Source organism: Rhopalosiphum maidis, chromosome 3 (genome assembly GCF_003676215.2).
Source record: "Rhopalosiphum maidis isolate BTI-1 chromosome 3, ASM367621v3, whole genome shotgun sequence".
NCBI classification, from domain to species: Eukaryota; Metazoa; Arthropoda; class Insecta; order Hemiptera; family Aphididae; genus Rhopalosiphum; species Rhopalosiphum maidis.
This window is the reverse complement of record NC_040879.1, coordinates 65,827,944-65,884,028: the sequence shown is the minus strand read 5'-3', so window position 1 is coordinate 65,884,028 and position 56,085 is coordinate 65,827,944. Positions and strand designations below refer to the sequence as shown.

The window sequence follows — 56,085 nt, the reverse complement described above, 5'->3', positions numbered from 1 at the left end:
AATGGCGATGTCCGAAAACGTACATCATAAATAATATTGAGTACCTACCTACATATATATTATATACGTGGTGTGTAGTTTGTATACTCAGAAATAAAATGTGCCTATTATTATGCGGCTAAACATACACAAATGTTTATCATACACATAAACATAATACACACACAAATCAAAGTACACACTTGGGTCAAACGGTGACCTTTTAAGTTTTGGGTGTAACCCTTGTACAGTTGTACTCCGCCGACTAAATATATGGCAGTCGGCAGCCAGCTATTATATTCGGCTATATTATACATATCGACATATCGCTCGTAAATATGATAAAATACGGTTATATTAGATTTTATGCATATATATATAATACAACGCAAAAATAAAATATACACTCAAGTACCTATACACAATACGCGTATTATGGTGGTGTATCGTATTATATAGTAGTTAGTTGTACGCTATATATGCGTTGCAAACAAAAAAAAATGTTTGTTGTTTGTTTGGAAAATCAAAGTACATACCTACCTATATAATATAATATACGGAGTATGATGTGTACTGGCTGTACTGCAAGATGGTGCACCGATATTTGCAATATTTATTACATTAGATATTCAATAACCGAAAAACAATTTAACGAGTTCGGAGTTTAATGTATTAAATATTTTAAAATAAGTACATAATAATAATAATAAAAAAAAAACATAATTTTCTATTCCATTTGAACTACAATACTGGGTATAGGTACAGTAGACAATTAATATTTCCAATTTTGGCAAAAAAAAAAAAGGTTTTCAATTTTGTGGGGACTCAGATTTACACTTCAATTATTTAACCAACATACGTTACTATATTTATTAAGAAACATAGATACGTATCTCACACTGTATAAATGGTTACGTTGCCAATACGTGAACAAAATTAAATTACATTATTATCATTTATCATTATATTATATGCATTCACAGTCATATAATTATTAACAATTTAATTTAGCATTATCTTATTTTTGTTATACCTTATTAGCATTATCTTATTTTAGTCCCCAAATTAGATATTATTGCTATTGTTTTTTTTATTATTATTATATAATACTATTAATGTTATTACCTAATGTTATATACATTTTTTGTAGTGAAGATAACTCCACACGAAATTTGTTTCAACGAATCCCAGTAATCTTAAAAATAATTTTAACAAAAAAAAAAAAAAACAATATTTTATTTCAAATACCTATTAATTTTCAAGTTGGCATCTAGTTCTTAAATATCTTATTTTTTAATAATTAGATTTGTTATACCATTTAAGGAGTGTTTCGTGGTGTCAACGATGGATACTTACAAACTTTTTGTTTTCATATGATGATCGCTCTTTTTTACTATAAGTTGTTGGTCATATGGATGTATGGCATATAGACATATGGTAGCTAGATCATTTTTTTTGTAAATGTTTATGCGTTTAAATTGAATTGTATACTTGAGAAGTAGTGTATGTGAATGTGTAGATTTTCAGTTATTGAACTTTAGATAGGCATACTTACTTAAAAATTGCGAAAATTAGAAGAATACGATTGATAAATCACTCTGTATACGAACATACGCCCGATGAACTCTCCGAAATACCTATCATACAAAAGTGTAAATGTCACACATTAACTGCAGAAATTACCCTGTGCCTGTATATAATATACATATTATATATAGCGTGAATAACATTTATTATTTGACCCGCGTTCACAGTCCGATTTAATAGGAATTATAATATTATATCATTATATGTCTGAATACATCATATATATCTATATATATATATATATATATGTATTATGTGTATATATGTGTAGTATGCGTGTGTACCTTTAATGTGTTGTGTAGCTGTGAGGTGTTTATTTGAACACATGTGCCAACATACAATGTATCTACTACCGAGGACGCGTATAAATATAACATATGTATATTGTGTATATATATATATACATTATTGGTACATTACGCTATTACGCTACATTATATTTCAAGTGTTTGTTTCCTCCTGTTTTCACACACACACACACACACACGGTGTATTTTGTATTTGCTTTGTAATATACCTCAAAACGCGTACGGGTAAGTACGACTAGTACGAGGTAGTATATACTGGTAGTACATATACACCTATATACTGCTGTTATGTCGCTGTATTACATATACATATACATATTATACTATGCGCGTATCGTGCAGTGTGAAATATGTATATTGGAATATTGCACTATTTCAGTACTTAATACGCTTATATACTACTTAAATATTAGGTATAAATGGTATAATAGTATATTACGTTGCAGAATATTTATTTTTTATACCAATAATAATTAATATTATATATATATGTGACGCCGAATTGGAGCTTAAACTCGGAACCATAATAATAATGTTAGGTATATGATGGTACGCGTGGCTGTAAGCGTATAAGGCGTAACGATGGTGATACGCACATTGATACCCATCATGTATGATGGGCCTGTAGAGTGTGTATATATAATATATGGGTTACGATGTGCTCACAACCATCTCACGTATATAATGTCATTGCAGTCTGAAGGCAAACATTAACCAAAAACAGAATTTAATGAGTGATTGACCAACGAGGTGGACGGTTAGCGTATATATGTATAGTGTACACGTCGAGACGTCCGGTCAGCAAACAGAGGGCGCTTCGCGGAAAGCCATTAAAACGCCTCCACTCGCGATTATAATATACATCCGATTCCGTCACCCTTTGACCTATAAAATCGACCTGAGCTCGGAATAGAACCTTTATTAGATCTAAAAATGATACGAAGAAAACGTTTACGACAAAATTGTACAACCATCGTCACGTCGCTCGTGATGCAGCTATTCTTTGCAAATGAATAATAATTATGATGTATACTCGTCACATGACATATTATTAAGCTTACATCATATTATATACCAAGGAAAATGAATCGATATTCGCTTTACAATGTTGTACACTTATATACATGTTAAACATAGGTACAACATGTAGTACACAACTGACACTTTAAACCGATTTATCTTGTACGTACGGCCATACAGGTATTATAGTATAAAATACTCAAATTATATATATATATATATATAAGTATCTACAAATAATATATATATATCCATGTCATAAACATAAAATATTATTCATTTGTACATATATATATATATAACTACCTACAGGTACACTTTATATTATATATGCTTGTAACTTTATTCATAAATAAAATTTGAAGTTCGCAAATTCTTGTATATAATATACATAATACATGGATTGGTAGTCTAAACAAACGTTATTGACACGCAAAGTATTTATATAAGACTGGGGATTTTATTATTTTATTTATCTCCTCATCCCCCACCCCATAAAACTACGGTTATGTATTATAAAATATGTATAATATATAGGGTTTGTTTACCCAAAGATAAAAATTAAATAATGTAAAAAACAAAAAAAAACAGACTTAAATTGTTGGTTTTTTGAAAATTTTAGGATTCGATTTAGTTTAGGTAGTAGTGTCTAATAAATTAATTTTTAAGTTGAAGGAATTTTCCACAGATTTTATACTTATATGAATAAGACATTTTCCCGAAAATTTTATGAAAATGTTCTATATAGTTCTTAAAAAATTTGATAAACTCTACCCCTATTATAAATACTCTGTTGTAATTTTAAGGCATATCAACATAATAAAGCATAATCAATTTTGATTATTTGTTTCATATAATTTAGGAAATGTTATTAAATGTTTGTCGTGTAGGTTTGTGTTGGGTGTTGGCTTGAGTTGATTATATGAAGTTTCAACTATCATTATAACCTATTATTACTGTATAGAAAATTAAAAGAATAAAAAAAATGTTTTGAATAAAAAAATGACTTAAAGGTCATATTGTATAAATATATTTTATAATACGAGTAAGGGTACGTCAATGTAATGCATTAGATACACTAAACATATATATATGTGTGTGTAATAATTTTATTTTTCGGGATAACAATAAAAAAAGTCATTGTATATTTTAATACTTGATAGGTATTTATATAAATATATGATAGAGCGTAGCGTATTTAATTAATTTTGTGAAATATAAGCATTGAATTGTGATAGTGTGATCTATTATATTAAGATGATTAATGCAAAAATGTTTAAGACTTACAATTATGATCAAGCTATTCATACTATGTAGGCTATAGTTACTTGTATTTCTGAACTTAATTCAGACAACTTTGAATATTTTTATACACAAACTCTTTCTTTTGTGTTTTAAAAACCTTAACTGAATATACACATTTAATACTTTACTAATATTATATGTATATAATTTATTTAACTCCTCTTGACACTTGTATTAGAGTTGTATAGTAATTAGTAAACAGTTATAGAAGGTATTTTGAAAGCGATAATAATCATTAATCACTTTCTTGATGAATACACTGAGTAATTATACATAACAGCTAGATATATTTACTCTGCTTATATTTTAGTTTTATCCAAACTGCATGGATAAATAATTATATTTTTGTTTTTAAAGAGATCTGTATTCATTAAAATAATATTATAATAAGTAATACGTAGGTACGTATAAAAAAATATTCACGAACAGCTTGGTCAAAGGTGGTGTCAATTGACATATATTTCAATATTGTTTTTTTTCTTACTTTACTTATTTTTATTGGATGGCTGCGGTATGAAGAAAATGTATGGGTTATTCGGTTTACTGGCTTGTATTTAATTATCCAAAGATTGAACCAATTTTTAATTACATATATTTTAAAATATTGAGTTTTGATCTAATTTGCTGAAGTTTTATTTAATACAATTCATACAATATAAATTACATCATACGCAGAGTGACACAATTAACGTAAGACATTCATTATTTAAAAATAACACTAACGTTATTAATAATAAATATTTTAAATAATTTTAAGTTGAGACGAACAACATTATTGGAAAAAATTATATTTTTTGCCATTTTTTATTACTATATTTTTATAAGATTTTATTCTTTTAAACGAAAGCAAACAAAGTGTACATTTTTAATTTCATGTATCTTGCAGAATATTATTTGGAACATTTATCGATCTATTAAAATCAAATTTTGAACAAGTAGCGATTATTAGTTATGATATAAGTATTAAAAGTATAGACGAGCGGAGTAGTGGACCAATATTTTCCGATATACTCATTTAGTAAATAGTCCTCTCTGCTCGTTTAAACTTTAAATATTTATAACTCATTTATTTAATATTGATACAATTAAAATTATAAGTGTGATATAAATTACTCGTCAAAAATTCAATTTTTATATATCAAACAACTCCAAAAATGTTTTTGCTTTGAAATAAGAAATTAAATATGCACGTTATCATTAAAAAATTTAAAAAGTTTCAGTGATAAAAAGTATTTAAATATATGTTTTTAACAATTTGGAATGATGTAACAAAAATATATTTAAAAACATAAATAGGTTTTAAATTATTGATTGTCTTACGTTAAATAAATCTGGTGTACATCACAGTATTTTTACACCTGAAATGGACCCAGGGGCGGATCTGAAGCTTGTTTAAGGGGGATCGAGTATAGGAATATTTTGAGATATAATGAAATTTATAAATTAACTAATTAAAAAAAGTCTTTTTCGGGGAAGGGAATTATGTAAGACCCAAATCTCCATGTATGTCTTTTTAAATTTTTAAATTTTGTATGGAGTGATCGACGAATATATTGGTTTACAATAACCAAATGTTGTTTTTAATTTTTTTTTTCATGTCTCTATGATCACCTTTTGGAGCAGTAAAAATGTTTCAAAATTTTTTCTTAAATTGTCTGAAAAAAAAATGTGCAATTGTATTTTTTGAATTTTTGGATTACATAAAATCAATTAATTTTAATTATGAAAAATTCAAATATGTACTTGTAAAATAATTGTGCTTACATATCTTAAATATTTATAAATTTATAAAAGACAATTTTGATTTAAATAATATATAGATACATATTAAGTTCCTACACTTAATGTTTTTAAATAATACAATTTGTTATCGGACGTATTTAAATTTACCATTGAACATGTCTAATGTCTATTTTATAGTATATAGTTCTGTCTTCTATACGTTATACATATTCTATAATCTAAATTGATGAATCTCGTGTATTTTTGTGACTAATCTATCATGTCTTTATTCAGAGTCCAAACGTCATAAGGAACCAACGTGTGAAAAATAGATTTTGTTATTTTGTATTAAATTCTTTTTTTCTGAAGTATAAAATAAACCTAACCTATGGTACCTAATACCAAACTAGAAACCTAACTGTTACAAATATACAATAGTACATAATCTGATAAAAATATTAAATAAATATTAAAAATATATATAATATATAAATATAAATTATATTTTTTTGTTGGCTATGAAGTAAAATTTAGCACATTTATAACATCAATAATATATTATAAGTCGATTTTTTGGAAACTTTCCAGTCCTATACATTCAATTCTGGCCAACTATAATATATTTTTACAAACTCATTTAACCTGATCAATTACCTATAGGAATGGCATCTAGATTGTATATATTTTTTAGGTCATAGTTATTTATATTTTTGGTAAAGTTAATAAAAAGATTATTGTTGGTAAGTATTTCATTTATATTACTAGCTATTTTTGATAAAATTTCAGTCTAACATTTTAATTGTATATATTACTAATTATTAAGTACAAATTAATAAAGGAAGTTTATCTTAATAGTTAGATAATTAGAGTAGAATGAGTAGATAATTAAAAAAAAAGCGATTTGAATTTTTTTATTTTTAGAATTTGCGGTCGTTATTATAAAGAATTTAATAAATTCCCTAGGAAATAACTTATCATCCCTATAAATAGCTATAACATATTTAAGATGATGCAGTTAAAAAAAAAAAAAATTTTCTGTAGTTTTAATAAAAATTAACTTTGTTTTTAAGATCATATTTTTATTAATTTACAATGTTTGAGTGTTTGTATAAAAAATCAAAAATGTTTATATGTTTATCTAGTTGACACTTCGAAAAGTTATTACTGTTCAGTACTTAGGTATATCCGGCACGCCCTATGTATATATATTATCTTTCTTAATGTTCAATGTTAATATTGAATTTTTCGTTTGGGTGATGTAATATATTAGATTATACAATTATTTATGATATAAATACCATAGTAAGTTTAGCTTATCATAGTCGCTAACTATATTTCAGAAATATTCACAAATCACGCAAGTTTATACTATTATTATTACTTAATATTTACAAGATTTGTGGTACGCTATATAGTATATACATTATACATATTATAATACTAATACTATGTTTATAATATGCTGTACCTATATACTATATACTATACTATATATCAATATTATATACATTATTAATTTATTAACCATGTAAAAATAGATTTTCATCTCTCACACTCTATTCTCTACAGACTACAAGAAAAGTTAAGAATGGTCTGTCATCTTATAGTCAGACTAGTCAACTTTTACCCTTTGAACGTAGCAGCGCAATATTAGCAGTCAGTAACTAAAACAATCTATTATTTAAGGTGTAACAAATACAATTAATACAAATGTTTAGTATAAGTAGACAAGTAGTTAAGTAGACACTATTAGAAAACTTTCAAACGTTTTCGACGCTAGACTATTTTTAACTTTTGATCTGCATCTTCAATTTAGCAACTAGTAGACAAGAGCAAACATATTTGTTAGAACTTTTTTTTGGATTATTTTAAGTATTATTTAATTATATTTCATTTGCATATTGTACATAGCTATAATAAATAACTTTAAAATGAAAACATCGACAAAAACCTATGTGATGTCTTAGATAATATTCTTACTTTAAGTAGAATGTAGATTGATTTTAATATTTAAGCTAATAAAGTATTAAGTAACAACATAAAATGGATTCCTAACCTAACCTTTGGATTTTACTATGTTGTATATTACTTTATAGTATATGTTAGGAAGACGGCAATACAGCGAGTATTCTTAACTTAAAATAAATTAATAAATTTCAAGTTTATAAGATTATTTATTATAATCACATACTGCAAAAATAACAATTTATTTTTCCAAAAACTTATATAACGTACATATTACGTTTGTTACGTTGTACAATTATATTTTGTTGTGTTTTCCCTATTATTTTGGAAAAGTATTAGTGAATTTCTATTTTTCATAATTATTTATAGCATTTATACCTATGAAATAGTATTAAATAAATTATAATTATGTATATACATAGAATGTTATTACGATTAAGAAATTATTTTAAATAATTAAAAATATGATGTATTATAATATTTTTTTAGATTCTGAGGGAAAATCGAGATGAATATATTTGATTTTACAATGATACATACTTTTCTTATGACTGTCATCGTCCTTTAGTGCAGTAAAAATGTTTTCATTTTATATTTTAGGGGTGATTAATGGTAACCAATTGGATTTAGAAAAAAAAAAAATTCAGAACTTTTCTCTATAACTAGTGAAAGAAAAAAATTAAGGAAAAACGAGATTTTTTACGCTAAACCAATTTTAGACTAAATTGATTTCTATATTTTAATTTTAAATTAAAGAAATCAAAAATCATAAATATAAATTTTCTATACATTGAGTTATCAAAATAGTTTTATTTTTTTTTTTGAGCTATTTATAGAGATGTGAACTTTTTGAAATGTTATCATAATTACTAAATATTAATAATAATAATAATATAAATGCAATATTTTTGGAACAAAATAAATCAATCTACCGTAGTACTAATAAAATAAATTAAATTACTTTAATAACAATATCATGTATAATTTGTGATATAGACTGACAGACAGTCGTACGATTTTCGTATACAATATTACAATAATTTATCATTGAACTCAAATTTAACACATCATACATAATTACAGTCGACACTTACTGTAACGCAGTATATACAGCACGATCAGTTACTCACTTTCTCATATTTTTGATATTATTTAATATTATTTTAAGTATAATTTGTTATGAAATATTTTTCTTAGGATATTTTGATTTTGGAATAATTTTCTAGTTATCATTCCTGCAGGGATAATTTGGTTTTGAGATTTACGGCCGAAATATTTTGGTTTAGAACCAGAAAAATGTGTTGATTATGAAATTTGATTTATAAGAGATAATTTAAAATAGCTGGTTTTTATTGTGAACTTTACATTACAATTTGCAAGTAAATATATAGCTGTCAACAATTCAACAATATAACAAATTTATTAGATATTATATTATTGTTAGACAGCTTTCATTTTTTAACGTTTCTTACAGACTTTTGTTGACACTATAAAGTCTTAAATTTAGTTGTTACCGTATTTTAAGCAACTAATAAATGAGCACGAAATATATGGTTACGAAAAAATAATACATAAAGCATTAAAGCTTTATTCGGTTAGAACAGTTATACAACATTAAGTTGTAGAAATAAAATGTCAAGATTATTAAGTATTTTTTAAACAACCATTTCCATAAAAATACGTCATAAAATGAATGTGGTTTCTCAGCTCTACTGCAATTAAAAATATACACAAGAATTAATGCTGCGTTAAGAATCACACAGTTTAACAGTTATATGTATACAAAAAAAATATTCTATTAATTTTAAAAATATAATTGATAAATTTGATGCTGAAAGGTGAGAATTCAATAAAAGATCGCTGTTCGACCTACACTCTATACTCAGTAATAATAGGTAATCAATTAGCTGTTACAGACAATTATTTTTTATTATGACTTATTATTTATGGAAATAAATTAATACCAGAATACCTATTAAACTAATAACTACTCATAGTAGTTTATTTATTTATTGGATATTTAATTGAAAACAGTTACAAATTAAAACAATTATGTTATTTTTGTAATGCCAAAATTAGTTTAATGTACCTACTTTTATGAATCCTGACGGTGATTTTATAATTAATGACGTTTAGACAACATAATATGGAATTTTAATTTGATAAAAACTTTTATTATTGATTTGTAGATTTGTGAATTATGATAGATTTTTGCATCTACTTAAGTTTATATGTATACCTAAATCCGCTTATAAAGCTACTATAGTGCCTATAGATACTAATCACAAACTAACTGCAGTTAATATAATCTTTATAATTGTATTGGTTCGAGTTTGGGTTTCGGTTCTATTCTGTTTCTAATTTCTGTTTTGATTTAAGAAAATATAAATTATTGGTTTCAAACCCTATTGGTTTATACATTTTCTATAAAACTTTAAACTTTTATTTTTAAAAATTAAGTAGTGTATAAAAAATGGACAATGTTTGAAGAACCTTTTAATATAATAACAGCTATTTGCAATTAAGTGTTTTTCAGAATTTAGATTATGTATCATAATAATATTATCACTAAAAATATAAAAAATACTATTATAATAATTTGACTATTCATGGACCTTTTGCTGTATCCAACCTAACCTACTCATAGAGTTTTAGACATTATGATAATTCAAAAAATATTACTAATAGGTATATTACGTGTATTTGATTATAGAAAACTAAATCATTATACTAATACATATATTCAAAAAATGCCTTTTTTATTAGGTAGTTAATAATAATTCAATACATATAAAAACAAATATATCGATAAGATAGATACAGTGGTGTAATGAAGTAATAGGGTGTCACATGACTTTTATTTTATTTTAATTAGTGCATGTACCTACTGCATAGGTAATATTTTGTAGATTTATGTACATTTTAATTTATTGTAGCATGAATAAATTAAACATAGAAAAAGAAATATAATTTATAGTAATGTTCAATGTTCAAAATCTAATATACTTTATTACTTTAATATTTATATAACCTTTAGTATTGCACCATGGACATATATTTTTTAATATAATACATTAGATTAGTTAATTAAATTGGAAATTTGGATTAGATATATTATTTCTTTTAGTAAATATTATTATAGTATTACATCGACTATAGTCTAAAGTAATGCAATAATCTATTAATAAAACTACCTTCGTTTTGTAAATAGCGTGTGGGCGATTTTTGAAACTGTCAATTTGATCTAGACATGTTGTAGTAATTAAACAAAATATATAAGAAGTATATTTACAATTTCGTACAACCTGTCTATGCTGTACTGTTGTGGTTCTTGTTTAATTATTAATCTTTAATGACTTCACATTAGTTAATGCTTTTACGTCCTTTTACGTGTTAGTTATATCATTTTTTTTTTTAACTTTATGTTAATAACTTCTCGCTTGTAAAAATTAAAATTATAATATTAAAACCTTTAAAATTTGTATTACAGAATCAAAAAGAAAATCAAGAATATTGAATTATTTTTCAAAAAAAAAAAAATCGTTCTAAGAAACCAAAAATACAACAGTAATAATAATAAAGTCTACAGGTAAAATTACAATAATTGTTTTTTAATATTATTAAATATTATTAATAAATAATTAATTTAATATTATATAACTCAATATACCTATCATCAAAATATTTTTATTTTTTATTTTTTATCCATAATAAGGTGTAAAATGGTAACAGTATTTAAAAAAAAAATTCATACAAATTTAAATTATCATTAAGCTATACAATTTGAATCCACGTTGATATTAAGCGTCTTAATAAAGTACATCTACTAATAATAATGGCATGTGAAACGTATAAAGGATTAGTAGATCGGGTTGACCTCTGATGAGGTACCTACCTTAAAACAATTTAGAGAGAAAAATGCAAATAATTCAATTTTACCATTCACTATACCTAATACAGTAATACCTGTGTGTGTCACTGCTCAGCTAAAAAGTATAGGACAAGTATATTGAGTACTGGAATATAATCGTGCGGCGGACAATGCATTTTTAGTATGTAATTGACAAAACTCAAAAACGTACGTGAACTTGATCTAACAGTCTTAAATCACAATGTAACATTTTAACAAATATTTTGCCAACTTCATAATGCTTTAAATACAACATACGAGTCCTATATAATCCGTATGAACTTATGTCAAGGTTAAAGCTTAATTTTAAACCAAGGTCAGTGACAAAATATAATACATAATACATTTTATATAATTGTATAAAAGAATTTACTCATGATATATTTAAATTTTTCGATGTAAAAAACCTGACACTCCGAGAGACTGAAAAAAAGATTTGATGTATAAAAAACATCATAAAGAGAAAAAAAATCATCAATAGTGCATACATGCATAATATATTGCGTACCTTAGTACACAGTCATTTGCAATCAGGTGATTCAGCAGTGGCACGAAACACGATGAACATTGTTGTCTGTTAATAATTAATGAAATTAGTAGCGGAGACGGATGACTACCCTCTTGTAGAAGTGATGAAACCGAAAATATATAAAATAGGTACATCATGATGATATACTCGTAAAATTAATTAAATAAATTATTGATTATTATAACATACTTGTAGACAGTTGTAGTACTTAGAAGAGTTAAAATTAGAAAAAATGAAGAGGTCAAATGCCATTTATATATTATATAAATTATGCATACACTAAACTATATGAATACAGGTACCTAATAAGTATTAGTTTTTATATTTTCATTGAGTAATCATATTTTGCCATTCTGAATTACAGACCATATCCGTTCAGACCTCGTCCACATTTAATAGCCAGAGAATGGTCTGACGTAGACATATAAGCTACTGATTACAGGATTGAGAATTAGAAATATATTACAAACTGTTGCAATAGAAATTACCACACTAAATTTGCAATTACATATCCAATCAATAAAAAAAATTATTTAAGACTACACGTTCATAGTGGTGGTCGGTGTGCTGCTGTATTACTTAAATATAGCTTATACCTTATAGTCTATACAATAATCCACTTATTATTTATTACAGTTATTCAACTATGTAAATATACAACTATGAAAGTAATATCATTTGAATAGTTCATAAAGCATAGGTTATTTTTTTCCTTAAAATGTCTACTAAACACCAATAATACTATAATCTGTAATGATTACACTAAATATAATGATTTATAAATATAAATTTCAATGGATATATTAAATTAATCACTGTGTGTTTAATTTAGTTACGATAATAAACATGAATCGTGATGGACAGTAGACATTTTAGATTATTTTTAGTGTACCTATACTGAAATCTAAAAAAAACATAAACCGAAAAACTAAATAAAAAACAAAACACACTTTTAATCACTTTAAATATAAATACGAAATTATTTATTTATTTATATATGTATATATTTTAATATTAAAAATAATAGTATATAACATTTTTTTGTACCATACTAAGCTAAGTAAAACAAATATCATATACCATAAATATAAGCGTTCTTCACGTTATGTTTGCGATGTTTTTAATAAAAAATAATTTTACTAACATGACAGGTGCATTAATTCTTATAAAATAATTGTATTTTGAAATATATAATTTATATTTATATATAATAATGATATAATAATAATAAAATCACTTTTAACAATCTGATAATTTTGATTGTTTTGGATTTTTTTGTAAATAGAAATATTTTTTATAGTCTTAAGGCACTAGGACATTAAATAAGTATTAGTAAATAGGTAGGTAACATAAGTAATTTTTATAATATAATAAATGATATATTATGCTTTACAGTACATAAATATAGCTAGAGCAATTAACAGAAAACATTGTACAATGTATTATAAAATAAACGTATGTATAAATATAATGTTGAATACCTAGCTACTAAAGTATATATAAATTTGTAGTAATATTTATTTTATTCGTTTTGTGTTTTTACATAAATAAACAAATATGCATAGACGCATAGTGCATACATTCTTGGACATAAGCCATGATTTAAAATTAAAATAGAACATAGATTAAATCTAAAATTGTTGACAAAACATATTTCTAATTTAAATATAACAAATGTCAAATAAATTAATGTGAAATACTTCAATTTGATACCTGCTATTTCAAATGTTATTTATAAAAACAATCTAGTACACCTAGTTTAATTTTAATTAGGTATTGATTTATTTCTGTAAGTTTTAAATTGTCTGATATTATATTATTATTTATTTTGTTAGCTAATCGAGCTCGAAACTAGCTTTAAATAGATTAGCTAATAGCTAAATATAATATGCAAATTAGTGGACGATTGTAATAACAACACTTAAATTGTAAAACATAACAAACAATTTAAAACTACTACTTAACTTTAAATGGCTATTATAACTGGTACTTGGGAGTATAATACTTTGAAAGTTAAAAACTAATGCTTATTGCCTATAATACTATACACCATTGAATATAAATTGCGTTTACTGAGGACTTGTAATATTTTATAATTAATGGTTAGTGAAATTATATTATATTATTTAGATACAATGAATAATGATGAGTATGATGACAATATGACATAATGATAAAATGACAAAGAATATGGGTGCACCAGTCGAAGTATCTACCTAAAGCTGCACGTGGTGATTTTGTTTCATAAAGTACTCATTCCGTGCGGATGTTTAACAACAATTTTACATCATTAGTTATAATATGTAAAGTTCTATATTTTTTTAATGTTAAACAAACTTTTATTGTTATTATAAGGCCTCAGCAACTGTATGCTTGCTTATGGTTATTACTTTATTATAGACTATAGTTATATTGATTTATGCCTGGTGGACGCTGGTTATTATTTACATTATTATTTATTACATTACTGCACTCAATTAGTCACTATAAGTAGTACCAAAATAACACTTTGTTATACAACTGTTGTTGTATATTTTGGTGAAAAAAAATTCTAAAAGTAAAAATGAATTGTTAAAGTACTTTGATTTATCGATATAATCTATCTATTTTGTACAATCCACACTGAAATACTGAATTAAAGTTGACGAACAAATTATTTAATTATTTAATATGTATGTTATACTCATTAAATTATTTTAAGTATACTATATAGATAAAAGTATACAACATACTATATGTCTATACCTCCTTAACTTAATAATGATTATTTATCCATTAAAAATACGTACCTACAGTAAATAACCGCGGATAATCCCACGGGGAAATAAATCAGCTCTGCAGTGTTGTAATGTTGTATAGTAGGTAAGAGTAGGTTTCTGTAAACTGTAAAGCATATTACCGATATTAAATATGAATCAAATAATAAAAAAGGGTTCTGAACAGGGAGGACCAGTTTTAGTAGATACACACTACACGGTGTATCGATGTATCATCATATACTATAGACTATAGTACTATACTTATAATAGATATAACAATCTTATATTCAATTGACATTTGAATGTGTCAGATCGTTGTGATACACTCATTACACTCTGTGCATATCGCCATCAGTAATTTATTTTTCTATTACTGATACAATAGGTTGAACTAATTTTCCCAAAAAAAACAAATAACATGTATAATAATAATATTATTTAATATAATATAATTAACTGCTATCAATTTATTACTTATAAGTAAGTTATAAGTGAATACCGACGTCTGCATACCAGTAAATAGTTTGAATATACATTCGTAAACCGTGGTATATAAATAGCTTCTAATAATAATTAATCTAAATAGTTTGAAAACTTCTAAGTTTAAAATAAATAATAATGTATCAAGCCCTAATAAATAATATTATTGGAACTAAAATTATATAAATAGCTAAAAATATTATATTTCATTTAAATAGGTATCTAATTTCAACGAAGTATTAATATGAAAAGTAAAAACTAAATCGAAATATTTAATGTTTTATATGGACTAGGTACTGGAACCTTGTATTCATTTTCAATCCAGTTGAAAATTGTAAATAATTTTGATTATTTAGTTTGAATTTAAACGCTTATAAAAAAACATCTTTCTGTGTTTTAAATACTTTATTATGTGCAGTACAAACAATTTGTATTCTTCATAAAATGTTCAAGCTTTTTTATCCAAAAATAAACATTACATCAAACATAAATAAAAAATAGTTTAGACAAGTGAGTACTCTGGTACTCTGGTACTTTAGTTCTGCAGCTGTATACAGTAAGTATCTAGTAGATAAATATGTGTCTATGTAATGGACGCGTTAAATTTGAATTCAATGATAGCGTTGTATACAAAAAACAATTCCGATTTGAGATGGTTAGTTATTAAATTATGGTTAAATTTAAAATATTATTTATTTTTAAAATATAATTTCATAGTAGAAATAGGCTATTTATACTATGAAACTATTCACACAGTTTTATATTAAAATGGCATTAACTCAAAAGTTAATAACAATAATATAATATGGTATAGATATAATATTATAATATATTAATATAATAATAATAATAAAATGTTAAAAATTAAATCAAATTATTACTGTACTTAATATTAATAGTAAAATTAATAACTTTAATAGCAAAATAAAAAGAATAAATCATAAAATATTATACTTACCTAGTGATATTGATTGACAGTCGATAGACAGTCTCCGTTTAGAATTGTTTTTCGTTTATAATAATATATCATTATTATTGAATTCAAATTGAACACATCCATTACAGTGGCAAACTTTACACCCACTGTACAGAGCGGTATCCATCTACCCACATTTTTTTCTTAGTAATACCATAAGTTCAAATAGTTACATTTTTGCCAAAATCATTAAAAAAAACTGTTATAGGTAGTTGCATTATATAATATATATTATTATACATTTTACTTATAAATTAATTGTGTCAATACATGTGGACAATTTGTTTTATAAGTAGGTATTTACAGTTCAATTTTCAACAAAATTTTGTATTTATCCAAAAATTCTTTTTTTTTTTTGTTATTATAATTTAATTTGTTTATTATACGTTCTTATTATTTTCTATATACGTGCCTCTCTTCCAAAATCTTTTTATTTTTCTTTTTTGTAATATATTGCATAGAAATTTTTTTATAAGTTTTTCGTTAACATACATACCTATTTATATAATTCAAGGTAAATCTATGATAACGATATGTTATTTGCAATTTGTATTCGTAAATATTAAATAGTAATAATTTATGATAAACACGAACTTAAGATAAGAAATGACAAGAGGATCCCATTTTTGTGCTTGAACACGATTTATAGTTTGATTATTATGTATAATTGTATATCATTTAAATTTGTTTAGCCATTCCATCATAATCTCTTTTATTTTTAACTAGACCCATTAATGTAAGTTCAAGTCTGGCTTGCAACCTAGTTTGTGTTATATTATATGTTTAATAAAAGTTAAAAGTTATGATCTTGTATTCCTGTCGTTAATAAATACTAAATAATATGGCCAGTATGGGTACCATATTTATTAACATAGTTATTACTTGTATTCATAAAAAAGTAGATGCATAGAAAACACTTTATAAACAAATGGTCATAAAGTAATAGGTGATAAGTATCTGTACTGTATAGGTATTCTAGCATTACAAAAATTTTAGAGAAAAATTAAGTACGACCCCCCAAAAAATTTTAAATGTTCTGACTACGGCATTAGTAACCACTATAATTAAAATATAATCAATAAAAAAATTAATACATACTTAAAAATTGTATAAAGAATCTATTGACAAGTGTGAAGTGATTGATATTTTTTTCTTGATATTCGAAATTGAGTTAGGCAATTGAAAAATAAGTCTGTAAAAATATATAATAACATTTATGATACCGCTGAAAACTGTTCAACATCTAAACATTATAAAAAATAATCAGTAGATGTATAATTGTGTGACTCACTTTAAACAAAAATTAAAATTACAAAGATACTTAGGTAAGTATTACTAAAATAACATAATATATTGTACGAGTGTATCACGTATAACCACAGAATAAATGAAATTTCATCTATTCTGTAGTATGACTATGTAGTGATATGATGGCAATATGGCGTATACAAAGCAACAAAGCTAATTCAAGAACGTAAACATCTAAGACAGTAGAAAAGCAACAAAAAATTCTCACGTATAAAATTGATAAAGTTTAAAGTAAGCTATTTACTACGTGTATGTAATGGGTAAAGGTTTATTAAATAAAAACCTATTATTTTATGTTATTTAATGTAGGCCTGTAAAAAAAAATTAAATGTAAAATTGTTTGAAAAAATATGATATACACATAATATAATAAAAAAAAAACCATTTTTATGTACTCGTTTATTATTAGTTTGATATTATTTAATTAGAAATAAATAAATTAGAATTTCTTTTTTTTCAGATTACATAAATGAAGTTTTTAGTTAATAAAAAATCTTGAATAAAATCATTACATATTATTACTATATATTGGTTAATTTCCCAGAAACACAACTACACAAGTGTAAGGATTTGTTTTAGGTAATATATTATGCACACATACCAGTGGCGTACATAAGATTTTTTAAGGGGGTGTCATATCATAATTATATGCATGAATTGACCTTTTTTTTTAGTTCTTGTTTCATTATTTGAACAGATGATACTTATTTTTAAGGGGGGGGGGGTGTCATAGCTCTCTGACACCTTCCCTGCGTACGCCACTGACACATACATTATATCATTATGTCAAGGTGGCAATATGTATATTGTTATAGGTTTAAATGTTCTAGTATGTAAAATGTATGCTTATGTATTTTAATTTTAAAGAAGAGCAAATTATCTGAGATCTCATAAGTTATAATACATCAAGCTCGTTGAATAACATTTTTATCATAATAAGAAAAAAAATAAAAATTTGAATTCTCTAGTGAAAATGGTAATATACGTACCTAATATTTAATAATGAAATGGTTTTTTTAATTGCAACAAAATACAAAAATTGGAAAACTCGTTATTTCATTTTTTAATTTTCTTGTCGTCAACATTTTAAATTCAATCGCGTGTTTTATTCCATTTTTATATTTAGGTACACTTAAGTAGTTAAGTTTTCGTATATATTTCAAATAAAATGGGTATTAAAATTGAACTATTATGCCTTTTGCTCATACATAATTGAATTGCTCTAAATGTTGGTACTGTAGAAGGACGTACTGCACTAAATAACAATAATTATATAAGAAAAAAGTTTAAATGTTTCATTTCCTCAAAATATAAAAATATAACGGACAAATCGATGCAGAATTATTAAGGCGATATAGTGCTCAGTGGATACTAATAATTCATACAGTTATACGAACTGTGAAAATATTATCAATGTCCACAATATAAATATAGACTATATTTTATTCGTAACTAATAATTCATTTTAATTATTAACAGAGCCCAATTTAGAAAATATGGGCCGGGACAATATAATTTTAGAGGCCTTTAATATTTTGTTAAATGTAATTTAAAAAATACAGTTAACAGTGAACTTTAAAATAACATAGTATTAGTGAACAAAATTTGATTTACACAACATGAATTAATTTGTAATATATTTAAATATAATTATTAACTATCTATTCTATTAGATAGTTATAATAATATCATCAGTAAAATGAAAAATATTAATTAATGTTTACTGATATACATCTTGTTAATGTCTAACAAAAGCAATAATATCATACAATTTCACATTGCCACTTTAATTTTTAATCATTAGGGGGCCTGGAGACCTCAATAAAATCGGGGCCCGGTTGTCCGGAACAGTAGCAGTGTAGCCCCGTAGCCTTTCCATAAGTTGGCCTCTGATTATTAATTATTATAATCAAACTAATAAATTATTTTAATATTTCATGTAACATGATGTCATGCATTACAACTTATAAGTAATGCATTACTTCATTAGATAATTATTTAAGTCTTATTATTTTATTTGTTTCCATAAAACGGTAAACGGTAAAAATACCAAGGAAAAAAGAACACGGGAAAAAAGAACAAACAGAAAAGAACACGGAAAAAGAATAAAAAATAAAAAAGAACAGGGAAGAATTTTATTGTTAAAATACATATACCTATAAATTGATTATGAAAATTAAAAAAATGATTACTTACATAATACACATATTTATACGACCCGCATGTACACACATGGAAATTATATAAAAATAATTAAAAAATTAATAGAAAGGTATCAAATTATTATTATTAATTATTTATCAATTATTAATGATAGTATCAAATTATAATCTTACAAGCATAGTAAATATATCATATAAAAACATTTAGCATGTTGCTGGTAACATTTTTGTTCAATTGATCGTAAAAAACTAAAGTAATTATATTATAAATATAATGTACATTATTGTAATAAAAATGTTTTTATTCTATAGTATACTTATAATCTATATGATACTAAGTTAATATATTGTTTTTGATATATAAAGATATACTATAGTCTATAGGTATATAAATATACTACCTATATAAAGATGAATAATGAAAGATATATTTTTATATTTATCACATAATTTTATGCGAAAAGAAAATATAATTTTTCAAAATATATATGTTTTTTATATTTCAATATTTTTAAAAATTATATTACTTACATCTTTTACATTTTTCTTGAGCAAATTAGATACCTCCGTTTTTAAGTAGTTCAATTTAGTATGTTGACAATTTCTATGTATGAGCTTGTTATTTTTACCTTGGTCTTATTTTCCGGGATTCCGATTCAGATTCAGACCTTTTGAAAATAATTCAAGTCAGGTCAGGATGGCACTATCAAACTTAATAAGACTAGCGTCATTTTGCTCGAAGTGCGAAATCCATCTGTCACATTTGACACTTGTCGGAAATCTGCTAATAAAATATTTAATATTCACACAGTTAATTGGATATCTTTTTATGTATACACTATACATTAATATTTAATTATTGTGCACAGCGCGATTCACAGTATATCCATACATATACATAATATACTATGTAACTAACCTACGATAACGATCATACATTAACAAATTATTTTTGTTTAAATTCTACTAGGTATAATATTAAACATATTGTGATTTGTGGTCTGTTGAAAATTTGTTTTGCCAGCCAAGTTTTCTGCACACTTTAATAAAAAGTTGAAATCGCGCATCTGCAGGAATCATGTCGTATTATTGTCGTGCTCGAAATGTTGTCCGAGTTTGATAATAAGTATACTTTAACATCAATTATTTTAAGGCATCTTATTGCATCAAGCGTTTTTCGAATACCGTGATAAATACTAATGCTATAGCCGATAGAGCATTACAGATAGTAATAGATACATATTATATACCTAGTAATATAATATGTATAGACATGGAAGTCATAGGCGTATTTACAGGAGGGACCGTGGAGGGGCACTGCCCCTCCGGCGGAGTGTGCCTCCAACAAAATCATGCCCGGATAAACAAAAACTCGTGCAGTGTGTACCCTGCAATACCTTGTATCTACCTATAGATTTTGATTATTTGTTTTATATTTTGTAATTGTTTAATCTTGTAACGTAAAAAAAAAAAAAACGTTTCTTTGTGTCTAAAATAAATAGGTCTCGCGATTTAAAAATTTGTTGTGCCCTCTCTGTCACCAAATTCTGAACACGTCTATGCATGTAGTGCCTTGATCGGTTTGATCGTTGTAACACATAGCCGTTCTGGTGTTAAACTGCCAACAGAAGTAAATATTCGGCATGTGCCCACGTGAATTTCTCAATTATCAATGAGTTGAGAAGAACGGTGTAAAATTAAGTCAGCGGAAACAATAAGGTTTTATAAGTCATAGCCTCACGAAATTCGCGATTTTTTTACGCACGCACTAGCACTACGCTCTAGTTTAACGCGCTTTCGACGAGCGAAATCAGTGAATCGACTCTATTTGTTTTAGATGATGTTATTTTACCGCCATTTAGACGACCCGTATTATCTTTGGTACACGACACGGTCATATACACAGATATAATACTATTCCATATTGCCGTGACCGTGGTGCATAACAGTTGTCGTAAACACCATAACCTAACTTTTTGTTCACTATCACGGGCACGTTTCTTTTATCACCACATTTTTTAATTCCATATCAATTTTTTATAATTGTCTTCGCTCACAATGTTATCTTAATTAATCCGAGTTTCTGTCGAATAACGTTTCACGGCTGCCGCATTCGATTAATTCGATTTAGAAGTCGTCTAGATTTTTTCAAATTGTATTCCATTGACCGCGATTCGTATAAGACAGCTATGGCTGACAGAAAAAGTGCCGATATCAACAATGTATTCCCGGAATTGGACGTAGACCAATTGGAAGTAAACGTAATCGAAAGTCTGTGCTTTAGCTGTGGAAAGAATGTGAGTATACTATTCGATTTATTCGGCTTTTTTAAATTTTAAATATATATCCCCTTACGCGTATTGTTCATGGTCTTATCAAATTATTCGATTACTGTAGCTAGCGTAATTTTGTTGAGCGAGGACTGTGCCAGTTTAGAAATTAGCGTCCCGGTGTTTTGGATCGGGAAATTGTCCCGGAATTATACTTCTATAATTTATAATAATATTTTATTTATTTTTCACTTAACATTTCAAGAAGAAAAGTTTTAATATTTGATAAATTAATTAAATGTTTACTTGATTGATTGACCAAATCTTTTATGAAATTATTTGCTTAGTTTGATGACAACAATTATTGGCTAATAACTAGAAATATGTTCATAATTATCCGTTCTCTCATGCTATTTTGGTTACCACTAATAGATAATTTTATCTTTACTTTTTCCAATTTGTAATGGCTACAGAAAAGTGCAGGATTTTCTCATAAAAATCATAAAAAAACTCGTATAAAACGTACTTGTAATGGCTAAGTAAGAAAAAATATATATATAGCTACATTATATAATAAATCAACTCAAATGAATACTTTTAGTTATTTATTTATCTAAAATGTTTCAATGATTAAGTATATTGTTTTTATTTTTATTAAATGGTATAACATTAACACGTTTAATATTCACTTAGTATTTAGAGTATGATATAGTATATACAGTGTATACTCTATAGACCAGTGTTTCTCAATCGTGTGTTGCCGGGTAAGTCCAAACGTGTCGCGGGAAGTACTAATATTAAATGTATGAATCTTGTTGATACTATATTTAACAAAAATTAATATGTATTATTCTTATTTTTTTTTATTGTGTGTCACAAAGTATGAACATTTTTAATAGTGTGTCGTCATAATACAAAGGTTGAGAAACACTGCTATAGACTATAGTCTAGTGAAAACTCAGTAGGGGCCAAATCAGCCATTTGAAATTGTTACCTTGTTTTCATAATTTACTGAAAATTGATATTAATTGTAATTAAGATAAAACAATTTAAAGTTAATTGGTAGTTATCATTATTTCAACTTATCTGTTGCTATCCAGTTTGCTATCTATAGTTTCATTATTTTTGTTAACATTTTTGTTCACTTTTAAAAGAAAAGAAATGTCTCATTATTTTAGAGACTAATATCTCGAAATATCTATAACTGTATTAATATTCATCCAGCATTAATTGTTATTTTTAAAAAAACATGAAATTTAAAAAAAAAATCCATGTGTCCCCATTTTTTTCTTATTTTCACCATTGTTTTTGTATGTACTACAAAATTTATTGAACGCTAATTTATGTTATCCCAAAGTATACCAAACTTAATTTAATAAATAAAAACAACCAATTATTTTCATTTTGGTAGTCAAGAAAGATTATAGAATTGGTACTCGGAGTAGTCGAAACAAAAAAAAACACTATTGAGTATACTATAGTTAACGTTATAATAAAAATATTAGATAAAATAAAATGACAAAACAAATATTTATGAATGCTGCACCTAGGGTAAACATTGTTTTATTTACAATTTAGTCAATTTTATTATATTAAATATTTATTTGTCCATTTTTAATTTTTAATAGCATCTCATACTATTTTAGAGATTTCCTGTAGTTAGGTTTAAATTTAAACTTGGTTATAGAAATAATAACAAATTAAATTAAATAATATTTAATATCTTGTGATAGATATATGGTATATATACAAATTTTCAGTGTAAAAATTTGACTTACTAAGATCTCATTTTTTTTTTAACTATTCATAAATAATATACTATTTAATATATTATATTATAAGTTTTTAGAAATTAACATATAATTAATAAAATAACCTTATAAAAATGTAATTTAGAATTATACAAGGGCATTATAGATTTTAATTTACTAATTACTCCAATTAACACTATTTAATTTATAATTTCCTAAAAATCATTTTAGGGTACCACACGGCTCTTGTTGACACGCATTCCATTTTACAAAGAACTGGTAATATCATCATTTGATTGTCCACACTGTAATTATAAAAATAACCAATTGGACCCAGCAATCGAAATTAAGCCACAAGGTGTTCGGATGTCTTTAAATATTGAAAACAAAGAAGATTTGGATAGATATGTGATTACAACAGACTACACAAGTGTACAAGTGTTAGATTTAGACTTTGAAATACCACCAATGTCACAACGATCACAAGTAACTACTGTTGAAGGCATAATTACTAAGACAATTACAAATTTAAGTGAACAAAAAAAAGTTCTTGATCTAACACATCCTGAATTAGCATCAAAAATGGAAGTTGTAATCAATGGATTGATTGGCATCAAAAATCTTACCAAGCCCATTCCAATGATGGTAATTATTTTTATTATTAATTTTATTTTAAATTAACCATGAATGCATGTTTGTAGGTTTTTGAAGATGCAACTGGGAATATATTTATTTCAAATCCTGTTGCACCTTTGGCTGATCCCAGAATGCAAACAGAAATGTTCACTCGAGATAGTGCTCAAGATGAAATGATAGGATTATCAGCAGCAGAAGACAATGCACAGTCAATTATCAAACCGTTAGGCACTTTTAATGATTCATCTGTTAATAATATGAATGATGAAATTGTTCAATTTAGTGGCCCATGTCCAAATTGTCAATCAATTTGTGAAACCAATATGAAAGTGACAGGTATTTATTTTACTGTACAGCAATCAATATGACAACAATTATTTTGGTTATTTTGTTATATTGATATTTTTAGATATTCCATACTTCAAACAAGTAGTGATCATGGCTACTACATGTGAAGATTGTGGCTATCGTACTAATGAGGTGAAACCAGGAGGTGGCGTTGAAAAGCAAGGTTTACAAATAACTGTTAAAGTATCTGATCCAGAAGATTTAAACAGGGATATATTGAAAGTAATTAATTATTAATTTTGTTACTGAAAACTCTATAAAGTTTATACACTAATGTTTATCCTCATAAATTTATTTTTTTTCAACTATAACATAAACAATCATATATAAATCTTAATAATATATATATATTAATATCTTAGTTTTATCTTCTGTATACATATTTAAAAAAAAAACTATTTTTCAGTCAGAAACATGTTGTCTTCGTATTCCACAATTGGATTTTGAAGCTGGTGCACTTTCACTGAGTGGTCGATTCACTACTATTGAAGGTCTCATAACATCATTACATGAACAGTTGAAAGATACTGCTACAGCATTTTATTCTGGTGATAGTCAGTCTGAAGGTGTTATCGCAAAAACAGAGATATTTTTAGAAAAACTGAATAACATTAAAACTTGTAAAATGCCAGTAGATATTGTACTACATGATCCGGCAGGAAATAGTTATGTCCAGGTAGATAGTAAATACTACTTTTAAATAAATAATATATAATACGCTCGTTTAGTGCCTACGTTATACGCGTTATTAAGTTTTATAAATTTGATCAATTAGATTGTTTTGGATCAAAACAAACTAAGATGCTTATTTAAAATGTATACAAAATAAGTTATTAAATTAATTTTGTTTGTTAAAACACTTTAAAACAGTTTAGAGAATTTTTTTTTTTATTTTGCATTTTTCTTTTGTGAATAGATCTAATAGATTTAGCTGTTTTAAAATACTATAACTTATGAACTTATTTTATTTTATATACATTTAAAATGGGTATTTTGTTTTGTTTGGATCCAAAATAAAATGTTGACAGTTAGTAGATTTTTAAATTATTATTGAATTACAAAATTATAATATGAGCGTAGTAAATAAAATTAAAAATCTTACCAAGTTTTTTGATAATTTAATACTTAACTGAATGATGTTAATATCTTTTTTTCAGAGCTTAACGCCTCCAGATTTGGATCCAAAACTTACTATCACTCGGTTTGATAGAACTGAAGAGCAGAATGAAGAGCTAGGGTTAAACGATATGAAAGTAGATGATTATGAAAAAAAATAAGTATACAAAGTAATATTTGGTTTAATAATTATATCAAGCTTTATTTTAATAAAATGTTATACAGTAAAAATATGACTAGTTTTTTTATATTGTAATTACAACCACAATTATAATTTACTTTTTCAATTACCTTCAGAAAAAGTTCAATTTTTCTTTAGCTGTAAGTTTTATGTGTATTGGTTATAGATTCATATTTTAAATTCCTCATAGTACAATTTATTTGAATTTAATTACAAATTTGATTTTTTTTTTATATATTTATCAATACTTATATATAATAAATATTATTTTAATTAAACTTTTATCCTTATTTCCAAGTAAGTGATTATTACAGTCTTATATAATTTGTTTGATTTTATTAATTATTAAATTGCTAACTATATAAAAAAATATATATATAAATATTATTATTTATTTATTCTCATCTAAGTATGCAATTTTTACGCATAAGTAATACAAATAATTTATAAAATATTATTTAATTACAAAATATACAATGATATATATAATATATATATATATATTATATATTATTTAAATTATTTGTATAATATATTAAATTCAATATAAAATTAAGATAAATTGTTAATTGATACATAACTATGAATTGGGTTTGGCCAGAGTAATATAGTATGCCTCAGTAATATTACCTTAGGAGGGGATTTATGTAAGCAAAATTTTAGGATCTGATATTTTCATAATGATCGATTAGTTGAATTTTAAAAAAGATAGAATAGTAAATAAATTACTATCAGTTATAATATTAATAATTTTGTTTTTATGTAATAATTTAATTTAGCAATTACAATTTTTTACCATGCTTATTGTTCCAAAATTCAAATTTATTTAAATTATCCTCACTACTGTGTTATAGGCTTCATACTTTTATAGATCCAATATATAAATGAAAGATTTATAGAAATATAACTACTGTAGTTTTGATTAACCGATATTTAGTATTGCAAGATTATTAAAGAAACAAGATATTTAAAACAAGAACTAGATAAAAAATAAAAATGTAATTATTATCATTACACTCAATTCAATTAAAATATTCCGATAGAAATGATAATTATCACTGATAACTATAATTTTTGTTGAAATTCTAACAATTTTATCAGAAGAATCAAATGCATTGAATTATTAAAACAATAATTCAAAAATAAAACTGTAGTTAGATGGTAGTAATATGTTAGCTTACTGACTCAGTACCGGATTATCAAGACTATAATATATATACCAGGGGTGGCAAGTGATTTGAACACTGTGCCAAAAATTACCTTTTCTTTTTCGAGTGTGCCAAAAAATATCATATAAATTATATTCAATAAAGTAAGAAAAAAATTATTGTAATTTTATTGTATAATTAATGTATTAATATAAAATATGAAATATTTTAATTTTTCACGTGCCATGGATTTGCCATCCTTGATATATACAAGAGAACATCTATTTAACTTTTATTATATAATGAAAATTTTATTTAAAACTGTTTCTATGTAACCAGCAAATTAAAATAATTATATTGTTACATATTTTTATGAAGTATACACTCGTCAATTGTACCTTGTTAAATGTTACTACCTTAGATTATTATTAATGATATATTATATAAGAGATGATCTACAAATAATAAAATCAATTGTTGCCAAATTATCAGGACAGGAAGTATTATTATAGGTATACATTCATATCATTAAATGATTTTTAAGAGCGTGTTACAAACTCCAATGTGATACAGGCCAGAGGGGATGGAGTTAGAATATTTTCTAAGTGTCACGTTTATTGAAATTTAAGAAGTTTTGTTTCAAACTCTGTTATGCTGTTTCTGACGATACACTGTCATTCTGGCTGTCTAGGGACCAAGTTCTCCTAGGCTACAGTTCTAATAGCAATTGACCATATATTTATCTGTTGGATACCCCGTATATTAAAGCGAGTTAAACACTATTTTAGCTAAATATCATAATAAAATATAATTGAATAAATTAAAATATATTGTAGGTCTATTTGTATTTTAACATGTGTCTTATGGTTATTAATTTAAGTTGGGTCTGTAACATATTGTCGTATTTGTTGATAGTTGTATACATATATATATATATATATATACACTTAAATATCACATATATGTATAAGTAATTACAGCTCAAAAGGTGCACTAAGCGAATAAAAATATTGTTCCTGAACAACAGAAGAAAAAGAAGATAAACCTCATTTTCTAGTCTAAATATTAAGTATAAACAGTTATAGCTGCATTTAACACTATTGTCATAGATTTCAGTATACTGAAAAAAAACCAGATGACACCTTTAATTATTTAAGCTAGTGAAAGCATTTTTGTTATAAGAATGGAACAATTGTTCAACAAGATATCAGAAAATTCTTCAACAACAAAAGATTAAAAAAAATAATAATTAACTCACTTAATTTAAAATTTGAATGTATTTTTTTTTATTATTCAATTATTTAATTAATATTATATATTTGTATATTACAATTTAAGTATATTTTTTATTCTAAAATTCAGTTTTTCAAGTAAAAAAATGTTATTTCTTTTTAAGAAATTTTTTTCGAAGAAACTTCAAGTTAGTAAAGTAGAGATTTTACTGTAATTTGTTTTTTATATCAGAGAAAACAAATTATTTTCCTATCCTAGTTTTTTTGCTTTAATTTATTTTAAACAACATTTTACATATTATTGACTTAATTATAATAAGTCATTTAAATTGTGTTTTATGGAATGATAATATAATCCCATATTCAAACAATGTATATGTATTTTTTACCATACAACGACAATGCATATTATAAATGATTAATTTCTATGATAGATTTAATAAAAATAAAAATTTCTATTCCCCTACCACATAAAAAAAAAACAACAAAACTTTCTAAAAATGTCTTATAAATTCTTAATCTTAAGTACTATTATACTAAATAAGATCATTAGAAGATCTACCAGAATAATATATTTTATCATAGTTTATTGAATTATCAAAATAGTGTAATTATAACAGTAAAATACCAAAACAATTTACACTTTAAACTTAGAACATTATCAGGAATTTTCATCTTTGTTGTAAATTAATAAAACAGTCCATAATACATAGTTTTTTTTAAGAAAAATTATTTTATAGAAAACGTCTGCTAAAAGACGGATGGAAATTATTACACAATATTTAAATTATATCTAATTTTTGTTGTCACTTAATGTATATTTGCATGTTTATTGTGTTTAAAAGATACATATAATTTATGTTTTTGTTATAAATATTTCAAGGTAAAATGTATTTTAAGTCTTGAAATTGAATATTATAATATTGGCACAATCTCAAAATATTAATTAATTTGTAAATTACATTAACATACAACATAAAGGCTATTAATATTTTACTATGCAACGTTACAGCTTATTTGTGTTGGACATAGATCTAAGTGATCTAAACACTGGTTTTAAACAAAAAATTTACTGAATAACATTAACATATCTAATGATTAATTTAAATTCATACTTTAAAACCTTGTTTGCATTATTTACATATGAATGTCATTCAGTAATAAACAACAGTACCTAATTAAACCAATTTGTTCTTGTACATGTACTATTTTAGTAATTTCACGATATCCAAGTCAAAGATAAAAAATAATTAAAACATGAAAAATAGTTGTACAGTAAACAATATTACATTTGATATTAACATTTTTGTTTTGAAAAATAAGATTTCAGTGCCAAAAATTGGTTTTTATCAAAATAAATATACATAAAAACCATATCATGTCATAGAAGTTCAATTTTAGTACAAGGTCACTTGACCAAAGAGTGCAAATACTTACTTTATACCATTTATTTTTCATATATATATAATGTATTTAGTACCTATTCAGTATTTACTGTTTACTGAAAAGTACAAAGATTGAGTTTTCATATCATTTAAATGTTATTATAAACAGTTTTTGTAGTAGTTTTTTTTAGAGGTAAATATAATAAAATATTATCTATGCATATTCCTATTTATATTTTTTTTGTTATAACCTAACCTTTCTTGTTAAAATCCTGTGAGTATGTTGTCTTTGTCTGACAAACATAACAAATAGCAAATTTGTATTCAGCAAAACCAATTTTGTGTCGTTAATATTAGAATGAGTTAAATATTACAACATTAAAATGCAGATACTTCAAAATTAAAATATTAACTTAACAGTGAAAGTCTACAATATACAATTTAGACGAAATATCATAATATATTTAATTAAAAATTTTATAATATTGTATATTCGCTCCAATATTACAATCAAACTCACATACAAGAACACAAATGGCATAACAGAACACAATTTTTGTAATGTAGTACAATGTATGTTTGTAAGACAAAGAAAAAACGTGTGTATGGCAACCTTTTAATTTATTATACACATATAATATATTATTGGAAATAAGAAGTACAGTTATAATTTTATTCATAAACAAATTTAGACCTTGTTAATAAATCATAGAGCTAAATAATAATATATGTGTATATTTTATAGTTTCAGTACTTTTTAAAAGAGTGAAGTGTGTATAATAAGTGACAATCTAGTCTATTAATGTACATGTTAATATTTTACAAAGATACTTCATTTATTAGATAACTAAATGTATTTTACAAAAAGAAATAAAATTGTACGAAAAAAACCAAAAATTAATAGTAAACAAGAGATTCAATTATTTGAAATCATAATATGTAAAATAAACCAAATTTAAACTGATGAGCATAAACAATACTAAGAGATTGTATAACAAAACTTGTACAGATTGTAAAATGTTCAACTGTAACTAGTAGAATAACAAAAAATAAATATATAGATATTAACTTAATGTTAATTCTAATTTTGTTTGTGATAAAATGTTAAAAATAAATATAATTTTAAAAGAAAACAAAATAAAATTATTTAATAATAATAATAAAAACACATGTTCCAAAATATTTTGAAAGACAATCACAAAAGGTAATAGTACAACATTGGTGTTCTTAATATTATCTGTAGCATATACAGGATTAATTAGAAGTGTAAAAAAATTATTTGATTTTAATTAATTCTGTGCTTAATATATCTCTTTTAATATTTTTTTCAACTAAATTAGTATTAAAATAATTTGTGCAAATAAATATGCTTTAATAATTTTTTTTTATTGGAATTTTTGATTAATGTTAATGATAAAAATCACACTTCTCCCTGTATAAGCCACTGAATATTTTTAATTAAAACATAAATAAAAATAATAATAACATTTATTATTTTAATTATCTCAAGAGTACACAATAATAATTAATGAATACACAACAAAACAAAGTTTGAACCAGTCAATTTTGATAAATGCATAATTTATCATATATAATATATTGTTTTTATAAAATAATTGAAATACTGCTTATAAAATAAAAAAAAATATATTAAAATATAGAATATAATATGGTATGGACTTTTATAAAAATTATAAAATATTTCCATTTGTTTACAAATTACAAAGTGTAAAAAAATGTATAAATGATAATGAATACAACATTTTTATAATTATGAATATATATATAATTCACTCCATGGTATTGCATACTTATTTTCTATACAATATTGTTAAAATTATTTAAAGTAATTTAAAATGCAGTCATATGACACTATTTAAATACAAATATTTATTTATATTACTGATTGTGTCCTCTTGAGAACTTATAATTACCTATTAATTAAAAAATTGATTATTTATTTTTTCAAAAAAAGAAAACACAAAATACATATTAGAGAATGTTTGATTTTAGTTAAAATATATTTTTAATGTATAATATATTATTAAATTCGTGAATCTATGCAATAGGGGTGTCAATAATTTACTTTTAATTTGTATAAATTACATAATAATAATAATAATAATAATTCCATTACAATAAAATAAAAAACAATCAGTTATTGACAAAAGCATAGATATTTGTAACTATTCTATATTATAATACTTATTATAAAAATGGACAGAGAAACATAAAAAATAAAAAATAGATTTGATTAAGTTTTAATATATCATCCATAACTTGAACTTTGAGATTAAACCAGTATGATTTAATATGATATGTTTATATAAACATATTTATCAGATGCGTATTAGAACACATAAAAAAAAAAAAAAAAAAATAGTTAAATTAAATTAAATTGTTTTGTCCTTGATTAGTCCACTATACAATACATATTATGCACGGATAATAAGTACTTTGATGTAAATAAATACTTTAAAATGTAGGTAACCTATAATATTAAACATTAAGTGTTATTAATTAATATTCTAAAAAACCATAATGAAAAAATTTTAATTGAATGATATAGGTAGGTATAATACCTTTAAAAATTATCAGTTTATGATTATTTTTTAGAAAAACATAATTAAATATTTAAAAAAGTATCTTAGAGAAGTTTAACGAGAAAAAAAATTAAAAACAGTTTCAAATTATGTTACCTAAATTAGGTAAATATTATAATTTTATCTTTGTATACTTTATACGATTGTTACATTATGATTATTATTACTTTTGTTTAACATGGTAGATTTGAATAACTACCATTGGCACAAATAAATTGTACTTAAAAATTTATGCTATAAAACATCGTCGGCATTTATTTGTTGAGTTTGTACTGCAATAGCTGCAGCAGCAGCATTTGCCATATGATTAATGTTGCAAATAACTGGGTAAACATTTTCCATTTTACTGAGTTTTTCAAAAAATGGAATTAAATGCAACAGTTCTTTATCAGTCATATCATCAAACCATGAATTAACAGGAACCTAAAAAAATTATTTTAGGAAAATAAATATTAAGTTAATGTTGTTTTAAATTAAATATTATGTTGTATAAAAAAAATAAACTTACAGCATTATCTGGATGGAAAATGTATGATGCAGGTGAATTATCAATAATTACAACTTTATGTAATGCGCGGCCTAATTTGTTTAAATCTTTCACATAATTTCCTCTATAAAACACACATGATTCACGGAATAAACGGGCTCTAAATACACCCCATTTATCTAGTAAATCGGCAACTGGATCGGCATACTAAAAGTGAACAAAATAAATAAAGAAAACATTATTTTTATGTTAACTGTTAGCAGTGTTATCACGTTGACTGCCATGTGACCGACCTATGCATGGTACAGCATTTGGATACAACATTATATTTATGGACACCAGCGGCCACACCATGTTATTATTTATATGCTACATGACTGCCGGTAACCATAAATTAATACAATTTTAAATTATTAACTTTTCTATGGTGCTACAATAATATACTAAAAAGAAGAGCAGTAACATAGTAGGAATAGTTACAATTTTATTTATGTATAAATATTTTTCAATGTTTTTCAAATAAAAAAGTATATACAAATCAGAAATTATATAGACAACTAGCAGTCACATAGCAGTCAACATATTAAATCATATTATACATTGTTGCCTAATTAAGTTAATAGATTAGCTAGAATATAACCAAATCAAACATAAAATATCAATATATTTATTGCTTCGCTCAGAATCTAAAAAATAATATAAGATGACACCTAAAAATATTAAGGATTAACATGCATTAAATTGTTAATAAAATATTTACTTTACACATATAACCCAAGGACATACTTTAAATTAGTAATTAAATAATAAATTTACCTTGGCAAGACTTGCAGTAAATAATACACACTCATAGAGTTCACCCATACGTTGAAGAAATTCATCTACATGTGGTCTCTTTAATACATAGACTTGATGAACTGTGCCATCTATTTCAACAGGTACTACGAAATCTGCATTATTAATTGCCTGTTAAAGTTTAAAAAAATAAATATGTTTATAGTATTTAATATATTAAATTAACACAGTATAAGTTTTTTGTGTTTCATTAGTTTAATGTTTATGTATGAGATATAAATATTTAATACATTTTTTATGTACCTTAAAAGAACTATGGACAAGTGTTTCATCAAGATCAATAACCATACATTTTTTATGCATATCTTGGTGTCTTATAGCAGGAAGTAAGTATGATGACTGTGAAAGATCTGGGCTACGAGGAGGAGTAAAACTTCTGTCAGACTTAGTATTCACTCCACGTATATTACTACTTGGAACAAAACTAGAATTTGGTCTTGTTCTTGATTTTCCAAAACAGCATAATAATGTTCGCCACAAACCTCGTTCATTTTTCAATCGAACATGATCAGCTATAAAAATAATAAAATATAAATATATTAGTGTATGTACAATTAATTTTATGTAAAAAAATATTCCCTATAAATAACAATAAGTGATTCAACAATTTTAATTGACTTTTTATTTAAATTTAATTAGTTATAAGTATTTTAAAAACAAAATAATGAATAGAAATTTAAATTAACTAATCATCAATTACCGAGTTATACTTATATGTATCAAATAACAGTATCTATATTTATTAAAATAAACCACCAGATGTTAATATATTTTAAAATTGTTAAGGTTATTAAAATTATATTTTTTAATTTACTAATAGACATTTTGCCATACCTAAAAGGTCAGATTGTATAATTATTTATTAGTAGGTACACAAATCAAACAAAGATTGTTAAAAAAAGAATAATATAATTAAATTAAAGTAAAACTGAATATTTCTTAACACACATTATTGTCTTAAGTATACACAGAGACAAAAAACAACAAATAAATTAGGTCAAACATAATTTTAATAGGTATGTATGCATATAATATATTTACAAGTACCCCATAAATCAATACTTAAGCATTATAATTTAAACTAATTTTTATATGTGTTTGAATCATCAAGATATTTTGAAGAAGTGCAATTACTTACATACTTAAAGCTAAAAATTAAATAAAACACAAAAATTCAAATATCCATTGTTTCGATAGCGATATATATCTAACTGATATTATCATCAGTTAAATAATACAATTCACTCAATAAAAGTAATAAAACAATATAAATATATAACATTTAATTAAAATAAAGTTTGTTAATCCAAATTACCAGAGTTCTGACAATTTTATTACGTGTATGGGTACCTACTGTTTATAAATGAATTTGAACTATATTTTGTTATATTATCACTCATTAAATTATTACATGCTAATACATAAATATATAAGGAGACATACAATTTAATTCAATAGGTATTATTATGTATTATTAATCAACTAAACTTGAATAATACATTTTTTAAGCTACCAAAGTTTTATAAATACATTAATTCTCCATTATGTAGGCACTTACATTCTACATATTAGTTAAAAAGGAATGTAAAAACTTGAAGCTATTATTTAAATAGTAAAATTATTATTAATCAACTACAAATATGGTTTAAGATAATTACATTTAGTTATACATAGTATGTTGATTAAATGAGATAATTAATAAACCTAAAACTGCTTAGAACGCATATAATATTAAAAATAACGACATTAAATTATTCCAAATTAAATAAACATAAAAATAATAATATTGGTAGGTATATTACAAACTCCATAATCCTAATTTATTACGTCAAAAATATTATAGTTCAATTCAAGAAATCATAGAAGATAATTATTAGCAGCAAAAATAAAAATGATGCAAACAATAATTAAGATTAAATAAACATATTGTGCATATAATTTAATATTTTATATAACATTCAATCTAGTATGTTTGATTTTAAAAAACAATAGAAGTTAGCTATTAATTTGAAATTAATTAATCATAAAATACATAACTAAAACCTTTCAAAATACCTAACTTCTTTATGAAGACTAAATTTTAATTTCTCAGTGAAATAACCATTCATTTTTTAAAAATGTATTACATTAAAAACTGTATAAAAGATAATCAACACAAGTTGTAAATAAAATCGCTATGATTATTGGATAAATAAATATGATTTTTTATTTTTTTTTTCAAATGTATTTAAATTATTTTTAAAGGTACGATATAATTTACAAATATATTTGATATAGTAGACATATTAATTGGTTAACGACCTACTTAATATGTGCTTAACTTAAGATTTTAAATTAAGTTCTGATATCTAAAAACAAACAATATTTATGCAAATTAGATATCTTAATCCCTTAAATATTAATAAAAAATGATTAATTAAGTATGGGCAAGTATTACTATATAATTCATTTGAGAAATTCAAGCAATTATGTACACATGATATAAAAGTTCAATAAACAGTAAGTCGCCTACATAGTTAATGTGTATAGGCAATCAAATGTATATATATAAAAATGTTTAATTGTGCATGGGCATCACTAAGGGTATCAATAGACATGATGGTTACTCTAGAAATGTTTCTTTTGAGTTTTGATACCACTCCCAAAAAATATTTAAGTAAATTATAATGTGCATGGCACTAGATAATTATCAGTTACCCATAAAGTTATGAATAATTGGATATATTGTTAACCTTATATTGTGACATTGTGACAATGTGACATAATGTCACATTATCTATCTATCACTATAATAGTATAAACATGTTATTCATATTTAATTATTGCACGCACAATTCAAATTTAATGACACCTACTGAACATATCACGAAGAAAAATAAAACTACAGTAACACTGAAAAAAAAAATATTATGTTGGTAAAAACAAATAAATAGCATATTATAAATAATTTGTACTCTTATAAAAATAATAAAAGAAAAAAGTTAATGAATAAATAAAACCAATTAACATATATTATTATTAGTACCTATTACACTATTACCAATCAACAAATGTTAAACAATAATATTGTTAATTGATTTTCTTATCTCAGCATGTATAAATTATTATAGAATAAAATAAAATAAATAAATAGTTATAATCCTTTAATTTTTTACATTATATAATAGGATCTCATTTGACAATATATTACGAGATATTACTAGTAAAACATGAAAACGTACAAAATGTCTGTAGTAGCCGTACAGATTATAGGCTGAATCGGCGATTGCCAGGGAGTGCTAAGATTATTTTATTTATCATAAGAGAACATATAACTAAGAAATGTAGTAAAATCTATATAACTTCTGTCTTCTAGTAGTCCGTTTAAAATCAGTATATCAATCAGTCAGGCTAACACTATCTACAAACCTGATTATCACTAAAAAGTAAAAAAAACGTTTGCATATTTTTTGATAAAATATGAAACAAGTCGGGTTACATAAACAACTATAATTAATATGTAATACAATTAGGTAACAACGTATAAATTATAGTAAATAGAAACAGTTTATCTTTTATTTATCATGTCCACATGGCGAATTACTAGACTTGTAATAATTCATTATGTCAAAATACGACGACAATAAAAATGATAATGTCATATTATATAGGTAGCTATACCAAAGACGAAAAATGCAAAATAGGAGAAATCGGCTTACCCTTATCTGGCACAAAACTTTTTAGGTGTTCATCTTCACGCGACACTTGGGTGATAATTGAAGATGCTTCCATTTAAACATTTGTTTTTTCACCTCCCGTGGTGTCCTGTGAACGTCCGTGCGGTCAATATAATTATTATTATAATGCACCATATATGTACGGCGGAACGATGGTCGTGTCGCACACGCCAGTCACCGAATGCGGTCGGTCGTCGAAATGGCCCAGTAAAGAAAGTGTCCTTCACTTTTAATCGTGCCCACGAGCGCAACGACTGCGGTGAAAAGGGTACGATACGAACGGAACAAACGTTGTGCGCAACCGAAAAGTGTCGATCGTATATTATTATTATGACGCCGCGTCAAACGGAATCGTAGATATACATGCACCGCAAACGAGACGGAGATAAATATTGAATATTATAATATTGTTTCGCACGTACGGCCGAACGACGTTGTTGTTAAATAATAATAATAATAATAATAATAAGTAGTAGTTAAGATCACAATAATAATAATGTGCGCGATATTATCACCGAAATCTGTATCACTTAATATTTTTATTGTTTTTATTGTTATTTATAAGGATTTGTTTATCGTTTATTGGCGTTTGAAAAGGCGAACGTACCTACACACAAGTACATATTAACTACGTAGGAGCGCTACGGGCGGTGTGTCGTCGTCGTCGTCGTCGTCGCTGCCGCCGTACACGCGCCGCGCGCATACACTCTTGCACACGTACACACACGCACGCACACGCACGTGCAACGGACACACACACTATTGCGCGCGCCCGCCACCTCGCAAACACGCAGACCGCCGGACGAGAAAGCGCACGCGCATACGGGCCCGACTGACAAGCGAGCAAACACGCACGCACGCGCATAAACGATCACGCACACTGGATTTTCTCCACTCCGCCCGCCCGCCCACAACCACAGCAACGGCCACCGATGGAATGCGTACGGTTCCCGCGTATATTCGAATGACCGCCGCCGCGCCTCCGCCACCGTCGTACGTGTGTATATAGAAGGGTTATAGTCGTCGTTATACCTACGTATTATTTTGTATTGTTATGTTTTTATTTGTCGACTTTTTTTTCTACTGCTGTTACTACCAGTACTCCTCGTTAGTTGCAGAGTATGAAATATCACGCACTGGGCCCTTACACGTCGGGCATATAGGCAGGAAATATTTTCAAAAGGGAGTCAATTCAACAACCGAATAGAATATAATAAAATAATATATTATATTATAAATACAAAAACGAATAGGTACCTCTTGGCTCTCTATTGCTACCATACTATACAGTATTTTGTGATATTGCAGTTTTGCACTGAACGGTTAATGATTATTCATTTTATTATTGAGTAACAGCTATTATATGTAAGAGTCAAAGTTTATTATACACGGTTGAGGTTTATTATATAAACAAATACTCGACCATTTCTATACTAATATATCTATATGATAATTACCAATTTTAACAAAAACAATTTGAAAATATTTCATCTGAAGCAAAACAGAAATGATAGAGAGATAGTTTTGCTAAAACCAAATTTTGCATATACACACATGTGAGATAGGTGAATATCTAATGTGTAAAAATATGGACTTCAAATATAAAACTCATGTGACTTTCCGGTAAACTTTATATTTTTTAATTGTAGAAAAACTAATGATGAATCTTATATTAAATGTTTAAACCTTAGGCATGAATATTAAAATTTTTAATTTTTTTTAACCACGAAATAATTTATACATTTTCTAGATTTTAACGAAATTTGTTAAAATTCTAACTATAAACGCTTACAATAAAAATATTTTTGATATTTTTTAATTGGTAAATGAACAACTTTTTAGGAACCTTGATTATATTTTCAAGCATTTCTACCTTTTACCCAAATTTAATTATTTTATCAGAATTTTTAAAAGTTTTACCGTACATATAGAAAATAATAATAAAAACTCTTGGTAAAAAAGTTGTTACAGTTATTCGTCTTTTTATTATATCAAGATAAAGAAATACATTTTTTGAAAACGTCTCAAATGGTGATTATAAACATAAAAAACATACATTGTAAAATTATAATAACTACATAAATTGCTTCGCTCGGAATCTAAAATGATTTATAAATTATAAAATGTTCTAATGTAAATAAATGTTTTTTTCTAGCTATAAGTTTTGAATATTTCGTTCCTTCGCTTATCAAATCTACAATCTTGGTAAAATCATGTCTTCATCATACATAATATTGAGCAAGTTGATAATTTTTCATTGCCTATTGATGATCGTAAATAATTTTTGAATTTTTATATTTTATACAGAAAAATACATTTTCCCTGCACGAATATGGCATATAAATTAATATTCTTAAAGTAATTTCAACATTCGAGAATGACGCAATATTGAGTTATAATATTTTATCCTTATTAGAAAATATATATTCACTAGGTACCAACCAAGTCTTAATCAGAAAAAAAATATATCTATGTTTAATTCTAGTTTTTCCCGAGTAAATTTACTTACGTCGTTCATTTACTAAAAAAAATATTTTAAATTTGATTTGTCAATTTTGAATATATTGAATATATATTTATATATAATATAAGTAATAATGACATTTACATAAAAACATACATGGTTGCAAATGAATATAGTTAATTGAAAAGCCTATGTATAATTTAGTCAAATACTTTTTGAAATATTCTGTTGAATATTCTTAAGATGGACGCTCAAAAAAGAAAGACAAATTTAAAAAGTTGAATTTATAGCATTACAGCAATGTAGTAAAAAAAAATACATAAAAACTTTTAAAATGTTTATTAGTTATTACCTTTCAAGTATATGTACAAGAAACTTATTATTAATAATATCATCATTAGGGAGATATGTGTAAGAACTTAATTTCATTACGAAACCTCGAATAAAGTAAGACTGTAAAAAGGTTAGAAAGGGCTAACTTTTACTAAAAAAAAATTAGGAAGTGGACTGATTTAATATACCTATAAATCATATAATATAAACTGACGTCAGACATGCAATCAAGAGTTATGTACACACACACACACACATATATATACAATATACGCTATTATACTAAATAAACTATATAAGTGGTGGAGTTCATTTCTGTTAGAATAAACTATAATACTATGATAAATAGTAAATAATAAATATCAATACATCTATACACTATAATACGTCTATCACTGTCATTCATTATCGATAAAATAAATATATTAGTTACTAATATAGTAAGTAATATTTAATTGGTTAAAAAATGTATCAAATATTCTACCGCGAAATATAATACTTTATAACATTATAACTTATAATTATACCAATGTAATTAAATTTTAATAATTTTTGAACGAATAGAAGATAATTATTACGAAAAATAATTATCGTAGCAGCTGGCAGTATATATATTAGCTAAAGCTAATTCATTACAATTTAATAGATTGGTACGTGTAGTAATAAACGAACAAAAATATAAACCTAAATATATATAAATATGATATAGGTAATATAATAATAATATAGTATAGTTTTTTAGTGTATTGTCTACAAATTAATTAATTATTTAATTTTTAATTGAATTATAAAATATTCAAAATCAGTATTGTTAAACTATTAGTCTTGCATGACTACAATCTATATTCTATAGTATAAAATAATAAGTAATAACATTAATAAAAAACTTATAGTAGGTATTATCATTAAGTGCCAATAATGTGATTTCCTGATTTATTTGTGTAAATCTCTCGTTTATGCTCTAATTGTGAAATGGCTAAAATTAATATTGAATAATAATTATTTATTAAATAGTATAAGTAATATTGATTGTAGGATTGTGATTTCTCTAGTAAAATATTAAAAAAAAAATTAGTAGTTTTAAATTCATCTGTAGGTTTTTTCTTTTATTATTATAATTGATTTTTTACAATTTACAAGTGTTTACAATTTTAATTTTAGTATAACTATAATTATTGATGTATTCGGTATTCACGGTACCTATATATTATACACGGATGTATACATAAATACATTGTTTTTTATGATGTGAATTGTAAAACGTAGTTTTGGATTTTCTTTAAGACTAAGTATTGTGGATCAATTCCAAATGATGTTATAATATATCGTACCTATATGGATATATACCAATTAACACTAAAATGTTATAGGCACTAATTTAATACCTACTCTATATAAGGCCTAAAATCAAATCTTAAATATTATTAAGTTTACAAAAAGATATTACATGGATATAAATATATAAACATATAAGGACCACATCAATTTTTCTTTTGACAAATATTTTATTGAAATATTCAACTTTAAAGATACAAATACGTAATTTATTGACAGTTGTAGATATTTACGATATTTAATTTATTCTATAGTATTAAAATCATATCAAATTACCTCTCCCACGTTATTCTAAATTTTATACATATCGGGTGCCAATTAGTATAAGTTCCAAAACTAATAGGTACAATTGAAATATGCTATTTACGTGTAAAATATTAGCACCGCAAAAAGATTGGGAAAATGGAAATGGGATAGTATAGAGGTATACCTATAATCATAATATATCTAACCTTGTATAAAATTGTTTAAGTCTTAAGCTTATCTATTACAATTTAGATTTTTATACAATTTTAACTATAACACAATTTGCAAATAGTTATTCATAATTTTGACGTCTGTCAAAATTTGAAATTCAAAAGCTTACAAAAAATGCATGCTTACATGTATTTTAGATATTAGAATTCTATATCTATTATTTATAGACTGCCTTTTTAATACATTCGAGTATTTAAATTGTAATAATATCAGCTTTTGTAAAAACTCGAAATAATTTTAAATTTGTTGGACTGAACTTAAACATTTTTATCAATATATTTTTCTAAATAAAACGAAAAATTTCAAATGCCAATAAAAAGCTTAAAATTAGTTTTTATATGTTGAACTATATTTCTTTATGTAAAGAAATGAACTACAACAAAATAAGAAACTGAGGAGGATAAAATGTCTTTTGACGTATGAAATGTAAGTACCTATTCAATGTCAATATTTGCAAATTTGCAATTCAATCGTTCATAAATTATATCTAAAAATAGCAAAAAAGTGTATCTAAAAATTTTTGTAAGTTATGTCAGTCATGTATAATAAATAAGTAAATGTTAACAAGAATTTTGTTACTAATTTCAAGATTATTTTTGAATTACAACAAATAAATAAAGTTGATTTTGTCAAGAACTGATTTTGGGTAAGAAATTCCAGAAACATAGTGAACTGTACTGAGCATTTTCCATTTACCCTAAATAAGTAGTACTAATACACTAATACTACAATAACTTATTGCAGTGTTATAGTACTACTATTGCCAATAAATATATTTAATTTACTGTCAAAAATAGTCTTCAAAGTTGAAAATGTAAGTATTTTTTCTTCTAGAAATCGTGTACACATACAGAAAAATAAAACACGTTATAGTAATATTAATACTTTCAACGTTCCACTCAGAATCTATATTTTAATATTTTTTAATTGGTGTAGGAAGATCTAGTAAAAGGAACCTTGTATTAAAGTTTCAAGCTTTTTTATGAAACAAACAAAAGTAAAATCTATAATTTTATAATTAAATCGAAAATAAGATTAAACATAGTTGATATATTTTATAACATTTATATAGCACAAATAGAGCTTAATAAATTTAGGTGAAAAATTAATTTATACTTAGGTATATTTATTTTTAAATAACGTGAAAAAAAAAACAAAATCTATCTAATTAAAATCTTGTTTTGTGTAATAATTCCCATTAATTTGAAATCAGGAAAACTTTTAACCTCCTAAAGAAGTACTAATTAGATACAATTTGCTACTAAAAATTTTATAAAACGTATTTAAAATTGAAGATTAAATCTGTTTCAGAAGGTAGCGACATAGATAGAAAAAAATTGATTGTAAAATCAGTTTATTTGTCGCACAATTTTGCAGAATCTAAAAACTTCATAAATATTAGGTAAATATACTAACTGCAAGCATGTATGAGTACTCTGGTGCTCAGAAAGGTATGCGTGGTTCAGGTATTCGATGTTCGACGTCTAGGTATTTGAATTCCTTGAATACTTATACAGTATCAAATATGAAATAAGTACATATTTTTTATAAGTGTGTACTATTACTTACTACTTGACATTTTAAAACATACTGATTAATGACCTACCTATTATTGAACCTACGTAAAGAGTATACAGAGGTAGTTAGATAAATAATACTAATAATAGGTCCAATAAAAAATATATCATATTAAATACCTAATTTATTCTTATCTAGGTCTATCAGCCAAGCAACCGGACTGAATTGGCCAAGTCAAAATTTAGAATGGGATACGCTATACGCTTCGTGTAATATCGAGAAATTATTTAATTTATTTTGCTTCTGTCATAATGTCATAGACTAATGATGACAAAATGAAAAAACATTAATATTCTTCCTATGGAGGAATTAATAACGAACGATGACCTCCAAACAAGCCTCCATAATCACGCACGACAATACGGCATACAGCTAGGCGATAGCATTAGTCGGTGTTGCTTATTTCGCAGTACTGTAAAAACACCATACGTTATCTCTAGAGTTTTCCGTACAATAATTTGTATTGATAAAACATAACCAAAAAATACTGATTCGATTTTTATTTTTCATCATCATTCAGCCTTGAATTTTTTAAGTGAGTTAAGCCTCAATTAGTTATTATTTAATATTTATTAATTTAACTGTGATATACTCGTATAACTTATCAACGTTTATCATTGATTTTCTATAAGTTGATTTTTAGGTACATTCAGTTTATATCGCTGTATGTTTTACCATTGATGAACAAAAACTTCAACTATTAAGGGACTTTTGTGTGGGGTTTATGGTCACGACTTTACGCGTCAAATACGGATGCTTAGACCAGCATAATCATTGAACGCCTACTGTCATAACCTTATTATTGAAGAATCAGATATTTGTGAACTGTTAGTTACCTTCAGAAACGAAAATGTTCAGTTTAGAGGGCGATGATAAAGGTATTTAGTTTCATTTTTTTTTAAATATTTGGTAATACCAATTTCTTTCAAATATACCTATGATGTTTTTCCTTAATAAAACTACTTCCATCAATAATTAATATTTTATATAAGATTATTACTTTGATGGACTAAGGTATATACGGCCTGTATGGCGGATATACATGTGTTTTTTTTTTTGACCTATGTGTTATGTTTCATAGTAATTCCAATGTTTTATAGTTGTGTAATGCACATTGTATTTGACTATCAATTTTCGGTATTCTTGTTCAACATCAATAGATACCTACTACTGTGTTTTGTAGGATTAGTAATTAGTACTAATCATTATTACAATCTATAGTTCAATATTTAAATTGACATAATGTAAAATAAAATAAATTAAACTCTTATCAATAAAATCAATAATTTCTAATATTCACTAAGAACTTAATTGTGGGTTCTACAAATATACATTTTTTAGGCTGTATACAATGTGAAAAAATAAATCATTGTATAGTGTGGTACAAGGTGTGCTATTTAAGATAAAAAGGTCACATATTTATTTATAGTAGGTATGGCGATTACAACTAAAACCTTACTACCTATTTAAATATACCCTTTATACATAATTTTATAATAATAATTCAATTATTGATTTCACTATTTTTTTCTATTATTTTTGAATTAGCCAATAGAGGAATGTTGAATAGTTTTCCATCAGTTCCGTCTCCATATTTAAACTATGACCCTCAACTTCTACCTCAGTCATCTCAGCCAGAATATATATTTCTGGAAGGAGCTGGTTCCAAGCAACGTGGACGCTTTGAATTGTCATTCACTGAAATTGGTACATCATGTTTGATTGGTGCTACAATTGGTGGTATACGTGGAATATACAGTGGTATAAAAATGACATCAATGGAAAACCAAACTAGTACATACAATAGAACACAGTAATATTTATTAATATTATGCTTTATAGTGTATTATTGATTTACCTTAGAAAGTTATATTGTTATATAAATTTTCAGGATCTTAAATAATGTTTTTAAAAATGGAGCACGTCTGTCTAATACATTTGGAACATTATCTGTATACTATAGTATCTTTGGTATCATATTAGAAAAGACCCGGGGATGTGAAGATGAGCTTAATACTATCGTGGCAGGAACAAGCACTGGACTTTTATACAAAGCAACAAGTTAGTGGTTAATTAAATATTAAGTTATAATTTATTTTATTATAAAATTTTTAACAAAAAATCTCAATGAAAAAAGTAAAAAAAAAATTATTTTCAAATAAATAAAATACTTAAATTATTCCATACAAATTTATTATAGAATCTTTATAAATAAAAGGCTAATTAAAATAATTCTCTGCTCAGAAATTAAATTATTTAAATTAGTCTTTGACTAAAACATATATTTAGTTTTAATAATTTTTAATCGTTAATGTTTCTTATGAATTAAGTATTCTTAAAATTGGTCCAAAAGTTTTTTCACAAAGTAAATTCATGTTTCATAATTTTTGATTATAAATCAGGTATGATTTATTCCAATAACAGATTAATAATTGTAATACAAATATTACATTTATTTAGCATTATATAATGGGCCATCATTTAACTTCTATCATCTATTTATGTATATTTGTATAAATACAACTATATTTACTTATATTTAATTATTTATTTCAATTTTTCAGGTGGCCTTAGAAGGTGTGGCATTGGTGGTTTGATTGGATTTAGTCTTGCTACGGCATTCAGTTTAATTACATCAAGGGACAAAATTAAAGAAATGGGAAGAAACGTATTTCATTCCTAAAAATGTTTACCAAAATAAAATGTTCGCAAAAATAAATGTTCATAATAGTTTTTTAGATATACAATGTAATGCCTTTTGATTGGTGAAAACTATTAACTTATTTGGAGTCCTGTCCTGATAAAATTTATTGAATTATAATTAAAAAATATTTGTATGTGTATAACGTAGATATTTTAATAACTACATTTTAAATTTGTTAATTTAATTGGTTTTCAATATAATTTCTGTTGTAGTTCTGATAAATTTATCAAATCCTCTAGTTTAAAAAAACAGTTAGCAAAAATAAATTTGTCTTGATGTTGAAAAGTATAAAATGTAATTCATCCACCTTATTCTATTATAAAATTATCAGTTAGTTACTAAGGGATATTCTGAACCTTATGTTTATTTGACTAATTGATTTGCTGTTCGTCTAGTGTTAATTTTAGTGACTGATGTAATTGTTATTTGTATATATTTTATCTGGAAAGATTAGAAAAGTTTAGATATTTTGTTTGTAGTTTTATTAATTTATAACATGTTTGTTGGTTATAATAAAAAAGAAATAGTATTAGGTATAGTCAATGTTGATTTAAAGCGAGCTTGAAAATATTTAATTATTATTGGAGCTCATCAATTTAATACAATTAATTAAATTTGATAATAAATTTATAGATACCATTGTCATACTTAAACATATTTTACAATTTGATTTTTTTGAGTATTATAACATATTTCTATATTTATATACACTACATTCAACTAAATTAATATTTAATTAGAAGTCCATTATATATATATATATATATATATATATATATACATAATATACATTTTTTAACTTCCTACTATATGGAAGTAGTTCTCCAAATAGTTATTTAGTTAAAAAGAATAAAAACTAATAATATTGGTATGTCTGATTTTTATTTTAAATTTGTACTTTTCAGAAAGCATACAAATGTAGGATTTGGTGTGTCGTGTGTTTATCATGAATATTATATTGATTATAGAATATGTGTGTTAATTTATTTTTTTGCTTTCATTCATTTATAAAATATTTCCTTATTATATCATATAAAATATAAAGACTTTTTTGAAAATTTCTTTTACAGATTCAAGTGTCACATATTTATATGTTGTTTTTTTTGCTCTGTATAAAGCAAAGGAGTATGTACATAATATAATATAATTAAACATAAATGTACACACTTTTTTTTAATCTTTTTAAGTCATTTATGTAATCTCAATAAAAATATGTTAAATACACTTATACAATTGTGACATATTGCTTATAATTACATTGTATATCTCAGTGGCACAGTCGTTGCTGCCAAATAGGTCAAATTTAAATATTCAGAATTTTTTATTTCAATAAAAATATGTCCTATAGAATATAGATATCTAATAAGTATTAGATTTTTTTTAAATAAAATAAATTTATTATATTTACATACTTTGTAATAATTGTTTTTTTACTTATATAATCTATATTTGTGTTGTTAACCTATGTTGCAGGTATCCTAAATAAAATCAATTTTTCATGTCAACCTAATTGATATTCTCGATGATTAGGTTACTGTATACTCTAAAGCATGAATTAAGATATATCTTAATTTGTGTTGTTACATTGGCCAATAATAATTTAATTATTATTATTAATAATTAAAAACTATTTAATTATTTAACTATTTACTTGATACTATAGTATCAAGTTAACAATGACTAACTTAACTATTAATCTTAGTATAAATACACTTAATGCTTAAATGTATGACTTAATAAGTAATAACAGTTCTAGCGATTCCAAACCGCTAGGTGTCTACAACTTTTTGACATAGGTAGGCAGTGCCTCAAAGGGTATAAACTGATGTCTTAGAACTTTAACTAGCTAAAAACTCGTAAATTGCGTTAGAAAAATGAAGTCTACTTAATCTTAAAAATACCAAAATATTGTCCGACTCTAAGAATATAACTCTGTAAGTTTCATCCAGATCTATAGGTAAATTTATAATTTTTTTACACCATTTAATAGACGTCTGTTTTTCGAATAACCGTAGTAAATAGTATACAATTTTTATAAAATTAATTTCTCTGTTGAATAAACTGGTAGGTAGCTAAACAAAATAACAATAATCATATGGTATTCGTGACCCGGTAGTTTAGTTAATTTTCGTATGGAGCGCCGTGTTAGTCTGCGTCCCGAATAGCACGTAACTACGTAAGTATCAATAACATTGTATTTGAACATGGCGTACATAGTATAAATTATGATAATACGTACTAATTACTAATACTAATAATTATGTTTACCTAAGTTGGTAAAATAAAAAAAAAATGTTGAGCTTAAATAGTTTGATTAACTACAACAAAGTATGAAGTAGGTACTGAAAACTTAAAAGAGTAAAGAGGGACCGAGCTCAGCTCAGTTCAGCTGAATTCAAAGCGACGACGAACTCGACGAAGCCGCCCCATTCGATAATTCGATGCGCAACTGGTATACAGAGCGATTATTTCTTATCGTAATTTGGCATACTTTCTGCGATTTTATTAATTTTCAACTTCGTACAGTATATTATTATGTCTTTAAAATTGAAAACCTAAATGTCGATAAATAGATTGAAATTTTCAATTGTCTAATGCCTGGAAAATAATTGCCTTATTCGCATAATTAACAAGAATAAAATCACTCTGTATGCAACGTTTGTTTGAACGATATGATAAGAAGAAAATGATGGAACCGTTTTTATCTTAGTTGATAAGGATATGAAACAATAATCTGTTGTAATTCTTTGATTTTGTATGCGTTAATAGTATTATGAAAACTAAATTCTTGGATGTTTCTATTTAATTAGCTTGTAGATGTGTGTATCTTAATATAGTAAGGATTTTCGTCACTCAACAATAAGTGTGGTAAATTATTGGTTTTTATCTAAATTTAATCATCGTTTTAAAGACTGTGAGATTGAAAAATGGCAGCTCAAATCAAACCTGGGCCAAGCTCAAGCAACGATAAGTTCAATTCAAACCGAAAGCCTGTATTATTGGCCAAACTTGAAGGATGCAGTGACAATGTGAACAAGGCCATCATTATTCCTGAAACTGATGGAGTCATTAGTGTTTCAAGTGATCGGTAATATTATTATTTTAATTTAAGATTGGTTGAGATTTTATTTGATAGTACATTAAATATTATATCTACTGATGAAAAAGTGATTTATTATAATGTGTAAACATTTTTACGATGACAAATCTGATATGTAGTAGTTAATCGCCACACATCTACGTCTGATACAAGTTTCGTTGGTATGCCTCACTTGTAACATCTTAAATGATCCATTTTTAAATGATTTATGTGTCTATACTAAATTTGCAATTTCTTTCAAAAATAATTCATTATAGATTAATTTATTACATATTATAGGTTTTTTAACAATTAACTACCTGTAGAATATATTATGACATAACAATAAGGTTATCATCGACTCATAACTTAATAATATTTGGTCCGACATCGTAAACACAGAAACATGTTTTTATTATTTTTTTTTTTTTTGTAAAAACAATACAACTATATTATAATGTTACAAAATTTAAGTTTAAGAATAGGTCAATTCACTCGAGTATAAACATCAACAATGATGATTTAAGCAGAACTGCTAATCACAAATTTGTCATGTTTCATGTGGGTTAGAGAGAAAAAACAAACAATGTGTTGATATCCTCTTAAAATATATACTATTTTGCTCATTATATTAGACAGTCTATAATTTACATTGTTTAGGAAAAAATTGAAAAGTAATTAGTTTATATTGTTATAAACATGATAATTAATATTGCACATAGACAACAACATTTACATGAAGGTACTATAAGTAATCTAGTAGTATTTATTTAATTAATTTTGTATAAATATGTATTAAATGTCAGATAATTTTTTTTCCAAGTAAATAAAATGTTATCACAATATATTAAAGTAACTATAGACATGAGATTTTATATTTAAATAATATTTTATTTTAAAATAAAAATATTTATTTTTGATACTGAACAAAGTGAGGCCTCCTCTTAAAAAAAACACATGAATGTTTAATATATAAAAATAAAAGAACATGTATTATGTTTGGAATTCTATTCACTACTCTAGATAAGTTATAATACATATTGTATATATAATTATTTATACTTATTTGTTTTTCAGTTTTTATGTTTAACAAACTATGAAGTATTTAAAGTCTGAGAAACTTCAATTTTTGTGTCATTAAGATTACTTAGCTTAATAAAAAATATCTTAGAAAAAAGGCATTGCTTTTTAACATTAATTTTAAATTTTGGACAAATAATATTTCAAATCAAAATATACTTATGTATTTAAATAATTGTATTAATTAATTTATCATATAATTAAAATATAATGGATTCTAATTTAATAGTTTAAAATAATATACTTTATTTCTAATTAAAATTATCATTGTTATTAGTTACTAAAGTAACTAGTAGTTACTAGTAATATTATTACTTCTTTGATATTTTCATATATATGGAAGAATGTTTATCCAAGTATTGAAAATGATTTCTTCTTGTAAAAATTATCTACTATAAAGAGGATGTAAATTAATTTAAAGCAAACTCATTATTTGCTATTAATTTTAATTTTCCTATAAATCATTTAAAAGTATACCTATGAAATAACAATTTATCTTAATATTTTTTTTTAGAACACAGTATTATTTGATTAGGTTGTATTAAGAATACTAGATATAAATACTTGATTTTTATTTTGAAATAATGTATTAACTCATAGAATTATTGTTTATACGAGTACATAGGCATTAAAAATAATATTAATTAAATAAAAAATTTTAGTATACATATAACCTATAGAAAGTATATTTACTTAAAATATTGTAATGAATATTAATTTATTCTTGTCCTATAATTAAGTTATTAACATTTTCAGATCTGTTAGAGTATGGTTAAAAAGAGATTCAGGTCAATATTGGCCAAGTATATGCAATTATTTGCCATCACCTGCTGTTGATTTATTTTATCGACCAATATCTAGACAATTATTTGTTGGACAAGAAAATGGAACCATATCAGTAAGTGTTACATCATTATTATAACAATAGTTTATTTAAAAGTGTGAAACATACTTTTTTTTTTATTGTATTTGTTAAATTTTTTCGAATTTTTTTAAGTATTAAATTTGATAATTTTCATCTTGATATAACTATTGTTTTTACTTCAATGTTTAGTTTGTAATTAATATTATTTCTTTTCTATTAGTTATAAGCAGAAAATTATTCAAAAATTTTATTTTATTTTACCAGGAATTTATTTTAGAAGAGGATTTTAATCGCATGGAGCCTATAGGTGATATTTTAGCTCATTATGGCCGCATAACTGGAATGATCTGGACTGAAGTAGCCATAGATGGTGCTGTGGAACAATGGATTTTAAGTACATCTCGTGATAAAAGATTTCAATACCATAATGCAAAAAATGGCAATCCAATTGGTCCTCCATTTGTGTGTGCAGCATGGTGTACATCTTTGGAGTATCCTTTGAATTAAAATTTATCTAATAAGAATAGCAATCAGTAGCTTTATAAATAAAATAGTTCTGTTTTTATTCATATAAATATAATTATTAATTCTGTTTAATAATATTTATAGTATATAAATACAATTTTGATTGTATCATGTTTATGTGTAAATAATTGTACAGAATATAAGTAAATTTGATTTACATTGCCTTAAATTAGATATGATGCTGAGTCAGCTCATGCTTTTGTTGGAGATTACTCTGGAAATATTACAATGCTTAACATTAAGGCTGATGGGTTACAAGTTGTGACTACATTGACTGGTCATACTGCATGTATTGAAATGCTCACTTGGGATTCATCAACAAGACGTTTATTTTCAGCTGGACATGATCGTTTAATTATAATTTGGGATATTGGTGGAGGTCATGGCACAGCTTATGAACTTCATGGTCATACGTATGTATTTTTAATATCTAATTAAAATGTTAAGTTTTCATTACTTGAAATAATTTATAATTATTAATGATTATATTGTAATAATAATTGCAAGTATAATATTAATAATAAAAAAAAAATTATATATTTTTTTTAGTAATCGAGTAACATCGTTGGCATTTGTATCATCTAAAAATCAATTAATATCGGCTGGTGAAGATTCTGTCTTGGTATTTTGGGACTTAAACGCAGAAAGAAAAGAAGTAAGTATTTTAAGTAAATTTAAATGTTCAATTTTTGTTAGTATTCCTAAATCAAAACAAAATATTTATGTATTAACATTTTTTATATACTGTGAAATTGTAATTCTACTACATAACATTATTGTTACTAGTTACTACCATTTTGTCATCACAACTACTTTGTTTTTTTCTATTTTTATAAATAGTTTTAAACTGACCAATCTCATAATTTAAGTGCATGTACTAAAGATAAGAATTAAGCTATACATTAATAATATATAAAAAAAAAATCTTGCAATTTATAATTATAAAATTTATGCATATACTTATCATATATTTTTGTCATTGAGTAATGATTTTTAGATTTTGTTATGTTTCGTTCTATTCGTTTAATTTATTTTATTTTTTAATTCTTATTTAGACACCTCCTTGGGCTGAATCAGATAACTGTGAATCTTGTAGCCGACCATTTTTATGGAATATCACTGGAATATTTGAACGCAAACAATTTGGTTCAAGGCAACATCATTGTAGAGCATGTGGCCGTGCTCTTTGTGATAAATGTAGCCAAGAACAATCGACCATACCATCTATGGGATTTGAGCTTCCAGTAAGGGTCTGTAAATTCTGCAGCAGTAACATAGAGTAAGATTTATTTTGATATTATATTTATATATTGATATTTGATGTTTTATATTATGATCTATTTAACAAACTTATTTGTTTTTAGTCATACACCGCTTGCAACATTCCATGATACTAAGCATAGTGTAATGTCAATTACAATGGATTTACAACGGAAATGTGTTGTGACAGTTGGTCAAGACAGAGTTATAAAAATTTGGGACGTGTCAACGCTATTATAAACTCTCATTTGCAATTTATATATTTAACCATTGAATATTTTAAGGTTCTTTTCTGTACCTAAACTTAGAAAATGAGCCTATATCTATGCATTTATCACTTTAAAAATAACTTAGTTAAACATTAAAAAAAAAATATTGTATCTAATGGATGATAATGTTATTTGTTTATAATACAATATAAACACAAACACATATTCGTATATATGAATTGAAAACCTATAATTTTAATCAATTAAATTATACCTACTATTATTATTATAGTAAATTAGGTATTTTATGTCATAAGTAAAAATAAATTTAAGTATGCAAATTATTTAAAAACTTTTTTATTTATTATTACCTACTGTTTATTTATAGTACAGTTGCAGTATATTTAATATTTAACTAACTGAACAAATTTAATTTTAAAGTATAAGATTAGGCTGCATTCAACCCTCAACTGCAAAACTGTATGTTTTGATAAATTAGTTAAATTAATAAATTTAAAAAACATAACTGAATTTTTAACAAATCATTAGATAATATCATGATTAAAGATAGTACTACTATCTTTAATCATGGCTCATGGGTAATACATGTATCAAAATGATGATACTAATAATAAATTTGTTTAGTATATTATAAAGTAACTATATTTTATGTTTGAAATGTAAGATTATAAATACTTTACTAGTATAATTTATTTGCATCTTATCTGAAACTATTTATTTCTATGTATAGCAGTATAGCTATACAGCAAAGCAAGGTATTAGTTAAATTTTTACCTTTTTTTTGGAATTACAAACCTTCTATTTTGAGTTAAAATTACATTTTTTTTTTTTAAATAACTTTCCGACATCAAATTTCCATCTAACTTAAAAATTGAGCGTTTGAGAACGAGTTAAGGTTCAAAACAAATCACATAAAATAACGTGTCTATAAATTGCAGCGCAATACAATAAATCGAAATTTTAAGTTTAAATCACTCTAAGTTGGGCCATAATTTTCGACATTTTTATTCAATAAAATGTAATAGCTATTCGAATTATTATTAAAAAATTATAAATAATATGGTATCTGGTATCTACCTATAATATTGTATGGCGTATGCATAATACATAATACACATACCTATATATCTAGCTATTAGTAATTTTAGTGTTACTAGGCACTAGCAAAACACGACAACGTTAGATTGAGCTATTAAGTCGCGCCCGGCAGTTTTATAATAGATACCCCAGTATTTTTTTGCGGACGCGGAAACATAATTTTAAAACACTATTTTCTCGTTTTTAAATATTTTAAAGTATAATTTGATTGCTAATACATACTCCATATGGCCCCTATGGCAAGAAACAAGACTTCGGTGCCAACGGACGGCAATGATCGTGAAGGCGATCACTACAACACGGTTGACAATCCGACAGACGAGTTAGCCATCGATCAACCGCGCAATTTCGTCAGCGGTATTGTCGAGATGAGACGAGGCCGTCGGTCGCGCAGACGCCGATCAAGGCGAAGGTCTAGGAGATCGCGGGCCGGCCGCAGGCGGTTGAGCGTAACCAGTGGCGCGGACGAAGACGAGCAGGATACTGAGGAGGACACATCAGATAATACTAGCCAGGAGCAGGACAGCTGCGATGACGACTCGTCCACGGACGCTGACGACGAAGCTGCTGATGCGATGGGCCGTAGGAGAAGGGGTAGGAGGAGTAGAAGACGAAGGGGCAGGCGGTCGTCGTCGCGGAGTAGAAGACGGCGGAGCATGAGTGGCCGTGGCGGGCGGCGCAGAGTCGCGGGCAATAACACTGTCGTAGACAGACAAGACCTCGCGGGCATGTCGTTCGACGGCGTTGAAATCACGGATGCTGCGAGGGGCCGCCGTCGCCGCAGCGGTAGCCGTAGAAGGAGGTCCTCGAGTAGGCGAATGGTGCGCAGGCAGAGGAGAGTCCTCGCGGAGGAGTGTGGCGATTCCACCGCCGACGAATTAAACATGTCCAACGCAACACCATCGAACAACTTACTGGTATCGACTACCCGCGACGCTTCGAGATCCCGCAAACCCCGACGCCGCACTAATAGCAAATCGCACAAGTGCTGACGCAGTCATCCGTTTATTAAATATTTTCCAACACGACAAATACTGCACCTGTAGTGAAAAACAATATTTTTTGAAAATAAATAAACTACAAACATATTTGTACTCTAATTCTTAGATTACAACGATTAAATATGCGTATGCCATTTCACAGGCGTGCGCAGACTTTAATTTCCAATCGAGCCTGGAAAAATTAGCACCCCAATACTTGGACAGTGCCCCTTATTTTTTTTTAATACATTCTAATTGTTTATTTAAAACTGTATAATATATATATATAGAATCAAGTTGAATGTGGACACAACATTAATGTGCTAGACATGGGTATAT

At 25.3% G+C, this 56,085-nt stretch overlaps 5 protein-coding genes across 7 annotated transcripts; 4 read left to right on the top strand and 1 right to left on the bottom strand.

The window, feature by feature from the left end:
* Nucleotides 1-22,033: 22,033 nt before the first annotated feature.
* LOC113557082 (zinc finger protein ZPR1) lies at nucleotides 22,034-26,479 on the top strand. Its single transcript, XM_026962383.2, has 6 exons — nucleotides 22,034-22,307; nucleotides 24,263-24,676; nucleotides 24,733-25,003; nucleotides 25,077-25,237; nucleotides 25,422-25,691; nucleotides 26,173-26,479. The coding sequence occupies exons 1-6, from the start codon at nucleotides 22,200-22,202 to the stop codon at nucleotides 26,290-26,292; spliced, it is 1,344 nt and encodes a 447-aa protein (XP_026818184.1). The 5' UTR covers nucleotides 22,034-22,199; the 3' UTR covers nucleotides 26,293-26,479.
* A 6,242-nt stretch (nucleotides 26,480-32,721) lies between these two features.
* On the bottom strand, nucleotides 32,722-38,405 carry LOC113556696 (carboxy-terminal domain RNA polymerase II polypeptide A small phosphatase 1). Its single transcript, XM_026961795.2, has 5 exons — nucleotides 37,721-38,405; nucleotides 34,266-34,534; nucleotides 33,984-34,133; nucleotides 33,189-33,374; nucleotides 32,722-33,103 (listed from the first exon to the last, which is right to left on the bottom strand). Exons 1-5 carry the CDS (start codon nucleotides 37,791-37,793, stop codon nucleotides 32,915-32,917), a joined length of 867 nt encoding a protein of 288 aa, XP_026817596.1. The 5' UTR covers nucleotides 37,794-38,405; the 3' UTR covers nucleotides 32,722-32,914.
* Nucleotides 38,406-44,321: 5,916 nt separating this feature from the next.
* Nucleotides 44,322-47,161, top strand: LOC113556792 (mitochondrial import inner membrane translocase subunit Tim23-like). 3 transcript variants are annotated; one of them, XM_026961949.1, is made up of 5 exons: nucleotides 44,322-44,460; nucleotides 44,569-44,803; nucleotides 45,474-45,738; nucleotides 45,817-45,986; nucleotides 46,490-47,161. In XM_026961949.1, exons 2-5 carry the CDS (start codon nucleotides 44,776-44,778, stop codon nucleotides 46,606-46,608), a joined length of 582 nt encoding a protein of 193 aa, XP_026817750.1. In that variant the 5' UTR covers nucleotides 44,322-44,460; nucleotides 44,569-44,775; the 3' UTR covers nucleotides 46,609-47,161. The 3 variants fall into 3 exon arrangements, with proteins under 3 accessions (XP_026817750.1, XP_026817749.1, XP_026817748.1); XM_026961948.1 differs by having other exon boundaries at nucleotides 44,326-44,460; nucleotides 44,558-44,803; XM_026961947.1 differs by lacking the exon at nucleotides 44,322-44,460 and having other exon boundaries at nucleotides 44,467-44,803.
* A 2,166-nt stretch (nucleotides 47,162-49,327) lies between these two features.
* On the top strand, nucleotides 49,328-53,870 carry LOC113559277 (WD repeat and FYVE domain-containing protein 2). The gene is made up of 8 exons (XM_026964940.1): nucleotides 49,328-49,465; nucleotides 49,541-49,717; nucleotides 51,545-51,686; nucleotides 51,918-52,144; nucleotides 52,352-52,591; nucleotides 52,728-52,833; nucleotides 53,234-53,457; nucleotides 53,543-53,870. Exons 2-8 carry the CDS (start codon nucleotides 49,557-49,559, stop codon nucleotides 53,676-53,678), a joined length of 1,236 nt encoding a protein of 411 aa, XP_026820741.1. The 5' UTR covers nucleotides 49,328-49,465; nucleotides 49,541-49,556; the 3' UTR covers nucleotides 53,679-53,870.
* Nucleotides 53,871-55,002: 1,132 nt separating this feature from the next.
* LOC113558096 (uncharacterized protein DDB_G0283697-like) lies at nucleotides 55,003-55,758 on the top strand. Its single transcript, XM_026963611.1, has one exon. The coding sequence runs from the start codon at nucleotides 55,003-55,005 to the stop codon at nucleotides 55,756-55,758; it is 756 nt and encodes a 251-aa protein (XP_026819412.1).
* The last annotated feature ends 327 nt before the right edge of the window (nucleotides 55,759-56,085 follow it).

What these genes read in the sequence shown, in the direction of transcription:
- LOC113557082 (XM_026962383.2), top strand. Translation starts at nt 22,200, where the DNA reads ATGGCTGACAGAAAAAGTGCCGATATCAACAATGTATTCCCGGAATTG. An exon ending in AACCAATATGAAAGTGACAG is followed by an intron (nt 25,004 to 25,076) that starts GTATTTATTTTA and finishes TGATATTTTTAG; the next exon opens with ATATTCCATACTTCAAACAA. An exon ending in CAGGAAATAGTTATGTCCAG is followed by an intron (nt 25,692 to 26,172) that starts GTAGATAGTAAA and finishes TCTTTTTTTCAG; the next exon opens with AGCTTAACGCCTCCAGATTT.
- LOC113556696 (XM_026961795.2), bottom strand. Translation starts at nt 37,793, where the DNA reads ATGGAAGCATCTTCAATTATCACCCAAGTGTCGCGTGAAGATGAACAC. An exon ending in AAGTTTTGTGCCAGATAAGG is followed by an intron (nt 34,535 to 37,720) that starts GTAAGCCGATTT and finishes TTATTTTTATAG; the next exon opens with CTGATCATGTTCGATTGAAA. An exon ending in TTGTCCATAGTTCTTTTAAG is followed by an intron (nt 34,134 to 34,265) that starts GTACATAAAAAA and finishes AAACTTTAACAG; the next exon opens with GCAATTAATAATGCAGATTT.
- LOC113556792 (XM_026961949.1), top strand. Translation starts at nt 44,776, where the DNA reads ATGTTCAGTTTAGAGGGCGATGATAAAG. An exon ending in AGTACATACAATAGAACACA is followed by an intron (nt 45,739 to 45,816) that starts GTAATATTTATT and finishes ATAAATTTTCAG; the next exon opens with GATCTTAAATAATGTTTTTA. An exon ending in ACTTTTATACAAAGCAACAA is followed by an intron (nt 45,987 to 46,489) that starts GTTAGTGGTTAA and finishes TCAATTTTTCAG; the next exon opens with GTGGCCTTAGAAGGTGTGGC.
- LOC113559277 (XM_026964940.1), top strand. Translation starts at nt 49,557, where the DNA reads ATGGCAGCTCAAATCAAACCTGGGCCAAGCTCAAGCAACGATAAGTTC. An exon ending in AAGAAAATGGAACCATATCA is followed by an intron (nt 51,687 to 51,917) that starts GTAAGTGTTACA and finishes TTATTTTACCAG; the next exon opens with GAATTTATTTTAGAAGAGGA. An exon ending in TAAACGCAGAAAGAAAAGAA is followed by an intron (nt 52,834 to 53,233) that starts GTAAGTATTTTA and finishes ATTCTTATTTAG; the next exon opens with ACACCTCCTTGGGCTGAATC.
- LOC113558096 (XM_026963611.1), top strand. Translation starts at nt 55,003, where the DNA reads ATGGCAAGAAACAAGACTTCGGTGCCAACGGACGGCAATGATCGTGAA.